Here is a 53,438-nt window from a genome sequence, read left to right as displayed (position 1 = left end):
ATGTCCCAAAACCTGGCAAACGTTTACCCTCCATCTCAAGCTTAACTAAAATACCTTGGGGATGCACACACAAAAAAAAAAAAAAAAAGCAGAGATGATGAGAAGGGCTATGGAAGCCCAAAAATGTCAAAATTCAATAACTGCACATGTCATTTTGAAATAACTATCCTGTCGATAAATAACAGACAATTATGTAATATGGCTATTAAATATTTAAATGAGGTGTTAGTATTATTATGAAAAGTGTTATACTATTCTTTAATATGTAACAAATATTTAATTTTTTATTAAATACTTCATAATGATTATTTTAACAAAGTCATACTTCTTAAAAATAATACTTAATTTATTTTCAAGGTTTTATAAGATAAGAAAACTTTTTTTTCTTTTTTAAAAAGTCAGTTTTTATTTCATAATGTCCTTTTTAAAAAAAAAAAAAAAAGGTATCACGTTGTTAAAATAATCGTTATGAAATATTTATCAAAATAAAATATTTTTTAAAATATTAATGAACAGTATGAACACTTTTCATAATAACACTAACGCCTCATTTTACAATTTAATGGCCATATTGTATAATTGTCTGTTATTTATCAAAAGGATAGTTACTTCAAAAAGGCCTTTTTATTCATTGAATATTGACACTTTTGGGATTCCATACTTTTGCGGGCGTCAGCCTTGTTTGGCCACCCAAACGGTTCCGAGCGTTTATTTTGAAAATCCTCCTGACTGCCGATGCGGTCACCGATGACGTCGTGATTTGTAAACTCGCTTTGTCATAGTTAACCTACTCTATACACATCATTCATGCCATAATATAATAGAACGTAATATATACTGAAAAAAAACTAGCACTGAATTGATTCAATGTAGGCTAATCTTCTATTTTGGGTACATATTTTTACATCTGACATCTTTTTACATTTTACATCTGACCTCAGAGGAGTAGAGCCTCGGATTAAATAAAATAGAATTCCGTTTTTCATTTATTCAGCTCATTACATTAATTTATTGTAAATAATAAAATTAGGAAACATGAATTGCTCGTTTGTAATTAAACAATTTGTCCATTAAAAATTGCATCTACTGTTATTAATAAAATAATCAGCATACCTGCAGTGACAACGTGCAGTTCTCTCGCAGAAACTGGAGAAAAGTACAGGACGTCGCTATTTGTGCATTAATTGTCTTAAAACATATTTGAAGACAGCACGAGCAAATGCATATGTGGCCCTCGCCGCCTGCAATAAATGAAACATCTCATTCGACTACGCTCACTCAAACTTCACAAATCTCAGTTTGCGTGCCTGCCTGCCAGGTAAACTTGCACGCGACAACGGTTGTCGTGGAGATGGAGTCACGTGACGCCCTTGCAGGCTGTTGCGCGGAAGCGCTCCATACCAGCAGCATATACAAAACACCACACTTCCTTTTCGCTACACACTTGATGAAAAGTAATATAGCTAATCTTGGCTTTTGAATAGAATGTCAGATGTGCCTATAGGCTAATAAAAATAAATGTTCTTTACTAGCTACCCATTGTAAACAAACCATTTTGTTTTTGAAAAGAGGAAGAGCAACTCTATTGCTGGAGTTTGAATGTGTCCAGTTTCAATTCAAGAGGTAAATTACTTCCAAAGGAGACCGAACACTGGCCACAATAGTGTATCATTTGAACAGGTAAATTAATTGTCTTCTGTCACTCGGATTAATGACACAGATATGCTCTTTTGATGGTGAAATGCATAATGTGCTGTTAAGCTAACATTAGCATGCAGGTGACCCATTATGTTTGATTAAAGTATTCAAAGACACCCAAACCAAACATTTGCAGGCATCTATTTTTTTCCCTCTGGTTGCGACATACAGAAAAATATAATGATGAAAGGGCCTCTTTTTGTTGTACCTGGCCATTTTTAAAGCACTTGGGAATCATTCATTTGATATGTTCAAAATTTGGAACTTGACAAAGAGCAGTGTTATGGAGAGAAATGTTACTTGTTTAGCTGCAAATGGTTCTTAGTAGGGGTGTGAATTGCCTCGTACCTGACGATTCGATCCGTATCACAATTCATAGGTCACGATTCGATTCGATACCGATTAATCCCGATATGAATTTACAGGTCGATTGTTGCGATTTTTTTACTCAAATTTAGAAAATGCCATTCAGTAAACCTATACATGTACACTGTAAGATTTGTATGGAAATGTATTATTTATTGATCTTAAACTTGAGTTTTATAACTGTGAGACACTGTATTTAACAAATAGGTTGTACTTTTTTTCATGTTAGAACAGCATTGAAATAAAATATTAAGGTTTAATGTTCCATTAATATAACATTTTTCCGTGCTTAAGGTGTGAAAGTTAGATGTTTTTTTAAAAAATATTTTTCCATCCAAAATGGATGTTAAAAAATCGATTCGGCTGCCTATTGAATCGATTCGAGAATTGCATGCTGTAGTATCGCGATATATTGCCGAATCGATTTTTTTTTAACACCCCTAGTTCTTAGCATATTTCAAAAGCCACTCCCCCACTCATGCCCCAATACGATGACGTATAAACTTTCATGATAGCGTTGCACACACAAGTGCCTGATTTCATTTGTGTTGTGTTTCTTTCACACCCTGGTCCGTTTCCCATGGCAGATCACAGACATCATGCACTGCAGCCCCAGCTCCCGTCCCTGGCCTCTTCAGTTGAAAGGCATCGGAGCAGCCTGAGATTGGGTAGCCAAGCACAAGTGAACAATCTCATGTGTTTGAAGCCTCACGTGTCTCAAGTGGAACGACATGCTGCTAGGCATATCGGCAAAAGCCTTGTTGGGTGGAGACCATCTAAAGAGAAGATGCGTGGAAATGTTAGTGGTTACGTTTCTCTTTACTTTGATGTTGATCCAAATGACAAAAGGCCTGATGTGACCTTGTTCTCTATGAGAAGGTCTCGGGCAAAATGAGGAGGTCTTTAGAGAGGCGCCAAAGAGCAATGCCCAAATACAAAGAAATATCATGGATAGTGAAATTTTGTTTCGAGGCTGATTCTCAAAATAATGATCTCATCTAACGATGAAGCCCAAACCAGCAGGAATCCTTCTGAAGGATCCAAATAAGCCACATCTTATAAATATATGATCGCAACACAAAGTGGCAACAGTCCTGAAAGCGTTCTGATTATTAATGAATAACACATGACTAATGGCATTGACGCCGAAAAGTCAACAACAGATGTGCCAGAGAAAACCCACACAAGAACCGCACGTGTTTGATGAGGTGGTGGCTTTCAAACGTTCACTTGGCAGTGCTGCAGCTATTTTTGGAATGAGCACGATGGTACCTGATTATACAAATGTGGCTTGCAGACCTTTGGAAGTGGAACCGAATACAAACCAAACGATTTTATTCGAGCTTTGATCAGCCCAGTAGTCGTTTTAACAAGAGAAGAAAGGAACTGCAGAACTGCATATGCGTCAACTCTTTTATCCAAATGTCGTATTTTTTCCAAATGTAAAATATACACAGACCTCAGCCCGAATCAATCTGACAGCCATCTCCTGATGTTGTGAAGGTGATTCATTGACAATCCGAACACTGTTTTCCATTGTTGACATAAGACTGTGTTGCCAAGTTGAGGTCCTTACAAGGACCAGATGTTGGAAAACGGGATAGAAAAAAAACATACCACTGAAGCCTCGTAAACCTCTTTGCAATAATAATTTAAACGCACTAAGAGCATATGCAAGTATGTTGACTGCCACTAATATACAGGAATCTGGTCATAGTTTGAGATATTTTGTATTTAAATGAAGTAAACGTTATAGCTACACAGCGACTGTACACTTCCCATTGTGCCTTCAATCAGACTGTAGTTTAAAGGGGTGCCTGTTCAGAGCATGGGCAGCATCAATGTTGTCACTTTAATGATCAAAGGGCCAGAAACACATTCTGCTGCCTCTGTGCAATGAATATTTTTGATGGTTTTAGCAGTAACACTGTTCTTTGACTCGACATTGAAGGCGCCGTCACGGGTTGACTGGATCACAGATGGACCCTGTGCAAGTCCATTAAAGACACCGCTAATGAGTTCAGAAGGATCATGTCCAGATGAGGGCCACGCTTAAACCCCAATGAGTGGTCAAGGACTTCAAACGACTGCTTTAGATTTTTTTTGCTTATTAGCTCAATTTCTATGGGGAACATTTACGGAAGAACCAAAATCGTACACGAAGAGTTTTTGTAACCTAGCTAACATTATTAAGGCAACATCGCATGTCATGTTAGTTAGGTTTGTTGAAATGTGCTTGTTTTCTTTTACTGAGCTCTGTATTAAGTGAAATCCTTCAAGTTTCTTGGCTGACAATTGGAAACTCAAAGCTTCAGCCTGCTCCACTGGTTTCCTATTGAGTTGGGGTCTGAAATTAGGCCAGTCTGTGACATTGTTATTCTTCTTGAGCCATTTGTTGCAGTGTATGTTTTGGGTCATTGTCATGATGAAGGACCAAACCACAACAATCTTCAACGTTCTTGGTTTGGCCCCTAAATGTGGTGACGTCTCCCTGTACCATTTGCAGAAAAACATCCCTGAAAGAATGTTCTTTCCTATAAAATAAAAATAATAAAATATATTAAAAAAAAAAAAAAAAAAAAAAAAGGAATGTTCTTTCCTTGACTGTGGGCATGGTGCTCTTTGTGGCATACTCAAATATTTTCGTCTTCCAAACAGAATGAATTGAAATACTGTCATGCTTGAGACTTGCTCAGTGACTCAGCTTGTGAACATCTCATGACCAACCCCAGAAACCAGGTGAGCCGTGATTGTTATCCTTAGGCACTGTGATGTCATTTTCAGTTGACAGCAAGTGGCAAAATGGCCGCCCCCTGAGATGGATTAAAAACAGCTTGATTTGATTTCATTGATTCCACAAATGCAATAATTAATCAGAATGTCCTGTTTATTCTATATAGTGGAAATGAAAATGTTTAACTTGACTTTCCCTTTAAGACCATGGAGGAAAAGGTTTGCTGTGTTATGAATGCAAAGCTGAGAGAAGGGCAAGCTGGATTCCGATCAGGAAGATCATGGTACAGATCAAATATTTACTCTTTGAAATGTTGTGGAACAGAGTCTGGAGTTCAATGGGCTGCTCAAAATAAACTTCACTGACTTCAAAAGGATTTTGTCAGCCTTCGGGTTTTTTTTTTTTTTTTTTGCAGTTCTGATGAGCGAATTAACATGCACGGTGACACAAGCTGTTGTGTGATGCTTTCTCTGGAATGTATTTTGTCCTCTATGCTTTTCTCAATAGCCATTGACTTTGTCACGGAGAAAGGACTTTCCAATGTGCTCATGAGAAGATGTTGACAGTTCTGTATCATGCTGATGATGTGCCATTTTCAAGGAACAGGATCACAGAAACACAATGACAACCAAATAGCAAGACTGTAACATGATGTGGTGGCTGCGGGATGGATCTCAATACATTCTGGTTGCTAAGCACTCATAACAAATACGTTCCTTTTCATGCAGATGATGTTTTAAAGATAATTAAAATAAACTGCTGTGTAAGCCATGTTAGTATGATTTATCTTGGTGGGTGAGCAATTGCACATGGGAGAACGTCTCAGCCATTTGATGTGGCCAATGAAAAGAAACTGCCAGAGTGCGTTGATTGTGTGACAATGTGAGCTTGTAAATTATTACATTTCTTAAGGGAGTCAGACATGGACATATTCAGAATTCTACTACAGTAGTGATTTTTTTTTTTTTATGTTTTTTGTGGAGTATTTATTTACAGTCTATTATTATTACATTGGTTACAAATGAAGCCTCATCAAGTGAGTAACTCGCTCACATTCCCGCCATCTCTCCTCACTGAGACAAATCACAATGATGTTTGCATAGTATATTACACATATGTAAATGTTTATGACGAAAAAGGAACCCACACATTCATGCATAAAGGTTCAGATGTGCGCATTATTGGTTTGGCAGTATGCCTCTGCACGTCATCGAGGCATTCATTTGTCATCTGGCTTCGATCAGTTGCTGGCCTTTATTTAAGCACACGCATGCACACTAACACACATAAATACAACTTAATGATCACAAAAGAGCTGGTTCGCCCTGTTAAATTGGCGTTGCTTCACTTCAATTTAGCCCTTCACCAATGTTGCTGGGGGGGGAAAAAAACTATTTTAAAAGTGGTGTTTAAAGTCTAGAGAATGTAGAGCAATATAAACTCTGAAAACGTGTTAATACTGTACGCTTTGCTGTGCCCCAGGGTTATTATAGTTTTGAAATTTTTGATTTTAGTTAGTTTTGATTTTTTGTTTTTTTTTTGTTTTTAAATTTAGTTATCAGGGTGGTTCTGTTAGCTTTTATTAGTTTTAGTTATTTAATAAATGCTTCGTTTTAGTTTAGATTTAGTTTCAGTATTAGTTTTAGTTTTAGTTTTTAATGCGTATTATTTGTGAGCAATATTTAAAAACAGCATGGGAGCGACGTCATCTGAAGGTGTTTTTCTATTGGCTGCTGCTAGATGACATCACTTCTGTGTACTTTCAAACGTCCTTTTTCCGACTAATGTCAAAATAAATCTACTTAAAATCACTTTTAAAATCATCCCCAAAGGTTCATGCATTAAATGAATTACCAATGACTAAAACAAAGGACATTTTTGCTATAATTATGGTTAGTTTTAGTTAGTTTTCATTTTTTTAAAAACATTTTCATTTTTATATTATTTCGTTAATGAAACTGTTTTTTGAATCTTAGTTATAGTTTTTTTGTTAGTATTAATTAACTAAAATAACCTTGCTGTGCGCAAGATAACCCAGCAAAGTCCCTTTAAGTCTTTATTTTTACTTATTTATTTATTTATTTATTTTTAAGATTGATTGATTTTTATGGATCTGGTGCCCTGTGAAGCAACATCCAGGCAAATAATCCTCTTTTTATCCACAGGAGAAAACATGAGCTGACATGTGGGATGCAAGCATCAGGAGAAGAAATGGATTGAAATGTGTGGAGTGATGAGTGACATTGTGTTCTTCATACATGATCACTCAGAACAAACACTGACGATTATACTCACAGACCGCTGGCAGCTATTAGGCCCTGCGAATGAGAAGAAGTGGCGCGATTAGAGAAGCAGTCATGATGCAGGTAGAAGATCCCCCCTGACCTCCCCTGCATGGTATTTGACCCCTCATAGCTGGGAGTTGTGATGTAGATACGTCTTCAACATTGAAAGTAAAAGAATGTAACGTGTTCACAGAGTCCCTCTTTTAGTTGTTTGTGGACAAGGCTGGCATTATGACGTCATACAAAATTACACTTAATGAACCAATTAAGATGTGTGTGTTTTGTGCTTTTTTGTTGCTAAAAAGAGCAACTTATATGTGAATGGTATGCACGTACACATGTGATTGCTGCTTTTTAGAGTATCTTATGGGCTATATTTTTCCACCCTTCTGCTAACCTTAACCTCAAACCTCAGCCACTAAATACCCTGAATGCATTTGTGGACAAAAGGAGATCTTTATCTAAATAAATGATAGCAAATCAATGCGGGAGATCAAATCTCAGCTCTGGCCTTCCCGTGTGGCATTTGCATGTTCTGCCCATCTATGCTAAATGGAAAATATTGCTATTACTGTGCATATTTTCTGCCAAAATGAAAGGAACACATCTATTTAAAAATATAAATGAAGTTAAAACACTTTTTTTTTTTACTGTAGCCATAAAACTGAAGAGATGTTTTTTTTTTTTTAGGTTATGGTGCAATATGCCTGCCTGAGAGACCATCAGTTTTCGTGCATGACAGGATGATTTTATATGTCAAACAAAGACAATTTAATTTGTCAGATAATTGTGGTTTCTCAATGCTAAGTTAAACTGCACTATTTTTATCCTCGTCTCGGGTTTCCTCCTGTCAGGCTGCTTCAAAGAGGCGCGTAATTTTGAGCTAGTGCAGATCGGGAAAATAGTGGCAGGTAGATGTAATGCAGAGCAGAATAGAAACACGTCGACGTTTTTTTTTTTTCTTCCTACGGTGCGCGCATGTGTGGCGAGATTTTCTCGTGGGTGGGTTGTGTGGATAAATAGAGCGCGCACGCCACTCCACTACTGCAGCAATGAAAATGAACAGAGATAGGAAACATTTGTTCCCTCCCCATGGAAAGCCTCATGACTTCATCTAGACAAAATGGAACAATTTTTGCTCTTAATGGTCACGTGGACCCACAGGATTATTATTGCATTTGCAATCCATAATTCGTATTGATGTCTCAGGATTTTCTCCCAATCCAAGTTACTATTGATTACAAACAGACGTTGGACTACTTCCACTTTAAGATGCTCCTGTGCGTTTGTCGTGATATTGGTCCCTTCTCCTCCAGAAGCTTCTTTGTCGCAGTATGAAGCTTGTAAACGTGAAAAGGCGCACGAGAACGTTTAGAATGTTTGGGAAAGATGAACATCGGCTCATGCTGCAACTGTTGGCGCTCATTTGGATGTTTGCGGTCTTGGCTCGGAGTGGAGCAGGTGAGCGGATTCGTTTTATTTACATGTGGCACCGTTTAGCGTAAAGTGTTGGTTGTGGTGAGTCATCGGGTTAACAAGGCTTTCCCTGCCAGCCTGAACATTATCAGAAACACTAATAACCCATATTTAAAGCCTACATTTCTAATGCCGTTCCTTTATTAATTGCCATGCCTATTCCCTTCATTTCATAGTATTTCTTTTGTTGTACTGCTTGTGGATGTTAGACTTTTGGTCCAGACTTCAGCCACTGTTCTTATCATGTCAATCTACTTTGCCCATGTTCTTATTAAGAATAAGTATTGCTGGCATGCTGTCAAGCAATACTTATAACTGTACTGGCAATGGGACTGTTACTTACAAACAGAAATTCGTCCTAACAAGGCCAGCTATCCGGCCCACAATGACATCAGCATTTATTCCCTCCTTTGATTGGCTGAGAAAGTTCAACACTCCGTACTGTGATGATCTGTACAAATTAATACATTCAATCAGAGCATCTCGTGAATATGATGCATTTTATTTTATTTTATTTATGTTTTCACATAAATATTAATTCTGGACCGCTCAAGATGATGTACATGGCACAGGTGGTTAATTTCTAATTGCATTTTGTATAGTACTAAAGGTCTAGTCAAGTCACCTTTATTTAAATAGCTATATTGTGTCGTTGGTCTAAAGCAGAGGTGTCCAAACTACGGCCCGGGGGCCGTTTGCGGCCCGCCATTCATTTTTCAGTGGCCAGCAACATATGCTAAAAATGGCATTTGACTCAATTCAAATAAAAGACAAAACAAAAATGTTTGGAGATGGTCAACGTAAGAAGGGAGGGTCTCGAAAAACAGGTGCCATTAAAGGTTATTTTAGTTAATTAATGAAAAAACTAAATTAAAAAAATATTTTTACTGAAATAAAATAAAAACAAAAATGCTTTTTAAAGGCACGGTCTTCCGTTTTCACTCAGGAAAAAGCACTATATAAATACAGGATGTATACCTATGATCTCCTTCTTAATCTACACCTCTGGGCTTCTGTTAATGTGTGGTGGTGATTTTTTCCTAAATCCCCACCCCCAGCCTGTATTTTGCCATTTTGTGTTTGTTTTGTAAACAGCGGGACGTTTCTGTGGAAAGAAAGTGTTTACAACCCTCCAGCCAATTGCGGGGCGGGGATCGTGTCGCAGACGGGGCCGGGTGAATTTGTCGACTGCATGACGTCACAAAAAACTAATACTAATACTGAAACTAACAAACTAAACTAAAATTAAGCATTTTTTTAAAGAACTAAACTAATAAAAACTAACAGAACCACACTGAAAACTAATAAAAACTAACTAAAATGAAAAATTTCAAAACTATAATAACCCTACTGCCATATTACTAATAAATTGGTTTATATACAGTAGCATTTTTCTAAATATGCAAAAGCACAAATAAATTATTTGTACAATTTTTAGGACTAAATGCAATTTCTCTTCATAACATTATGTGGCCCTTGCGTCCGTCTGATTTTCTGTATGTGGCCCTCAAATGAAAAAGTTTGGACACCCCGGGTCTAAAGGTTAATCATAATGCATGATAAAACCACACTGACTGTACTTGTGCTTCAGTCTCCAGATGTGCAGAGCATGCCTGCAGTCCGCCCTTCAGGAACCTGGCGACAGGCAGAGCCCTCATCACCCTCTCAGGCAGCTGTGGGAACACCTCCCATAACCAAAGCTCATGTCCTCACCCACCTAGTCATATGAGCGATGATCCTTTCTTGCATCCAAACACCTGGTGGGAATCAAGCGCGGAGGGGATGCGTGACGAGATCCGTCTGGACCTGGAAACACAGTTCTGTCTGTCCCATGTGGTTTTGTTGTTCCGGTCGCCGCGGCCCGCCGCCATGGCCGTTGAGCGATCGACAGACTTTGGCAAGTCCTGGGATGTCCTTAAGGTCTTTGCACACAACTGTAGCATGGAGTTTGGTTTGCCCGATGATTTTAATGAGCCTGGCTCTTTGTGTACATCCCGTTACAGCAGCGCAGCACCCTGCAGTGGCGGCGAGGTAAGAGATGTTGTGATTGTCTTTCGTTGGCAGTCAGATTCCGGCTCATGCGCTGTCTCTTCCAAGGTGATATTACGGATCCTCGACCCCAGCAATCCAAACGAACTGGATCCATACAGTCCAGAGGCGCTTGTGCGCCTGACACTCACCAATCTGCGCATAAAACTGCTGAAAGCTCAGATTTGTCCTCCCTCAAAGGAACAAACAAAGCCTACAGTCGCTTCAACGACAGGACCTTATGCTGTTTATAATTTACTCGCACAAGGGACGTGCTTATGCCATGGACATGCGGAGCTTTGTGTGGCACGTCACAGTAGTCAAGACACACAAACGCATGGTAACATGGTGAGTGTTTTTTTATTTTTATTTTTTAAATCACCTTAAAGACAGAATGCATTGTTGAATAAATATGCCATCAAACGTGAAGCTATCTAAAAATTTCTTGACAATAGGCGCCAGAAATCTAAACACAGTATTGTGATCAATATTGCACTTGTGAAATGTGAATTAAACTACAAAATCCAGCCATTTTTCATCCATCTCAGGGGGCGGACATTTTGCCAATTGCTGTCACCAGAAAATGACATCACAGTGTCCAATGCTGCATTTTATAAAGGTGGGAATTCGGACATATCCCACTTTAAAGCAATATTTGACTTATTGAGCCATTTTCAACAGTAAAAAGTTAACATTTTGTCCCGAATGAATTTGACAACTTCATTTCAGTTTGCTGACCAAACCCAGAAAACAGGTGAGCCATGACTGGTCGTTACATAATTCCTCAGCACAAGTGATGTCATCTCCAGTCAACAGCATGTGGAAGAATGAGTTTTTAACGGTATTAATTGTATACAAAAAAATTATGTATACATGTCAAATTCATTCTGGACAAAATATTAATTTTTTTTAGTACTGAAAATGGCTCAGTGAGTCAAGTATCCCTTTAAATGTGCCAGTTCCGACCTCAAAGGGAGGTGAATGTAAACAACAAAGATGGCTGATTCAAATAAATTGTTTGTGGTTCTGCAGTCACTACAAATCGCTTTAGGTAAAATTACTTACCTCAAATAATATCCATCCATCCATTTTCTGAACCGCTTATTCCTCACAAGGGTCGCGGGCGGTGCTGGCGCCTATCTCAGCTGGCTCTGGGCAGTAGGCGGGGGACACCCTGGACTGGTTGCCAGCCAATCGCAGGGCACACAGAGACGAACAACCATCCACCCTCACAAGCACACTTGGGGACAATTCGGAGCGCCCAATTAACCTGCCGTGCATGTCTTTGGAATGTGGGAGGAGACCGGAGTACCCGGAGAAGACCCACGCGGGCATGGGGAGAACATGTAAACAAACAACCCCCCCCCCAATTGCTCCTGATGCTGCGTCGTCAGTAGGTGAATGAGTAGTCAAAACGTAAAGCGCTTTGAGGGCCTTATAAGGTGTAAAAGCGCTATATAAATGAAGTGCCAAGCGCCATTAGCATTGAAAAATTGTGCCCATCTCCATCATTTAAATTGCCCATTCCTGTTGAAGACAGGAGATATTTGAAAAGCTCCAGATGTGCCTTGCAGGTGTCTGGTGGGTGCGTGTGCACTCATCATACAGCAGGCTCCCACTGTGAGGAGTGTGCACCGCTCTACAATGACCGTCCCTGGAGGCCTGCCAACGGAAGCAGTGGTGATGCAAATCAATGCCAGAGTAAGTAACCACTAACAGGAAGGTGACTTGAAAGTGGGCTGGACGATTAACCAAGATGTTATAGTGATTTTGACATGGCTTCTCCCGATCATTAAAACGTATTGATGGAAGAAAAATTATTAATGTGCAACGCTGCGGCACTTGTACAAGTTCCCTACGTTGTGAAAGAACCCTGAATGCACCGGCATGTAGCTTGTAGCAAGCCCGAAGCGAATCAATGTGATACTTTTTCTGCCGTCCCTAAGCATACTTTAAGATATTTAATGACACTCCATTTGGAGTAAATTGTAAAAGTAAACACACAATAGGAGAATTAGATACAGTGTGTATTTTAAATAAACAAAACGCTTCATTTTTAAAACATCGCTAGCTAATGCTAAAGATCATGGAGGGTCCCATTCAAATGCTAACTGGAAGTTGGCATCAACTTTGGGAGTAATAGTCCTTCAAATAATGAATATTACTCACACATAACCCCTCCGTGAGCCGGCACCTTAACGTGGTGGAGGGGTTTGCGTGTCGCAATGATCCTAGGAGCTATGTTGTCTGGGGCTTTATGCCCCTGGCAGGGTCACCCATGGCAAACAGGTCCTAGGTGAGGGGCCAGACTAAGAACGGCTCAGAAGACCCCTATGATGATAAAAAATTTTGGAGACGCGTTTCCCTCGCCCGGACGCGGGTCACCGGGGCCCCCCTCTGGAGCCAGGCCTGGAGGCGGGGCTCGCTGGCGAGCGCCTGGTGGCCGGGCCTGCACCCATGGGGCCCGGCCGGGCACAGCCCGAAGGGGCAACGTGGGTCCCTCTTCCCACGGGCTCACCACCGGTGGGAGGGGCCAAAGGGGTCGGGTGCAGTGTGGGCTAGGTGGCGGCCAAGGGAGGAGACCTTGGCGGACCGACCCCCGGCTACAGAAGCTGGCTCTTGGGACATGGAATGTCACCTCTCTGGCAGGGAAGGAGCCCGAGCTGGTGTGCGAGGCCGAGAAGTTCCGACTAGACATAGTCGGACTCGCCTCCACACACGGCTTGGGCTCTGGTACCAGTCCTCTTGAGAGGGGTTGGACTCTCTTCCACTCTGGAGTTGCCCACGGTGTGAGGCGCAGAGCAGGTGTGGGCATACTTATTGCCCCCCGGCTCGGCGCCTGTACGTTGGGGTTTACCCCGGTGGACGAGAGGGTAGCCTGGTTGTCTGCTCGGTGGCGGTTGCGTCTTGGCCGCTCCCTGGGCCCCCTGTGGGGTGCGGTGTTGGGGTGCTTCCCCTGGTGCCCGGGGCGGTGCCGTCCCGGCGCGGTCCGCTGCTCCGTGCCCGGCGGCGCGGTGCTCGCTTTGCTGGACCGCGGTTGACGGCTTCTTTCTTTGGTGGTGGTCCTTATGCATGCCAGATCCGTCGCACCAGCATCTACTGAAACTCAACAGAAGTACCCTCTCCCTCCCACAGCCCCTTGAATCAGTTGGTGCTTTATCTATCCTTCCCTCCTTCCTCTCTTTAGTTTTTCCTCTGGTCACTTGAGATCTTAATTTATTAGAAGTATGAGGTTTCTGGGGTTGGCATAAGACTCCGGTTTTGTAACCACGCAGGAGGGGTCTTGTTGGTGCTGGACTTCACTTTGATGGATTGGATGTACTGGCTTCTATTGATCTCACTCTGCCTTATCGATCCTTCCCTCCTTCCTCTCTTTAGTTTTTCCTCTGGGCTCTTGAGATCTCGCTAAATTTGCTGGAATTTAGAGGCTTCCGGGGTTGGCGTAAGACTTTGATTTTGTAATCATGGGGAAGGCAGGAAGTGTTTGGTCGGTGCTGGATGTCACTTTGATTTACCTTTCTTTCCTCTTTATTTCTTTTTTTTTTCTGACCTTTTCTCTGGTCTCCTGACCATTTAAATCTCACGACTCTGGCAAGATTCTGAAGTACCTGGTTAAGGCGAAGGGTAATGGGATATTTATAAGGTTTTAGGTGAATGAATGAGTATAAATTTATACGTATTTGCACGCACGCACACGCACGCACGCAAACGCACGCAAACGCACACACGCAAACGCACGCACGCACGCAAACGCACGCACGCAAACGCACGCAAACGCACGCACACATACACACAAAAAAAAAAAAAAAAAAGAGCAATGATGACAAGACGTTGAATCGGTAAGACTACCGAATGAACAATTCTGAGCTCTTCAAAAAAAAAATAAAAATAAATAAAAAATAAAAATAGAGGGTAGCCTCCCTCCGCCTTCGGGTGGGGGGACGGGTCCTGACTGTTGTTTGTGCATATGCACCAAACAGCAGCTCAGAGTACCCACCCTTCTTGGAGTCCGTGGAGGGTGTGCTGGAGAGCGCTCCCTCTGGGGACTCCCTCGTCCTGCTGGGGGACTTCAACGCTCACGTGGGGAATGACAGTGAGACCTGGAGGGGCGTGATTGGGAGGAACGGCCCCCCTGATCGGAACCCGAGCGGTGTTCTGTTATTGGACTTCTGTGCTCGTCACGGTTTGTCCATAACGAACACCATGTTCAAGCATAAGGGTGTCCATATGTGCACTTGGCACCAGGACACCCTAGGCCGCAGTTCGATGATCGACTTTGTAGTCGTGTCATCGGATTTGCGGCCGCATGTTTTGGACACTCGGGTGAAGAGAGGGGCGGAGCTGTCAACTGATCACCACCTGGTGGTGTGTTGGCTCCGATGGTGGGGGAAGATGCCGGTCCGACCTGGCAGACCCAAACGTATTGTGAGGGTTTGCTGGGAACGTCTGGCGGAATCCCCTGTCAGAAAGAGTTTCAATGCCCACCTCCGGCAGAGCTTCTCCCTTGTCTCGGGGGAGGTGGGGGACATTGAGTCCGAATGGACCATGTTCCGCGCCTCCATTGTTGAGGCGGCCGATCGGAGCTGTGGCCGTAAGGTGGTCGGTGCCTGTCGCGGCGGCAATCTTCGAACCCGCTGGTGGACACCAGCGGTAAGGGATGCCGTCAAGCTGAAGAAGGAGTCCTATCGGGCCTTTTTGGCCTGTCGGACTCCGGAGGCAGCTGACAGGTACCGGATGGCCAAGCGGAACGCGGCTTCGGCGGTTGCTGAGGCAAAAACTCGGACATGGGAGGAGTTCGGTGAGGCCATGGAAAACGACTTCCGGACGGCTTCGAGGAAATTCTGGTCCACCATCCGGCGTCTCAGGAGAGGAAAGCAGTGCACCATTAACACTGTGTATAGTGGTGATGGGGTGCTGCTGACCTCGACTCGGGACGTCGTGAAGCGGTGGGGGGAATACTTCGAAGACCTCCTCAATTCCACCAACACGTCTCCTTTTGAGGAAGCAGAGTCTGGGGACTCTGGGGTGGGCTCTCCTATCTCTGGGGTCGAAGTCACTGAGGTGGTTGGAAAGCTCCTCGGTGGCAGGGCCCCGGGGGTGGATGAGATCCGCCCGGAGTTCCTAAAGACTCTGGATGTTGTGGGGCTGTCGTGGTTGACACGCCTCTACAACATCGCGTGGACATCGGGGACAGTGCCTCTGGATTGGCAGACCGGGGTGGTGGTCCCCCTTTTTAAGAAGGGGGACCGGAGGGTGTGTTCCAACTACAGAGGGATCACACTCCTCAGCCTCCCTGGTAAGGTCTATTCAGGGGTGCTGGAGAGGAGGGTCCGTCGGGAGGTCGAATCTCGGATCCAGGAGGAGCAGTGTGGTTTTCGTCCTGGCCGTGGAACAGTGGACCAGCTCTACACCCTCCGCAGGATCCTCGAGGGTGCGTGGGAGTTCGCTCAACCAGTCCACATGTGTTTTGTGGATCTGGAGAAGGCGTTCGACCGTGTCCCTCGGGGAGTTCTGTGGGGGGTGCTTCGGGAGTACGGGGTGCCGGGCCCCTTGTTACGGGCTGTTCGGTCCCTGTACGACCGTTGCCAGAGTTTGGTCCGCATTGCCGGCAGTAAGTCGGATTCGTTTCCGGTGAGGGTTGGACTCCGCCAAGGTTGCACTTTGTCACCGATTCTGTTCATAACTTTTATGGACAGAATTTCTAGGCGCAGCGGAGGAGTGGAGGGGTTCCGGTTTGGTGGCCTCAGCATTGCATCTCTGCTCTTTGCAGATGATGTGGTGCTGTTGGCTTCATCAGGCCGGGACCTTCAGCTCTCACTGGAGCGGTTCGCAGCCGAGTGTGAAGCGGCTGGGATGAGGATCAGCACCTCCAAATCCGAGACCATGGTCCTCAGTCGGAAAAGGGTGGAGTGTCGTCTTCAGGTCGGGGATGAGATCCTGCCCCAAGTGGAGGAGTTCAAGTATCTTGGGGTCTTGTTCACGAGTGAGGGTAGGATGGAGCGGGAGATCGACAGGCGGATCGGTGCAGCGTCTGCAGTGATGCGGACTCTGTATCGGTCCGTCGTGGTGAAGAAAGAGCTGAGCCAAAAGGCAAAGCTCTCGATTTACCGGTCGATCTACGTTCCAACCCTCACCTATGGTCACGAGCTGTGGGTCGTGACCGAAAGAACGAGATCCCGGATACAAGCGGCCGAAATGAGTTTCCTCCGCAGGGTGTCCGGGCTCTCCCTTAGAGATAGGGTGAGAAGCTCGGCCATCCGGGAGGGACTCAGAGTCGAGCCGCTGCTCCTCTGCGTTGAGAGGAGCCAGCTGAGGTGGCTCGGGCATCTGGTTCGGATGCCTCCTGGACGCCTCCCTGGGGAGGTGTTCCAGGCATGTCCCACCGGTGGGAGGCCCCGGGGACGACCCAGGACACGCTGGAGAGACTATGTCTCTCGGCTGGCCTGGGAACGCCTTGGGATCCCACCGGAGGAGCTGGTTGAAGTGGCTGGGGAGAGGGAAGTCTGGGTTTCCCTCCTGAAGCTGCTGCCCCCGCGACCCGACCCCGGATAAGCGGAAGAAGATGGATGGATGGATGGACTCACACATAAATGCTGTGGAAACATATGCCCACGAGTATTATAACACTACTCAAAGGCACAAATTCTTCCCATTTTGTGAAAAATTAGTTATTTTAATAGAATTCAATCACAACTTTCTTCTGTTATCTTTGTTCACGTGTACACCATGGATGCATGGCACCACACTGCCCCTAAGAGGCTAAAACGTGCAAGAACACTTTGTTTTGGAATTACTGCTTTAGTATACATGATTTTTTATCTTACTTTTTTAAACTAAAATTTTAAAGGGATACTTCACTTATTTAGCCCATTATTTTTCACTTTCATTATTTTTCACGTTCAATTAGTACCTTTAAAAACACATTTTGCAACTTGCTGTTGACTGAAAATGACTTCACAAGGGCTCCGGTAACCAATCACAGCTCACCTGTTTTCTAGGTTTGGTCATGTGACATTCACAAACTGAGCTGTGATTGGTTATCTGAGCCCTTGTGATGTCATTTTCAGTCGACAGCAAGTTGCAAAATGTGTTTTTAAAGGTACTAATTGTACGTGGAAAAGTAATGAAAGTATCAAATTAATTATAGGCAAAATAATGTTTGGTTGCCAAAATTGGCTAAATAAGTAAAGTATCCCTTTAACTTTTTTGGGTTTAAGGATTCACAGAATTTTCTTTTCCTCAAAATTCAAGGATACAAATACATCCAAGGACTTTTTTTGGTCATACCAACACACATTTCCATATGACCTAGCACAAAATAAAATCCCTGAGGTCCAGGATTGCCCGCTAAGTCCCGATATTGTATTTGTAAGAATAACATAAGATAAAATAAATATGATAAAGGTGGTAACGTAAAAGAATAGTGTTCAAGAATAAAGTGTTCAACGTGAAGGGATGGATGGGTGTAAGGCTCTGATCATAGTTTTGAGTAGTTGAGTTTTAGTAGTTGAAAAAAATCTCAAGTTTTAAAATCTATATAATAATCGTCCCGCCCAACTTGAAAGTCATCCAGGATCTAGCAATTCCCTCATCCATTAAATGTGACTTTCACAACGTGTCTTTCCCTCATCTCTTAAATGAAACTGGCATCAGAGTGTGAGTGTCACCACCATGCGGACAGTTGCCACTTCTCCCAGCGAGCGTGGCTGTCAAGCGGCGGCCTGAGCGGCGGCGTCTGCGATAACTGCAGACACAACACATTTGGGCGCAGGTGTCAGCGTTGTCGTCGAGGATACCACCGTCACCCAAACCTGCCCATCAGCTCCCCCCACACTTGCCAGCGTAAGCGGGTCCAACCGAATCATTGCTGGGGATGGAAGCGGCAGAGCACAAGCGGAAATGCGTGTGTCTTTCAGGCTGCTGGTGTGACCCGCAAGGCTCCTTGTCTCCACATCCTGGAGACGAGGAAACCTGGTGCCATCCCCGGAGTGGCCAGTGCAAATGTAAGACTGGCATTGGGGGCACAAGCTGCACTCAATGTATGCTCGGATATTGGGGCTTCGGAGCTGAGGGGTGCAAACCTTGCGCCTGCCCCAACAGCTGTAATCCCACGACTGGCCAGTGTCTGGACAGGTGAGCCGCATACTTTGTTTACACAATCACCAAGAAGATGAAATTCAAATTGATAGTAACTCCTTGTTTGGCTCTTGCAGCCATTCAAATAATCAATTGTTCAACATACCCATCGGCGGAAAAATCCCTGCTTTGGGGTCTCAATTTGGGGATGAAGAGGCACAGTGGCCGAAAGAGCAGGCTGTCTCTATGCTGCACTCTTCAGGTGTGTTCAAATCTACACAAGAAAATGTTATTTTTGTGTGTCACACGCCAAAGTCATGCACAGCCATCATGAACCTGCAAAATGTCTACTTGTGACAATGCCAACAATTTCCAAATTCGCCATTTCCAGTAATAACAAGGTAATAGGTAATATCTAGAACAGTGCTTTTCAATTATTTTCTGCCATGCACCCCCTAGTAAGAAGAAAATATCTTGTACCCCCCCCCCCCCCCCCGCGACTATAAATAGTATCATTTGTCTATAAAATTGTTATAAGCACACCTCTGCATAACACTGGATCCGTATTAACGTATAAGAGAATAAAAAAAGAAAGAAATATGGACCAACTTACAACAAAGAATAGCTTCATTAACTGTAACAGAAAAGATTCAAAGTGCATCTGAAATTCAAAAATAAAATTAAATCCTTAATTAATCTCTAATCATTTTTTGACTGACCATGTCAAACCACATGACGTGGAAAAATAAAATTACATAAAATCAATAAATAATAATACATTCAAACTGATCACCAACATTAACTCAGGAGCACAATATATAAAAAAAAAAAAAAAACTTTAACCTGCAAAACAAAAATATAAAATAATTTGTGCTGATTTTTTATTTTTTTTGCTGTGTGCAAAGCGCGCATGCTCAGTGCAAACAAAACCCCTACACCACAGAGCGAATGCTCCCGGAGCACACTCTGCCAATAATGAGAGAGCCACTGCCCCCTAATGTAGTGGAGGTGCAATTGCACTTTATTCTAGGACAGTAAAAAAAAATAAAAAATAAAAAATAAATAAATAAATACATAAATAAAAAAGCATGTTCCCCGAGGTCAAACGCACCCCCCTTGATGGAGCCTCTCTGGGGGCCCGCCCCACTATTTGAGAAGCACTGGTCTAGAATAACTTCATTATTTTTCATGTACAATTAATAGCTTTAAAAACGCATTCTGACTGAAAATGACATCACAGATGCTCAGAGCTCAGGTAACGACCAATTACGGCTCACCTGGTTTGGTCATGTGACATTTGCAAACTGAGCCCTGAGCACAGGTGATGTCGTTTTCAGTTAATGCCAAGTGGCAAAATGTGATTTTAAAGGTATTAAATGAAGTTATCAAATTAATTATACACAAAATATTAACTTTGTATTGCTGAAAATGGCTAAATGAGTTAAGTATGCCTTTAACAAAAATAAAATAACTATAACTAAATTAGTTTTTTCTTTTTTTTATAACTAAATGAAACTACATTTTATATTTATAAATCAAACTAAATCTATAATTAGAGTGAACATGTCCTTCATTTTATGTCTGTCAGTTAATCACATACATGAGCTCGTGGGCTTGATTTTAAATGTATTTGTTTGGTATTAACAAATACCAATTATTTTGGAAGAAAAGTTGAACAGTCATTTGAGAATTGTAGTTTACACAATACTTAGTGACCTTTATTTTGCTCTAAAAACTAATTAAAATTAATTTTAATTAAAAAAAAATCTATCTACTATCTAGTTATCGATTTATATATTTGATGCTGACTTTTTGCGCAACACTTCCATTCCAAGTCTTGAATTTCAATTTGACCCTGAATGATTCTTTTCTTTTTACTCCATTTCTAAAGTAGCAATGTAACAAACACAAATAGTTGTAGTCATATTTGTTTTGATAGGATTTCTATCAAAAATGAAAATTTTAGTTTAGTTTAGTTTAGTTTATTCATTTTTTCCTTTCGGACACATTACAGCTTACATCAATCACATCACATCATTTGCAACATTGACATCCGAAAGAAGGGCTGACGGGTAGAAGCCGAAGCTCATTCGAGATCCGTCCCCAAAATGAGATCTTAGGACCAGTGATAATTCAATCCCAGAATTTTTTCTCAAATAAAGCCTGGTCAGGGTTTTCCATTCCCAAGTGTATCATTGTCAGCCAAGTGTTTTTGTGTTTACACACAGGAAAGTGCAGCTGTAAGGAGAAAAAGCTAAGAAGTGTGTCTGACTTCTGCAAAATCAAACACGATTATGGTAAGAAACTATTTGTATTGCGTACTGTAATGCAAGCCTCTAATGTAACTTGAGCACATCCCGTGGATCGGTGTAAACCCTGCCAGTGCTGAAGGCGAGTGTGGTGTCAGCTCACGACAAGGGCAGCCATGCAGAAGTGCAGGTCAAAGTGCGCAAGGTCCTACGATCAGGTCTGGTTGCACTCAGCTCGGGGACTACCAGCATCTTTCCTGTGTCCTGGACCAGCCGTGGATGCACCTGCCCTATTCTCAACCCAGGCAAGTATAATATATGCATTTATTGCACGTTGTCAGACACAAGTTAGAAGCAAATGTTTTGTCGGCAGGTATGGAGTACCTGCTGGCAGGCCCAGAAGACTCCACAACAGGCCGTTTGCTGGTCACAATGCAGAGTGCAGTGGTCCCCTGGACCCCCAGATTGGCTCTCCTCATTGCAGAGGGCCTACGATCTGGATGCCCATGATGGACAGTCTCCAAAAAAACTACATTCACAATCAGTCAAAAAGCTGAAAATGAACACAAATTTGGGCAAAAGGAGGACAAAATTGCCTTGAGAGATAAATACAGAATACAAGGCAGAATTGTTCCACTGCAATCATTTTATTCAGAACGATTGTCAATTTGAGATAATTGTTCAAGACACAGCAGATAAAGGCGACTGAATGTTTATCTGAATTTTAATAAAATCACCTGACAAAACCTTTTAAAGGAGAAAAGTCAGATTGCATGTCATGTCCTGGAGCCCGAATCACAGTAACACCAGATGTTTGTGTTTCAAGGGAGCTGGTACAGTTATTGCGCAACATTATTGGCATCCCTTGATCATTGCCAAAGAAAACCTGAGCATGATGTGTGGGCACTGGGCAGACAAAAAATTAAATGCCGTTTCGAAGGAGGTTGTATACATGGTGGATGTGAAATAACCGGCTTTATTTCAAGGTATTGGTAATTGGGACAGCAGACGGTGCCAGTATCGGCCGGCCTCTTGTGTCTATTTTATGATCAGGAACTAGAAATTAGAAGAAGAGAAAATTGCTACAAATTTAATGCAAATTAAAGGAAATAAAAGATATATTGTGATATAGACATAGGTGAGGGGGATGCGCGACGAGATATTAAATATGTTTTTTTTTTGTGGTTGTGGGGGAACTTTATGTCTCAAAAGTGCTAGTGGTGTCGGTGATGGTTCCAGATACCTGGCTGAAAAAATTTTTGGGATCGACCATAGCTAGTATACATTTACACACACACACACACACACACAACGCACTTAAGGATGGCATAATGGTAACCAGAATTACAGTTACCCTTAGCACTTGAATGCAAGTGTTTTTTTTTTGTTTTTTTTCCCCATTTTCAACAAATCTTTCAGCTGGTGACCTGGCAGGTGGAAAAAAACAAGGTAGATCAGACCCATCATTAACACACAAATCACAAAATTTCAATTTAAAACATTTAGATCCTTTAGATTTCTCTAAGAAGAACACACACGTACAATCATACAGAATTTGTCTTGTCTGTAAATAACACGTAAGGCGGTACAGTAGTTGTACAGTGGTGGTAGAATGGTTTGTGTTTTAATGCACAGGCAGGAATGGAGATGCTTATGACATTTTTTTTTTTTAATGAGTTTTTTGTTTTGTTTTGAGAACCACTGACCAGTGTCAACAGGACCTTCCAGGAATGGTTGTGCAGAATCACCACCACAATACCATACATATTTCAGCTTCAAGTCCTCTTCTGGTGCCGCCCACGACAGCCATCACAGAACAGGCCTTCGTTAGTGGATTTAATGACTAGAGGGCATCAATCTACAACAGTGCTTGCACACAGATTTAACAACCTGTGGATTGACAGTTGATCTTAGCTGGCAGTCTGGCTGTCTGTTGGTGAGCTTAATGGAACAGAGTCAGTTTGGGGCGATAAGGCAGGGCTCTCGGTTGAGTCAGATGCAGAGTTGTCCTCCGGCTGCTTGGGGATTTCATTGTCTTCCTCCTGAGGATAAAGCTCGGGGTACCTCTGCATACACTCCTGCATGTTACGGAAATGGTCGATACACTCGGAGCCCTTCACCTCCTCCTTACTGTAGTGGAAGCATGAGAACGCCTCCTTGAACTGAGTGCCACAAGGTCCACTGGCCATGCCACCGAGGCACGGGCAGTTCCAATTGATGTCGCCATTGGGCAGGATGAGGCCTACACACATAAAACCACACAGCAGCATCTTAGGTCAGGCACTTGGTCCTGCAGTGTGAATTTAACATTAACAAGAATTTTCCATTAACTCATTAAAACCCAAAAACGTGTAAATACGTTTTTTTAATACTTTGTCCTTCACTCCCAAAAACGCATTTTATTTTATTTTATTTATTTATTTATTTTTTATGCAAGAGCTACAGAAGGCTTTGATGCAGCTTCTGACATGAAGAGGTGGCTTAAAGCAATGGTTGTTATTACTGGTGGCAGCAGAGTATGAGATCAGCCGGGGCCATGTTGCAACAAGCTCTTTTTGACAGTGTTTTCACCAGGAAAGTGAATCATGATGAAACTTAGCTACATTCTAATGCTCATTGCTGCAAAACGTAAACAGATACAAATATACTTTTTTTTCCTAATGAAAGAAGAGACTCTCCACTTTCATTTGGTAGGATCCATGTTTATATCGCAACAGAACAGAATATTCTGTGGGCCTTGCAAAATCAGTCAAAATCCAGTAAAACAGCCAGGAGCGAAGAGGGTTGCTTCAGTGAAAATGGCTCGGAGGGAATGAGTTAATAGCTGCGTCCCATGTAACCACCAATAACCAACAACGTGTACACTATACAAATAAAGATATGTTTACCCACATAGGAAGTGACTCAGTGGTCTAACAGAAAACATATAAGCGGTCTGTGTATATTAAATGACGAACCATGCTCTTCATACGGATCATGCGGATCGTCTGCAATCAGCTCGGCATTGCTGGGGGCCTCATGGTCCTCCTTGGTCACAAAGATAATGCGATCTTTACCTGGAAACACAATACACACAATATTCAAGTTCAAATTACTAGTACTTCTGTCACCACTAAGGAATAGGATGCAGATCATTCATCATCATTGTCTTTAGAACTGGACATAACACGACCATACAGTTATCAAATGAGAGCAGGCACGTAAACAACAAACCGACACTATACTACAAATCCAGCCACGTACAAGTGAGAGGCTTAAAACCAGTCAATCGGTTGAGTCAGGTGGCAGTAAAAAGTTAGCTTAGCATAGTAGCAGCACGGTGACATTGCAGGCACGCGCTCAAATGAATGAACGGTCTAAGGTTTTACCTTCTTGCCTGCAGTAAGACATGTCGGCTCTTTGCGTCCGTCCAACCTCAGCCACCGAGGTGAAGGATAGTTAGCCCGAGAGAAAAGAATCAACAAAGAAGAGGATTTCATCTGACAACCGGGTCGGTCTGATAGTCTGCGCCGCTGCCACAGCGCTCAACTTCTTGACTTAACCTCCTCGTACGGCGGCGCAGATGGATGACGTCATCAGGGCTCACCGACATGACAGCTTCAATTTATTAATTCATTTGCTTGCTTGTTTGGCTGCCTGTGTACACATTATTCATGCTTTCACAAAATGAGTTACTTTGATTACGAGTTGGTTCATTTCTATTATCATTTACTATTATCATTTACTATTTTTTAATACAGCTAATGTATGACATTGTGGTTTGACATTTTGTGTCGTTCTAAATTGCGTTTAAATTAAGATTTTCGTTTTATAATGGGCTAAAAACCATTTGATTTGTGAAGCATAATAGCAAAATATTAAGACCATTATATGCGTGCCTTTATTTAAAGTGTTAATTTATCCTGTAGAAATCTGCTCACCAGACTTTGGGCATTTTTTTTTACTAAGCCTTTGATTGGTACTGTATAACCTTAAGTTTGATTATGGATCCGCTTCAAATGTTTTAACACCTGTACAATGTGTTCAAACTCCATACCCTCTTGTTTCTCGTGGGTTCTTTTAAATGGAGACCTGTAGCGAGTGACAATATTCAGAAGCATGCACAATCGATTTTCAAACGCAAGCATTTCGAAAAAGCAAGCTTTTTTGTGCTATGAGTCTGTAGGTCGTTAATATGTTGTTGCTAGGAATAGAGCTTCTACTTCCCTTTTATAGCTGGTAGAAAGTCAGACTGCCAAAAAACAAAACCTGACATTCTCTCAAAAAACTGTCAATGAAGGCAAAGAAGTTTCCATTTGTTGGAAAAAAACATTGTTTAATAACACAATTATGTCTGTTACATAAGAGTAAAAACCAAAATGAACCCCCCTTTGCGTCCATATCAAACCCCCCCTCTTACTGACCACCCGGGCAGTTTTGTGCAGCGATTCAGTCTGGGAATTAAACAGCAAGACAGCGCAGACTATCACTTAACTTTACCAGCCGGAGATATAGGACAAGCATACCGTGTCCTACATAAGGCCAGAGTTGAAAGGAACAGTCCATCATTGAGAATATAAACATAAAGGTAAATGTGGGCATCTCGCCCAGATAGCAGAAAGTACATTTTGTTCATACATCCCACTAACAAATCCCCATGAAAACTCTGGCATGGCTGCTGACATGGCTTTCCTTTACATGTCCTAAAGCTTGAAATTCGTGTTTTGCCAAAGTGTTTTTAGTGAAAAATGCCCATGGTGAGTCGATATCACCACACACTTGCATGTGTTAAGGGATTCTTCAGCTGATGAAACAGCGGGCTTGGTTAAGAGCGGAAGAAATGGCCGGAGACAATAAGCTCATAATAGGGAGGAAAAAAAATAGTTCTCTCTGACAATGCTAGAGAGGCAGAAGGTGTGCCAGATGCTAAATGAACTGATTGTGCAAATTGTCAAGAAAAATAAAGACGGAACGCAAAAGAGTGACACGGTATGGAGGTGCTGTAGACCGTTGACGTGGCATTTTCTAGAAGAGCAGCGCTCCCATGCTTCCCACTTCGCTTTGCTCTTTCACAAAGATTTCAAAGTACTGGTAGATGATGGTCACGGCCAACAGGATTCCTGTGCCAGAACCAATGGCTCCCAGGAAGTCAGCCATGACAGATAAGCCTCCTATACAAAGGCCACCAAAGGCAGCAGCAGTCGGGATGTACCTGCAAAAAGGAAACAATTCAAATATAACTGCCTCAATGACGTGCCTCAAACGTGGGAACAACATACAGTTTAACCCACGTTTATCACGGCGGATACCTTTCAGACCCACTGGCAAGCATAAATATATCGTACATATTTCAACACAAAAAAAAGGAACTGCATCCATGTGAAACATCTCAACTGAGAGAATTATAAACTCTTTTAAAGAGCCAATTTGTCATGTTTTGCCACCATTTGCAGGAGGGCTCAGCTCCTGCTCCCAAATAATGGAGTTAAAGTACAGTAAAAAACTATATCATAAAAAATACGTTACTTAAAAATCAGTGCAAGCACGGCGATGCAAATGTCAAACCGCAATATAATTGGGAGAACATTGTAACACCATTCCCAGTCTCATCTGTACCTGTTCAGCTCATGCACCATGGAAGTCTCTCTGTGTCCCCTCATCACCATCTGTTGCTCTTTCAGCTGCTTAGCCACCTGACATACACCGAAAAACAAAACAAAATGAAGACAAGTCCTCCATAAAAAGTCCAACAGCACACAGTACATACATCTTTGGCAGAGGACCCCGAGACTTCAATCCAGGTCTTTGAGAAGAAGGCACAAGAGCCAAGCATGAAGACAATGTAGATGACAGCGTGGACCGGGTCATCCAGAACAGAACCAAACGACTCCGGCGGAGACAGGTAGTAGCAGAGGCCACCTACTGGGTAGGCTCGAGCTGGTCCGCCCGTCGATGTGTCCTACATGAATGAGAAAAAAAAATCACATTTGACGTGGAATCGGACCGCATACCTTCAAGGATATTGAAAGACATTTTCCCCCACTTACAGACCACGTCCCCAGGAGGTTAACCAAGAAGTTTCCACTGAAGCGTGTTGACAACATTTGGGAGATGACGTAGAGATTGGAGACCAAGGCCGACTGCAGGATGATGGGGATGTTGGAGGTGTAGAACAGTTTGATGGGGTAGGTGTTGTATTGCCCGCGATAGCGTGCTGACTTGATGGGGAGGTCCACTCTGAAGCCCTGATGATAACATTAAACATACAAAACACTTCACTAGGTTTTTTTGTTCTTTTTTAAACAAGGTAAATTGTTCTTGTATAGAAATACAAATCTTTCCAATTCTTGCCTTACTGTCAGGGAAGCAAACTTGCTACTAGACTAATGTACTTTAAATTAACACTATTAAAAAGAACAACAACAAAAAAAAAGTTCATTGTGTCAGCGCATTAAATTTGATTGGTATGTTCTTGTCTATATCAATTCCTTCTATGTTCTATAATGCATTAAAAAAAAAATCATATTTCTTATACAATATTCTAATTACGTGAAAAGGTGAATTTGGGATGGCTGCAAGCTATAATCATCAAAATGATAAAAAAAAAAAAAAAGTGAAATATTTCACTCTTCTGGTCTACTTAATGTGTTTTTCTTTTTGAATAGAATGTTTTTTTTTGTTTTTGTTTTTTTCATTTATGGATGTGCACCTGAACATAATATCGTACATCATGAGAGGCACATGTGCAATTCAAGATACAAGAGTTTTATTGTTGTTGTTGTACTACATGCTATATATTATAATATTACTTGTAACATTTTTTTTTTACTTTCATGACAAACATGTTACAATTTTACTTGAAAAATACCTGGACGGTTTATGATGGAAACAGCTGGACCTTGAAACAGATCTTTCCTGTTTTTATTTATCCTATCCTGGATATTAGGGGTGCACTGATCGATCAGTTTTCTTAATTTTGAGGTATCGGCCGATTCCTTAAAAACAAACCGATATTTTCCGCCGATCTCATCTCCCTCCTCAGATAAAGTCAGCCACTGTCCTCTTCTGCTGAGATGACTAATAGACTGTTCATTTTTATTTGCAAGAACTATACTTCATATGCAGTTAAAACAAACCGTTTGTATTGTTTAACAGATATTATTCAATGTTTTACAATAAAACAAGATTGGAACACTGAAGGTTTAAAATCTTAATAAAAATAATAATTGTATTTAAAAAAAAATAAAAAATAAATCAGAATTCAGGTGTTTTTTTTTTTTTTTAAAGCTCGGGAATCAGTGATCGACCAGAAATACTACTGAAATATTTTTCTCTAAATCGAGCCAATCAGCACCCACTGGGATACTGTCATCAGACACATGCATGAACCATTAATGTTAATGCTGCACTCTAATATTAAACATGATTTAAAAATATAATTGTTCCAATAAGTTGAAGATGGTCAATATTACTCCACAAAAGAAACAACACAACATGTTGTGTTTTATGCTGTGTAGTAAATACTAATCAAGATTCCGACCAACCAAGAGAAACTTTCAAATAACCCCACTATCCGTTCTTACCTGGAAGTATATGACCACTGCAAACACAAAGACTGTGGCAATGAGGTTCATGAGGTTGGGCAGGTTTTGCCTGTAGAAGGCTTCTCGCAGGGCGCGCACCTTGTCCGTGCGAGTGGCCAACAGATGGAAGAGAGCGATAATGGCACCCTCAAACTCGGTACCTGATGAAGGAGATGATGAATTGAGCTCCAATGCAAGCAAGCATTTGACATCTGATCAGGGTGCGCGGTAACAGCTGCCAAACCTCTTCCAGTGTTGACGGTGGTGGGGCTGAAGGCCTTCCAGACGATGGTCTCACAAATGTTGGTGGCAATGAAAAGGGAGATACCGGAGCCCAGACCGTAGCCTTTCTGGAGCAGCTCATCGAGTAGCAGAACGATCAGACCTGCAACAAAGAGCTGAACAAACAAAGAACGAATGTTTCAGCAAACACGAACTAGTCCGTAGCCAAGTCAATACGGTGAGAACGTTTGAAGGGGATTTTTTTTGTAACATTTATTCCAAGTAGCAGCCTCAACAAGGGAGTAAAGAGAAAATAACAAGATACACATTCCAAGTATTAAGAATTCAGTGTAGATAGAAGCATTGTTACTTGTTGTCAAACTTGTACAGTTGTACTCTTTTACAAATGTTAACTTTTTGTGTCTCACAGTTAAGAATGCATCTGCGTATGTTAAGGCCATGGTTATTATAGTTTTGGAACTTTCATTTTAGTTGGTTTTTATTTCATTTTAACTTTTTTTTTTTAATTTAGTTAGTTTTAATTAGTTTTCAGGGCAGTTTTGTTAGTTTTAGTTATTTCAAAAATGCTAAATTTTATTTTAGCTTCAGTTAGTTTTTGTTTAAAAAAAAAAAAATTGTGTGAAATATTTAATAAAACCCGTGGTAAAATGAAGGGAAAAAAGCAACACATTTCTTACCTAGCCTTGCATTTCGGCTAAATTTAATGAAAAAGCAGGTGAGCAGAGCCATTGAAGCCAAAAGTCAAGCACAAAAAACTGTCGCCTTTGGAGTGACGTCATCTAAAGGTGCTTCTCTATTGGCTGCTGCGAAATGACACTTTCAACCATCCTTATTCCGGTTAATATTAAAATAAATATACTTAAAATCACATTGAAAATCAACCCCAAAGTCTCATGTATTAAATTAATGACTAAAAGAAAGGCCATTTTTGCTAATTGTTAGTTTTCTAAACATAAAATTTGGTTTCAGTTTGCTTAAAAAAAAAACAAAAAAAAACTAATGATGTTTTTTGAATTTTAGTTTTAGTTATTTTGTTAGTTTTCATTCTAAAATAACGGCATATGAAGTAGTTCTCTCAAAAATGAGACTGAAATTTGTTTATTAGTTTACCTTTAACTAGGAGTTGTAGTATTTTTTTTCCCCACAATAAAGTGAGAATACTACAGCATTTAAAAATTGCAAATACATTTGCTGAAAGTTTTATGATGGTGATAGTTTGATTCCCTGACATCTAGAGATTGGTAGAGATAAAATGTTGCATATATTAATATTTTATATTATGTTCCCTATTATTATTATTTTTGTTGTTGTTGTTATTACTCATTTTCACCTGGATGATGATGAGTAAGCATATTCCAGCACCCATCTCTGATGGGTCTCCATACATGCCAGTCATGACATAAACGATCGCCTGCCCGATGGTGATGATCATTCCAAACACTGCAACAACAAAGACGATTATTTATAACTGTATAGTACAAATGAAGCTGCATCAAAGCTTTAGTGATAAAAATAGTTTGTGAAAAAGACGTACATTTTTGGGCGCCGTTGAAGAGAGCGCGGTCCTTGGGAGTGTCTCCCACCTCAATGATCTTGGCACCGGCAAGCAGCTGCATGATGAGGCCTGACGTAACGATGGGCGAGATACCCAGCTCCATCAGAGTACCTGAAGGTACAAAAACAGTCAGCAGAAGGACCGTGGGATACACATTCAGCCCTAACGCTGACAAGCCTTTGACCCACCACACGTGATAGTGAGACTGTGTCACAACTGATAACAAGCAAAAAAAGTTGTTTTTCTTGAATGGATTTCAAGAGTCGTGGTGAATCTATTCTCGCTGACAATGGGTGGGAGACAGGTGTCGACTGGTTTCCAGGCAATCACAGGGACCATATTGACAAACAAATATGTAAAACCCATACAAGAGCTGGGAAAACACAAAGTCTGGAGGTGAAAATCAAACCCCAGAATTCTGAGCCAGGTGGCCATAACCATTAAAGTCAAATCACATATTTGGAGCAAGCACCTCTGTTGGAAGCCAGAATGACTCTCATCCAGTAGAAGGGATCTGCAGAATCTGATGACATTATGCCAAAGAGAGGAATCTAATTTTAAGGGAGAAAAACGTTTGGGTCACAAACAACATAAATACAATAAAAATACCCCAATTTAAAGATTACGGAAACCAAAAGAAACACACCTGGCAGCACACCAGGAAGATGAAGAGTGTGATGGCTGTCCATAGTACTTTTTCTCTAAACTGAATCTGTGTGGTAAAAATAAATAAATAAATAAAAAAGTGATAGTCATACATATGCACGAAACAATACATATCTACGACTGTCTTACCTTTCTTTCTGGTTTTTGAATTTCTGGTAAGACCGCACAGAACGGCTTGATGACCTCCAAAAATTTAACTGCAAAATAATATTAATAAAGTAAGTTCAAATCAACCACAGTGAAGTCTATGTTCAATATATTTACAGTCAGTAAGACCTTCCTTGCACGCTACGTCATCACTAAGCCAGCGACTGCCACACAAACCAAATGTGACAGTCTGGTCAGATAGATGATGCGAATTTTATTTAGAATTTTTCCTATCAGATTTATTTTTAATACTATTGTTGTCAAAATAAATGGTGATTTAAAAAAATATATATAAATGAAAACAGAACAACACCTCGACGTTTGCTGGTCCTGAACAGCTTACGTGGTAATGTCCAACCAACACACACCAAAATACACTTTGACAGCAATTAAAATTTCACATGATATTCCTTTCAGGTTCCCCATACACAAATTAGCTTTTAAATAAATGGTGAAGAAAAACACATCTGATATTGAATACAATTTAAACGTTGCAAGAAATTAGCGTATGGCTAACTAGCGTTCAATCACAAACATGAGGCGCAAATGACTAAAAAGCAACAAATCCTGACGTCGGATAAAACCGGGAATAATTGGGATTGCTCCGGATCGAGGCGCAGTGTTTTATTTATTAAACACCTTACTGTACATTTGATTAAAAACTAAGCTAGCTCAACTTGCCACCTACAGAACCAAGGTTAGCCAATTAGCATGCCGACGATCCTCTACATTTTAGCACTGCTGAATAGAACAACAATTGAATCGCACACACCGAACGACCATCGACATTTAGAAAAAATTGCAAGAATCCACACGTACTTCCCATCGTATCCTTGGGCCGACTCCCGCTGTGTTAGTGCTACCAGTTGTCGTGTTCCTTTGAGTCAGTGTGGCTCCATCCAGCAGCTCGTTGAGAAAAGAGCGAGCACTAGAGACACGTCACCACACCAGCCGCTAAACACACGTCACTTCTCCGGCCGGTATACGCACTACTCCGTAAAAAAACAAAAACAAAACAAAACTACACACCACGAAAAAGGCAGACATATTCAACTAAAGGTTGTAATATACAAGAACACTATTTGTTACATTTTTGGGATTTGAAATTGTGTTTGTGACTTGGATCCCGCCACGTCGCTAAGGGGCGCTACAGGGACTGTAAACACTTCCTCAATTTTTGACCCCTGAATGACATGCGAAGAAGACTCCTGTCGAGTCGCCGACTGGTTACGAGAAGTGTCGAAGATAAATGCTGCGTTGGTAATGAAATCGAAATATGTATACTGTATGCGCAAACAACTTTTCCAGTCGGCAAAACGTGCAAAAGCATCCGTTGGAACTTTTCCATTTTTTTTCATCACAAATGCCACCAGAGGTTAAGTTGCCGTGTACTATCATTTTATCTTTGTGAAATAGATCAGTTGAGAGCGTTATATGATTAAAGGTCACTGATTCGATTCCGGGTTTCGGAATGGGGTTGGTTTGCCTAATCTGTAGGGATCACCAGGTACCAGGGAGCCCCCATGGACCAAGTAGTGTAGTCCACTGACTTTAAAAATAAAATAAAATAAAATAAAATACAGCGATGGGACGCTTCCCACTTCCGGTTGAGCTTTTTGGAGACAAATGATTTTCTTTTCCAGCAGGATTAAGCACCTGCCCACAAAGCCAAAATTATACCTGTTTTAACAGCCATGGAAAAACAGCACTTGATTGGCCAGAAAACTTGCCTGACTTGAACTCCATTGGAAATTGATATTTATTGTCAAGAGGAAGCCGAGGGAACAGAAACCTTTATTGCAGATAATCTAAAGGCCGATGTCTAAGCATCTTGGTTTACATTTACAATAACATCCGAACTGTGCCAAAAGCTGAGGGTCTCCATGCCACCTTGATGCTGTAATTAATGTAATAGGAGGCCCACCTGAGGGCGTTTGATTTGGAATACATTTCTGAAGGCCAACATTTTTGTGTTTGAGCCGATAGATCCTTTTTTGTTGGTCACATGAAATATTTTAACTTGTGAAACGATTATTATTATTATTTTTTGCGTGGAAAAAAATCAAAATCAAAAGTGAAACAAATAAGGCTTGAATTCCTTTGTGTGTGGTTAACGAATATTGTAACATGCAAGATGCTTCCGTTTTTGAAACTAATTATTGAAATACATGTTGAGCCAGACATGTCGAAGTTATTTTACAGTAAATTTAATTAACATCTTGTGTTTTGTATATAATTTTCTGCTACGTACAGTTACAATTGAAAAATTAGAGGATGGTGAATGGTGGTAATATGGCCGATGCTTGTTTTTTGTCTTTTATTTTTTTATTTTTTTTTATTTCCTCATGCTAGCAATCTCTGGAATTTATGCATTGAGAAAATGTTCTTACAAGTGGCTCATTAATTACCTCTGCGTATGCCGAAATAGCTCAGTTGGGAGAGCGTTAGACTGAAGATCTAAAGGTCCCTGGTTCGATCCCGGGTTTCGGCATTTTACAATAGGCTTTTACTTGTATACTGTCATGAAGAGAAACAATTTCGCAGACGCAACTCACTCATTACTCAGGTCACCATGAAGCCATTCTATCAACACTACCGTAACCTTTCAATTAGTTCTATTTTCATAATAAATATTTTTTCCTGAAATACAAGGGAACATTTTCCTGATACTTGACAGTACAAAATGTCCATCAAATAGCTTATTGCTTTTATGCAATCACCCTTCTGCTTGCCCCTCACCCCGGGTTCAATCTTTTCTGAATCTTGAAAACCAAGTAGACGGCTAACTTTTTTTTTATATACTTGATCTTTACTTCACCTATGTACTTTCCACTCGGTCCATCGTCAAGCCACGCGCCCAAAACCAGCATAAATAACTTTTCCATGCTTTCACCCAACAGACGAGGGACAATTACGTCACCAGTCCACTAGATGGCGGCATGTCCCCGGTCTTCATTAACTGCCCTGTAACGTTTGTTTCTTTGCTTTAATAAAATGTCAAAGGTCATTGAGACTCCCTCACTGCAATAATATGTTTTTAAAAATGACCCCCATTATTTTTAAACGCAATATGGGTCAGTTTGGCTCAAAAGACAGTTAAATAACTGCCGAAATATTACGTGGCACCGGTGTTAGTCTGATCGTTTGAATGCCTCCTGTGAGTGTGACATATGTCCGTCCACAAGAAGCAAAACTATCTTTCACTTTTCGTGGTAACAGATTCAAGCTGGCAATGTACTTCCTCTGTTGTCTATTTGGATGATGCATTAAATCTATGTGTACTAAAATGCAGTCCATTTTTTTTTACCTGTGTGTTAAAGACACGTGAAGTATGCTGAATTCATGTTGAGTCAAAAACAATCCTCCCTCAAGATAAGTGTTGCCATAGCAACCACACACGTGGTTATGTGTCCTTGAGGTTCCTGACATGGGAACAATATTTATATTAAAACACCATGTGAGGAAATTCAATGCAATTTTCTGACTAATGAATAAATTATGTGCTGCGATTAACCAGGTTAACAGTCCAGGGTGTCCCAAAGTCAGCTGGGATAGGCACCAGCTCAAATGTGACCCTAATGAGGACAAGCCGCATAGAAAGTGGACATGAGGGTGCATGCAGAAAAGAGATGTTAGTGAAGTTATACTTGGGCTACCTCCTTGCATTTTGCAGCCACTCTACGTCTGTCAGCAAAAAGTATTTTCAACCAAAACAATAATGCAGACAGAGCCAGAGAAGGGATGGTCCAGAGTGTGCTTGTGTGGCTTCAGATAAAGAGACATTTGTTCAGGTTGTTGCGTAATGACCACAGGCCAGGGCTGTATGCTGACTGACACCAAGGTGAGGACATCACTGCTTTTTCATTTATTCATTAATTGGCAATACTTTTTTTTTTAAATCTCACTCAACAGAGCCTCTTTTATTGTCAGTCTTAAGGCTTTGATTGACCAAAATAATTATAATCACAAATATATTAATAATTCAACAACTCAATTTGTTCCCCTACATTTAAAAAAGGCTACAATGCTAGGCAGTCTCGCAATTTTCTCTGTTCAACTATTTATGACAGCCATTCAAGGTGTCCACGTCAACCATATCCCACTGGATTGAGATTTTTTTTTTTTTTTTTTTTTTGTATGTTAGAATACAGCTAGCAATGTGGTGTTCCCTGATTTGAACAATAGGTGGCAGTGTTACTCTGCACATTACATTGAAATAGGCGAGAAGGAGAGTGCTAAGATGGCGACTACTGAAGCCACAAGCCAGCGTAGTTCATGACACGTTCTGCTGAAGAACAACGGTTGCTGAACTCCTGATGTAGCGTGTTAAGTAAATTGCATATTTTGGTCTTCACTCTGGCCTTGTTATTTGTGTCCCAACACCACAATGTATATAAATCATATAATAACTCACTAAATGATATTGACCACACTTTGGAAAGCACACACCCTGATCGCTGATCTTAAACATAGGCTACGTACCATATGTGAAACTCAACACGTGCCGCCTGCGGAGTGACGCATATCTGACCCGAGGAGAGCCATCGTAATATGCAGCGACTCGGCTAATTGGTGTTTACTTTCCCTCCCCTTCACTTATTTTTAAAGGTGACTCAATGCAAAATGTGCATGTGGTAGAGTGGGAGCATGTGGGTTCAAAAGTCGTCAGATGACGGTCATAACAAATGTAGTAAAGGGAATCCATCTGCATATGGTATGTTTAATTAAACTAGTGGACATGATTATTGACACGGAGCGAGGAGGTAGGACTCAGACGCAGAGTGTAAGTTGGCCAACAAGGCTGCAGCTTTAATCCAATGAACCAAAAAACACCTCTCAAGGAGGGAAAAAAGGCAGAACAAAAAGAGCTCCAAACTGGAGAATAAACAAGGGCACTCAAAAACAGGGACAACTAAAGGCGCTCCGCTAGGGAGGAAAACAAGGGGCAAACTAAGGGCGCAAGACAAAGCAAGGCAAGACATCGAACAAGGACTGTGGAACAAGGACTGTGGAACAAGGACTGTGGAACAAGGACTGTGGAACAAGGACTGTGGAACAAGGACTGTGGAACAAGGACTGTGGAACAAGGACTGTGGAACAAGGACTGTGGAACAAGGACTGTGGAACAAGGACTGTGGAACAAGGACTGTGAGGACGCTTCCATGCACTGAGATGTGACACTTCGGCAACGGAGGGGAGAATGCAGGTGGCTTTTATGTCCGGGTTGATTGGGAACAGGTGGTGGTGATCATGGGCGTGGACCGGTAATCAGTGAGCTGCAGGAAGGGTAAGTGACCTGGGATGAGATGAGAGTTAGTAATTTCAAAATAAAACAGGAACCTGACTGTGACAAATAAAAGCTTGACCCGCCACTCTGGTGGCGGCGTGACAATTATGTCACATTCCCGATTTACCATCTATCTAGGGCCTAGATAGATGGTAAATCTCAGGATTAAATTGCAGAGCATCTTTGGTGCACTGACAACAAGTCAAACGCAGTGAAAATCTCATCTTGGTACTTGTCTTGTAACCTGCCAGACAACCTCTTCAAAATGATCGCCTGTGTTCAAAGTATTTCTCTATTTTCCAGCCAGACCACTGGCCACCATATTAATCCCCAACTAATCCAATTGAAGCCCGGCAGTGGAACAAGAGCAAGTGTAGCACCCAGCGACCGATTTTACATGCCAGAGTCTTTCGTCATTTGACCTTCAGGCTAAGCTGGAGCAGAGAGGGCACTCCGGGGCTAATCTGTGCCTCAGATCGTTCATTAGAGTAATTAGGAGGTCAGTGTAAATGAGCTGGGCGGGGGCGAGCGTGTGCATGGGTACCTACAACAGGAGCCCGAGGCCGTGCATTCAGACGCCTGGCCCATAGCGTCACTGACACCATCTTATATAACGCTCTAATTATGACCCGACTCCTTCGCTCTCTATCTGTGCAAGGTGTGAGCTTTCGCGTAAAACAGGATATGGCTCGTTCAGAGACGCGGTTTCAAGAATCGAATGATAACAAGACAAACAAGATGGCGTCTACAAATGAACTTGACAGACAAGCTACTGCTATCTCAAAAGCAAGCAGACTCTCAGTTGTCCATTGGTTTTGCCAAGCAACCCTTGACTAATAGGCTACCGAGAAGTAAATTAATCAGTTTGTGTTTTGACTTGGGAGGTTCAACTGCAAGCATATTTGTAAGAAAAAGAACATGATGTCTTTTCTCATGTTTGTGTACTATTCCTCAAAATGTGATTTCAATCAATGTGTTACACTGAAGCGTCGCTGGCTGATCAAATTGAATTTATGTCAATGTGTTTTGATCGCTACTGAAGTAAACAAACCAAGCTCAAGCCTTTGACTAAACGAAGATTAAAATGTCTTCATGAACTGAATTATCTCAGTTACACATCACAGGATGTTAAGCCTTATTTATTTCTTGTGTTCAACTTTGTTAAGTTGCGTTGGTCAAAACAAAAAGCGTCACTAAAGATCATTACATTGGGATCTGTTCTTGCTCGACAACATAACAATCTTGGGCCACCAAGCATGTACACAAAAACATACTAATGTTTAGCATTTGTGGTAGGATGGCATCAACAGAACTAGTCCACCCACCTTCCGTCGCGAACCATAATGGCAAAATCTGTGCATCTGTGCACACCAGAGCCAAGATTCAAACCCAGAACCAGTCCTGGAACAGTTTCCCTTATATCGAAGGTGTCCAAACTTTTCTTCCAAGGAAAAACCCAATACAGAAACATTGAATTGATTTTCCTGTTTCTGTCATTTTCGTTAAACACCGCGTTAAAAAGATTTACCATAGGCCTACTGCCAATTTGTGCAGCTCTTTCTTTTTGTCTCAGGGCAGCTTTTTAGTCACAGCATGCTGTCTGATTTCACCCCCCCTACACACACTCTTGTTTTCATAGCCAGGGGCAGCAACATCCACTGCATGCTTGCACACTAAACAGTGTGCCAGACAATGGAACAATTCTCCGTTGGCCACGGAAGGACGATCACATGTCGGACCACGCTGGCCGAGGCGGGATGCTCGTGACCTTGCGTTCTCTGCGTTTGTTTGCTTATGAAAGAGAGATGATGTGGGCGAGTTTATGCAAGTGGCATTAAATCTTAAATTACATAGCATGTGATGGGATTAGAAAGAAACATTTATGAAGTGGGGGGGGGAATGAAATGGGATTCACCCAAAAAACAAAACAAAACAAAAAACAAAAAACACCAATGCGTCTTCATAAGCAAACAGGAATGGAAAGCAGCATTTGCCACCAGTCACATCAATTTTCGAGGTTTAATATTCCTTTTGCTGAAAGGTGAATATGTCCATCAAAAGGCCCACAGAGCAAAGAATCACAAACGTTTTCAGTGAGAACTTTTCTGTCACTATATGAAATGACATGTTTCAAGTGTCACATGCAGGGTGCAACCAACATGCCCAAGCAGTGCTGGAGCACACTTGAAGGAAAGCAATTTGTGCATTTTTTCAACATCCAGTTTTAGGTGTCTATACGCAACTCTTTGACATCACTAGTAAGACTTTTCAGCATACTAGCAGAACAACTTTGTCTTACCAGCGGAGGTGTCAAAATGAATCCATTCAATCAAAACAAATATGGTGAAGTGGCATTTAGCTGTTATGCTGCACGGCACGCAAAAAGTTGCCAAACGCAAGTGAAGCCATACTCGTTTAAGATCTTTTAAGCATTAATAAAATCAATTTCAATTTAATAGATGCAATACGTATTCTAGAAATATTCGATAACAAGCTCAGTAACATTTTTTTTCCACTCCTGCTTTCCACTAGTGTATGACAATTTGAGCACAGGAGTAGCAAAACTTGGCATACTTGTGTACAACTCGTCACTTGTGAGACAAAACTGTGGATTGAACTTGGCCACCCCTGTTTTATATAATCTGGCCTACCAAGGATTTACAGAGTCCTGTAATTTTTGTGTCAGTAATGTCTTTTATTACGGAAGCGTATTATTTTATAAAAACAGAGGCATATTGCATTCACTTGGAAAAAAAAAAATCCTGTTTTTCTGACTATTTTTTGGGGGGAACTTTGTTTTTTGAGTATTTTTTTTTCTGTTTTTCTGAATATTTTTTTTCTTTTACTGAATATTTTTTTCTGTCATAAAAAAAATATTCAGAAAAACAGGGAAAAAAATATTCAGAAAAATAGAAAGAAAATTACTCAAAAAAACAGGGGGGGGAAATATTATTCCAAAAAACAACAACAACAAAAATATTCCAAAAAACAAACACCATCTTTTGCTTTTCAGAGTAATTTTTTTTTTTTTTTTTGGACTTCTGAACTCCAAGTGACTTGTTGCAGTCCACTGACCTGTATATATGACTGGATAGTGATAGCCCATACATACCAGTGCAAGCCATTGAAGTCACGGGGCGGCCATCTTGTTACTCCCACGTTGCGAGAAAAAAAATACTCAAAAAAACAAGGCTCCCCCCCAAAAAATAGTTTTTGTTTTTTTTTCAAGTGAATGCAATACGCTTCCGTATTTCAAATACTCATGACATTTTCTTAACCTTATATATATGAATGACCTGGACTTTCTGTCCATTTCAAAAAGCAATACCATCACCTGTCATTCGACTAGTTTGTTGAGCTCTCTTACTAGTGAGGCCAAAGAGCACACTATAGTACATGGACCTATAACCTGGATATGACAGATATAGAATATGCATGGTGGAAGTGAAAGGAAGATGCCGTGTCCCCAAATTATTTTACACATTATTGCCTTGCCGCCTGTCGCCATGGTGATATTTTTTACCCGCTGTTACGCAACTGCTCCACTTGCACCAGAGGTAACCCTTACAAAGCAATGGGCCACGAGATGGCACACACACACGCACACACGCACACACAGAGGTGTGTGATGGCACCACAGAGGTTTTCGGTGTGTGGCGTAACATACATTTGCATGCCCACTGACCCTGACACACGGAGCATATGATGACAAAATGGGGTCATTTTGATGGGTGAAAACAGCCCAGTGACCCTGCTGAGGCTGTTACATAACGTGTGCAGTCCCCACCACCCCCACACCTCCCAGTTTTTCAGCCGGAAGTCGAGTGGAGCTTATCTCCTGCATCTCGCATCCTCTCGTCTGACATTCTCACTATTCCACTTGCACAAAAAAACGTCCTATGCTTGCCCCGCAATTGGGACTTGCAGCTCTCAATGTCGTGGTCACGGTGACATTGTGCTTCTGAAAGAAGGATTTGAAAGTACCCGTAAAAGCTGACAATCCACTGTCCTGACCGACTTGAGGAGCTTAAAGTGTATGTCATCTCGGTTAAGACTTCTGATGGGATACAGTGATTTTTTTTTTTTTTTTTTTTTTTTTACCTCTATTGTCAGGTCCTATGAGAATAAACGCCGTCCACACACAAACATCATCACCGCAATTTTGACTAAATTCATTTGTTTGTTCTAAAGGGCAGCACGGTGACCTAGCGTGCATCTGTCTCTGAATTGTAAAGTTCAGAGTTCCATTTCCGGCTCTCTTGCATGGATGTTTGGTAACGGTACATATATTAATTCGTATTTGTTTTACCTTCATACAAAATTGAATGAATGGAATGGAAGTTTTAAAAAAAAAACATTTTTTTAGCACAATACTGTAATTCTGACTGTTCAAATTTTACAGTAGCCCAGCATTTGCTAGCATCCCTCATTTGCACTTCTTAAGACATGATCCTCCTCAGTCTTAAAAAGGCAATTTGAATGTGTGTGATTATGTTTAAAACTCTTTCACTCCCAGCCATTTTCACAGGAACAATCCCGTTCGCTCCTGGCTGTTTTACTGGATTTTGACTGATTTCGCAAGGCCCACAGAATATTGTGTTCTATTGCTATAAAAGCATGGAAGCTATCAAAAGAAAGATTAAAGTTTCTTTTTTCATCAGGAAAAAAGGTACGTCTCTATCTGTTACCGTTTTGCAGCAGTTAGCATTAGAAGAGAGCTAAGTTTCATCAGTTTTCACAAATCTATTCAAAATTTTGAGTAATTTAGCTTTTTTTCTACATGGCTCTGGTTGATCTCCTTTGCTCTCCTGCCACCTGCTGGCCGTTTGTGTAATAACTACCATTTCTGCAACCGTTCTTTGCAGTTGACAGGCTGCATCAAAGCCTTCTGTATGCTCTAACATAAAAAAATAATAATAATAATAATAAAAAAAAAAAACAACCAAACAAACAAACAAAAAAACGTATAAATACGTCTTTGGGAGACTTAAAACATAAAAAAAACATATTTACACGTTATTGGGAGCAAATGAGTTTAAAAAAAAAAGATGAAAGTATGAGTTCAGAAGTTGATATTCATGGTAATGAGCATGCAGTTGTTGACAACTTGGGTTGACTTTGCAGAACAGAGGGTTGTTGTTGCTCCGTATACTCAGACTGGTTAGAGGCGACCAGAACTGGCTGGAAGATCCTCACGCTGTCGTCATCCTCTGTCTAGCAGAAGAAGCTTGTATCTCACATACTGTATGACATCATCGCTGATGCTCCAGACACTAATTTCTTGAGGGTGAAGGAGTAAAACAAATCTTTGGATATGTTGGAACTAGCGTTAATTCCGTCAACGAAAACTAAGCAAAAACAATTTTGTCATCACACATTTTTCACCGGACTAAAACTAGACTAGACTAGACTAAAACTCTCATTAATAGACAATAACTGGGACTAAATCAGTATGCATTTTCATCGACGAATTAAGACGAGACGAAAATGTACTTCACTTAATAAAAACTGGACTAAAATTTATGGACATTTTAGTTCATGAACGAAAACAAGACGAAAATTATGATTTTGTAAAATCTTGTCTCTGCTAATCTGTCACTTAGACATAGTGACACACCCCCTTTCAAATCTGCAGCTAGTGAACGCAACATGCACAGACACACAGGACAGACAGGACTGTCACGGTAAGTAGGAGATTGTGGACCCAAATTGAGGAGACGGATCAGATGACGGGAATGGGAAATTTAGGGTGATTTATTAACAACCAGGCAAGAAAAACAAAACGTGACGTGACGTGACGTGACGCGACGCGACGCGACGCGACGCGACGCGACGTGACGTGACGATTGGTCACACAGTGGGAAGGGAAGACACACTAAGGTGGCCATGGTTTGACATAATGAGACAAGGGAAGAAACGAGGAACACATGACAAAACACCAACCACAGACAAACGCACCCAAAAACACCAAAAGAAAACAAAATCCCAACCCCACAGAACCAAAACATGACAAGGACAGGAGGTGGATTCACAGGAAAAAGTTAAAAAAAAAAAAAGTAACATTAATCCAACTGCGATAAAGTTCCAACAATAATCCAACAATAATGTTAATCTGACTGCTAACTAATGCTGGCTAATTTACTAGTTCATAGCATGGAGCCATAGCCACTTGTTGATATACTGTCATTGTGTATCAAGTTGTTTTCATTAAAAAGATGAGAGAAAATTTTATGTGAAATAGCTTTAGTTCCAAAATGTTCAACATTATGTTCTGTCAAAAAAAAATAAAAAATTACAGGTCTTAAATGATTGTCCTGACTAAAACTAGACTAAAACATTGACGGTTTTTGTTGACTTAAACCAGACGAAAAAAATGATGTTTTCTTAGACTAAAATAAAGACTAAAAGGAAAAAAGAGATTAGGTTGACTAACTATGATAAAAACTAACAAGCATGATTGAGACTGGACTAAAACTGAGACTAAATTTAAAAATGGCGGATAAAATTAACACTAGTTGGAACATACAGTAGCTATGAAACATCTCATAGGCCAAATCATGATCTCAAATGTATAATACTATGTATTTATTTTAAATAAATAATTTAATATGTGTAATGAAAGTATTTTAGATAAAACCATCTGAATAACAGCTTTCAGGAAAATAATAAAAACATAATTTGATCCTTAAAAATCTTTTTGACATCTGAAGCAAACAGTGCTGCAGAGAAAACAACATTTTATTTCTGCACGCAACAAAAATATTTTTAACTCGGAAAAAAGACACATGGTTGAAAATATGTCTATAATCGCCGAGTATTTATTTTTTTTCAATCTGGTTAATGTGATAACTTCATCACCAGTGACAGACATGCCAACAGTAAAATGTCAATTTCATCTTCATACACGATTGTAAGATATTATCTGTGACACGTAAGGGGTTTGTTTTTAATGTAGTTCATGTAGCATGTACATTACTTTCTTCATGGGATTCTTCGTGGGTCGGAGTTGTCAATCTTGGCACCAGGGGTCGCACATCCTCAGCTGCGCCTTGTCTGTTTTGAGCGACAAGTTGGGTGCATGTTGATTTGTGCTGAAAAAAAATATGTTGCCAAGTTTGTATATCTTACAGCAAATAAACAGTGAAAAAATGTCACAAGATCTCTACGATCTTTAAATTTAGAATGACATTAAAAAAAAAAAAACGAACAAACTAAACTAAAAATGAATTGAAATTCAACACTCATTATTTTATTATTATTATTTTTGTTAGAAAGTTTTTACCAGCTAAAATGTTATTCAAAGAGGTTGGATGCAGCAGGAACCTGAAGTCGTCAACCATCGAGCTGGGGATGCCTACATGTTTTAAGTTGCAGTTTTGTCATATTTCCAATTTGTGGTGATATTAATGAATCTTCCCTCATGCGCTCACACTTCCTTACCTCATAAATACACGCAGCTATCAACGCTGCATTCTGGACCCAGAAATGAAATGTGATAGTAGCAAATTTAGATTTGAATATGAGCAGCAAACACACAACGTTAGCACATACCAAAGACTTTTAATTTTTCCCCATGGACAAAAAAACAAACAAACAAACAAACAAAAAAAAAACAGATATGGAACATTGAATTATCCAAACAGGTCATAACAATATTAATGAATATCATTATTTTAATAACATGGAATGTAGTAGTCTCCCTTTTTATATTTGGAGAATTTGTTTACTCAATTGGATTGGTCCAACAAATAAATATGTCTAACATTTATATGAATATAGTCACTGTAGACTTCTATTGACATACAAATGCAGTATAACTCAAATAAGCTTGTCCCAACACACGCTCGCCCCAGCTGAATGTGTTTAAGTGCATGTACAGTTTGTGTGTGCAAAGTCTTGATACGCTCTTTGGAAATGGAAACAATTATTCCACTTTCTTTTGCAAGTCACCCTTTTTTGAGTCTTGTTAATAAAGCACAATGACAAAAGCGACATCTGCTGTGTTACGCAAACCTGAAAACAGACAACAGGACAAAACATAGCCAAGCACCCAACAAACGGAAGTGGACTTGTAGCCCAGATGGCGTCACAAAAAGGGTGCGTTCAGAATCATTCATTCATTTCATTTGTGTTGTGATGTGGTGGTCTATTTATCCATCCATCCATTTTCTTAACCGCTTATTCCCCACAAGGGTTGCTGGAGCCCATCCCAGCTGGCTTCATGCAGTAGGCGGGGTACACCCTGAACTGGTTGCCAGCCAATCGCAGGGCACACAAACAACCATCCACATTCACAAGCACACCTAGGGACAATTCGGAGCGCCCAATTAACCTGCCATGCATGTCTTTGGAATGTGGGAGGAGACCGGAGTACCCGGAGAAGACCCACGCAGGCACAGGGAGAACATGCAAACTCCACCCAGGAAGGCCGGAACCTGGAGTCCACGTAAAATTATCCAATTTCACACAATTGTTGCAAAATTATTATTTCTTAACTACACATAATGTATCTTTGATTGTCTTACAGTACATGAAATTCCTCTAGATGGCAGGATTTTCATAATTCACCTGTGCAGATTTCTATGACATGGTAACGGATGCACCAGAACTCTTTTTGTTGGTAAAATTGCGTGTTTGTGTGAGTTGTCTTGTTTTCCAAAAACGTCTAAAAATAATTGGGCAATTATATTATTAGGCTAACATATATGCCTTGGCTCAATAAAAGTTGAAAAAAAAAAACTGATATAGAGGATAACTTATACTCACTACAATAGGGCTAAACTAAAAAAAAATGAATAATTGACATCAAATTGAATCATGAAACCACGAATCAATTATTTTAATATATCTCTTTTTGCCATAAATTTTTAAGAAAATGTAATTTTAAAGGCCATTTTTTGTATCTCTGTTTTCTTGAAATTTGCTGTTCAGATTAAAGTATTTTTCTTACATTTATGAAAAACATGACTCATTTCACAAAAAGCTTTTAATTTATATTTACAATTATTTAATTAGAATTATGAAATAGTTTTCATTTCATCCTTGCTGATGTCAATGTTTGTGTAACACGTAAGTGATTATATGTTATTTTCATTAAAATGACTCATTAAACAATTTTCAGCAGTGACAAGTTAATATTTTGTCCAGAATTAATTTGATAACTTCATTATTTTTCATGTACAATGAATACCTTTAAAAAGTAATTTTTCTACTTGCTGTCGACTGATGATGACATCACCCGTGCTGAGGAAGTTGGTAACGGCCAATCATGGCTCACCCGTTTTCTGGGTTTGGTCAGTAAACTGAGCTATGATTGGTCGTTACCTACTTCCTCAGCACGGGTGATGTCATCATCAGTCGACAGCAAGTAGAAAAAATAATTTTTAAAGGTATATTTAAAGGAAAAATAATGAAGTTACTGCATTAATTATAGACAAAATATTATCTTTTTACTGCTGAAAATGGCTCAGTGAGTCAAGTATCCCTTTAATAAAATAAATCATTTAAACAGTTAGTGCCTCCGCAAAACGTAATTTGGAATTTCATGTTTGTGGAGATTGATGAGAATCGATACCCAGCCCCACACTGCACTTTCGAACAGCACCACAAAATGGTGAACACACTATATAGGGCATGATATAGCAGATAGGGAGTGATTCTGAACACAGCCTTAATGTCTGATGATGATTGTCCCAAAAAGCGTTCAGCGTCTACCCCGAGCTGTGGTTGTACAGCTCGGAGATGATGGTGATCAGATTCTGCAGGCCGAAGATGTACCCGGTGTCCTGGCCTTCATGCACCACGCTGTCCTCGCGGTAATGTCTGCAGGTGGTGTGGGCAAAATCGATCATCCGCACGTCCACCACTGGGCTGCGTGTGCCTGAGTGCGACACACAGCTGCTGCTGTCATCACCAGAAATGCGGGGCAAATCAAGCGCACCCGCCACCCCCGCGTCTTCCTCCCCCTCCGTTTCCACTCGGGCTCCCGCCTGCTCCTCGTCTTCGTCCTCCTCCTCTTCATCCTCTTCCGAGAGGCCGCCCTCGGCGCGTCGGCGCGTGTGCTTGCGGTGCGGCGCCCCATCGTAGATGATGAGCAGCGAGCTGGAGTAGAAGCGGTAGGACTCGCAGGCTTCCAGGGCGGCCTGCATGTCCCGGAGCCTGCGCAGCACCGGCGACAGGAGTTCGTGACGCAGGCGGCGCCCGCTGTGAAAGAACTGGACCAGAGCCTCCTTGAAGTCCGAGCGGGTGAGCTTGCGGCCGTGGTATTTGTTCATGAACATCAGCTGGCCTGTGTCAGATTGATACACCTGGTGGAATGCACAAAATGGTCGAACTGTTAGTAAGTGCTATGCCATCCGAATCATCTTTTAAATACTGCACAAAAGTCAACCAGGAGTCTATTTACTTTTTTTATTTTTTATTTTTTTATTTCACTGACAGATGGTCCAAGCCATTTGAAGACGAGGTTGTTTGTTTCTTTGGTACAGCAAGAATGTTCATGGGTCAGCGTGGCCATGCCTTTTAAATAATTATTTCGGTGACTATTGGAAAGTCCCTAAAATGGAATAATTGGGTTGGATATAAATTGTGTAAAAATTAGACATTTACTCCCCACTTAGCCTCTTGTGTGACCCGCTGGATTACTATTTTTTTAGACCAGTCATCCATTTTCTAAACTGCTTATCCTGTTGAGGGTTGCGGCTAGCAGGAAAGCCTATACATAAGAAATAATAAGAAAAAGAAAGTTTCGAGCATCTTAAACCTTAACACGGGTCAATTTGACAACATCACAACGTAATGAGCCGATAGACATCATGTCGTCACATGACTTCCTCTAAACAGTGAAACATGCCGTATGAAAATTACTAAAAAACTAGCCACCAGAGGGTACTAGAACTGCACAAATGGAAATCAACTTGACTTTTTTTTTTTTTTCTTAAAGATGTGCTGCTTTTAATATCGTGACATGACGACGACGATATATTGTGGCAATTTTAATATCGCAATATCACGATATTGCTGTTATCGTTATATCCCTAATACATATATGCGTGTACAAGTCCATGCGTCTGGTTTGCAACCCACTGGAAATACACAATGCATTATGACGTTACTTGTGCAACACCATTTATTTTCATCTTTTAACACTTTTGGGTATTTGTAAAACTCTGAACAAATAAATAAATGAAGACAAATATGGAACAATTATAAACCTACTGAATGAATTTTGCAGCAGTATCCCAACTGAAAATAATTATTGATAGAACACATTATGTTACTGCTGGTGACTGGTGAGTGCATCTCCTTTATGAAGGTACCTGCATGCCACAGAGTCGAACTCCTATGGAGGCTGATGTGCTCTGCTGGCACTTGCGGATCTGCACGGCCTTCTTCTCCTCTGAGGCGTCATCGCCGTGCTGCCGCGTGCCCATCTTCAGGTCCAACACGCATGGCACTCTGTGCTGCCACGTAAGGTTCTCCAACAGGATGAATTCTGGCACAATAGAGTCAAGGGAGAGTGCATCCTCAAAGGGGGTTGACTAGTTTGTTGAGCGGAAATTTGCACTGTTTGCTTGTGTACCAAAAATAAATAAATAAATAAATCATCCTGATAAAGGCTTTTTGGGGCAAACGTGCCCAGCTGTGACTTTCCATTGTTGTGTCTTGTGTGAGTGACAAGGTCACACATATCAAGTGACAAACGGGTGCGCTTGCGTAAGGTGACACCAAAGGACAAAGACATTGATAGTCGAATATTGTGTTAGGCAGTCAGCCTTAAGCCTTTGCCAGGCCATTGTGTGTCTGCGTGTGCTATAAAAAGCGGGCTGTCACGAGTCATTTTCATTAACACATTTGTCATTTGTGACATATCAAAAGGATACTGTATTGATTGCGGTGTTTGGCGTTGTCCTTCATCCTCTGTAGGTGCTGCTGGTGACACTTGAGGCTCCAAGGGTTGTGTTGGAGCTGCGGGACAGCATTATTGTGGCTGCGTTCCAGGCGGTAGTACAGCACCTCGGCCTGCTGCACCCACTCCAGCTCCACATCCTCCTGCAGCTTGTGAGCACTAGATGGCGGAGGAGAAATTGAATACTCAGCATCCATTTCAAATACCCATTTACAGTGACTTCAACACTCATGAGATTCTTTCACATGCAGATCCTGTGAAATCGTTGCATCAGCGCTGTAAAAGGACACCTGCATTTATCCACATCGGGAAACTGTGCGCGCCTTCACAGCGACTTGATATCCCGCAATCAGATGAGATGAGTCATAAGTGACACCATCAGCAAGTGTAACAGAAGGTGTTAATTGCTTTTCAACACAACAAACCAGGAGAAACAAGTCACAGGTGTTCAACTTCGCACTACAGGCCCTGCATGGCAGAATCATCAGCATCCTGTTACCACTCTGAGACAGTGAACCCGAACATATTCACAGCTCAGCAATTACAAATTCACCTATCTGCAGATTTAAAAAAATATATGACTCTATACTTTGTAATTTGATGAAAATATCACCTATTCAATGTGAAAATCCATATTGAATGTTTACCGGTATTTTTTTAAGAATTTTAGAGTTTCAAATCCCTCCCCAATTGCATTTAAATGGGCATCAATTATGCGGATTTTTCGCTATCCATGGGCCAGCCTGGTTCACTCTACATGGAGAACTGTCAGATCAACTTTGTCCTCGGGTAGCGCATTAGCCTAGTGGTTAGCATGTCTTCTCACAGTTCTGTGGTTCATGGTTCAAATCTCACCCTTGGCACTCCTGTGTAACATTAGCAACTTCTCCATGTGCTTGTGGACTTTCTGCAAAAACTCAATCTGATTCCCAAAACATGTATGTTAGAATTTCCATATGTGTAAATGTGATTATGAATGATTTTTGTCCCATTATTGGCTGGCAACTAGTTAAGGGTGTACTAGGCCCAAAGTTAGCTAGTATAGACTCTAGCTCACCTAAAGAAAATTGACGGACTGACTTTGTCGTCCCATTCCATTCTTCAGAACAACAGGACAGCAAAAGACAAAAAAAAAACAGCATTTAGTGTAAAATGGCGATGAATTCATCCTTCAATTTAGCCTCAATGCTGTTTATGTAGCGTGACAACTAAATGATAAATGGACGGAACTAACATAGCACTTTCTACACCATATGGTGCTCAAAGCGGGCGCTGCCAGGACCCTCTGGCACAAGCTAGGCTTCAGCGTTTAATATAAAGTCAGCTGAGATTGAGATGATAATAGCTGTTGTTAGCTTGGTAGCCTGATAACAAAGAAAGACAGTGTAAGTTTAGCCCCTTTTAAACAGTCATTTACACTTTTAAAACATTTTACTTATAATTTCACACTAAAAGTGCTGTTAGTAATGTGTTGCTAGCATGTTAATGAACAATTTATAAATTTATAGTTTAAATTCACACCTGAAGACAATTTTCTGTTATACTGTATATTGTATGTTGTTAAACATTAACCAAAAAAAAAAACATTCAAGAGGTTTAAATGTCACATGATTTAGAAAACGAAAACAGGTGCTAACATGTTGCTGCTAGCCCGCTAACAAGCAAGTAATTTGTCAACTTTTCACATTTCTTCTTAAAGATTTTTCTAAAAAGTAATGAATATTTTGATGCTCTGCCACCCGTTCACATCTAAGGTTAAGAAAAACAAACAAACAAAACAAAAAAAACTTTTAGAGGCAGTATAAAAAAAACACAACCCTTCATTCACAACCCTCTGTACTTTTGATGTAAATGACATTCTTTAGGCAGCATGTCGAATAGGTGTATTTGCATTGACGAATACATAATCTGCCATTTGCCTATGACTACTTCAATCTGCTAAAAGCAGCTTCGCCTCTGCCGTGAAAATGTTTTTGCTTTTCACCTCTTATCTTTGCGTGAGTGGCGGCTTCGTCCCTCTTTACTCAGGTTTTCGCTCTCCACAAGCGGCGATGGCGCCGTCACGTTGCCCCACTTGACCATCTTGCTCTTGGGCTCGCTGTCGGCCGAGGGGTCCTTGTTCTCCAGGTCAGCCGCCGGGTCGCTGTGGAGGGGGTAGGCGATGAGGCAGAGGTTCCCTTCTTCATCCTCCTCAAAACTCACGGACACCACCCCTGATAAAAGATGGACATGATGTCATTCCAGGCAATGTTATGTGGAATACAAGTCGCAAAAATAAACCACATTGCAGTTATTTGTGTTTTATTTAGGGTAATATGCTCTAAAGCAAGAAAAGAGGAAGTATGAGATAATGTCAAATATTAATTCTGATACAAGCAGAGTCCAAACACATAAGACACAAAACTACAAAAGTGTTGTTTCAATAACATATATTACATAGCCCACAATGGCAGTCAATGTACAGTGTGTATACACAGAAAGTATTTTACTGCAAAACAGCAAAGGTCCTTCAGAGAAAATTAAGAATAAATAATAATAAAGCAATTCTAGACAGTCCCAACATTTACTCTTTGCAATGACAAAGTAGGCGAGTTGAAGGACAGGGGGAATGAGAAAGGGCGTGAGAATAAAGATAAGGTAGAAAAGATGCTGACAGAGAACCAACCAATGCTGGCAAAGCAACAAAACAGACGGCGAAGATGTTGCGAATTTTTTCCCACCCTTTTGTGGTCACGTAATTCCTTTGTTTCTGACTGTCAACACTTTTTGTTGGAAAAAGCAAGTGTGGTTTAGGAAGAAGAAAGTGGTCGTTTACATTGGGAACAATTTTTGTTGTGTTAGGTCTGACAGCTGTTTTTTAACTCATTGTTGGGTGCAGAAGCCAAAAAACAGATTTCAGTTTTTCTCTATCACGTTAAGTTTTTAAACATAGATCCCTTGTCTTAAAATGAAAATACTGTACTTGACATATATGTGCTTGTTTAAAAAATAAATAAATAAAAAAATCAAATATTGATATAAAATGGAATATAAAAGAAACAGGCATAGCTGAAACGTTTAACACTACTGTATTATGTTTATACTCTGCTAGTTTTCTGTTCCCAGATATTGACAGACTATTCGGAGTTGCACACACCTCTCACCACACCAGCTGTACAACCAAGTTGCCACGTCGCTTTAGGTAAGTCCAATTGTAATCATGACTCCTTACTACAGCCTTACTACTGCTAATCAGTGGAATTTTGCTTATCTGGAGGATAAGCTGTAGAGGAATAAAAACTGACTGCAAATTTGGAATCGGGAATGCCAATTTTAGTTTTAATCAGCATAAAAAAATCTAACTAAACATTTTTTTCCCCTTCCAAATTGTTTCCCAGTTATATTTTACTTCATAATGGGGACAAAGGTGTCAGCTGTAGTGGCCTGGAGGCATGGGAATGCTTATGAAAAGTAGCAAGTAGACTGCTTCTTAGAAGTGTGACGATTCGTACTTGCTGTCTGCCAGTTAATAAATAAATAAATAAATAAATAAATAAATAAATAAATAAAACTGGCAGAGCTTGCTTGCGGGACAAATGGCAGGTTCACGTAAGACTGATGTGTTAAACCAGTCCTACAGCACTGTTTACAAAAGTCGCTCATCAGAAGCTAAAGCAGCTGTGTCAGCCCAACTTTTGTGACGTTATACTCTCCAGATGACTTTATGACCCCAGTGTGTACTGGAACAAGGAGGCAGCTTATATCTATTTCATGTGCTGGCTGGCTGCTTGCCAGGAAACAACCAGACATCCCCTCCCCACCTCTTCTCACCTGACTTACCTGTGCAAATACAAGCAAACACAAACGCGACACCATGTACCTCCTGTTTGCTGTTGCTTGCATTTTTCTTCTGCTACTGCAGCGCCGCCCTGTGGCGCTATGTGTAAAAAAAAAATCCCTTTCATTTTGCAGCGGTAAACAAAACACAAGGGAAGAAGTGACAGTGATTACTTTACCTCTGTACTGGGGGGTGAACCTTCTCATCTCGGCGGGCAGGCTTTTGTAGAATTGATGCTCGCGGGGGATGAGGGGCTTGCAGATTGTTTGCTCTCCAAAGCGCAGGACGCAAGAATGCCCCCCCACCTGGTGGATGAAGGGCTCAAGTATGACCCCTTTGTCCATGTAGCACTGCGGGTGCTGCTGCTGTTGCTGCATTATCTTCTGCTTCTGGATCTCTGCATCCTTGGCTTCTTGGGCCTGAGCCTCGACAGCCGGACTCATCCTCCTCGGGCCCTGGCCACACTTCGGCGGGCATTAGCCTCCTCACGCACGCACGCACAATGCGACGCGCACGAAGATCACGCACTGCGGATGTGCACAGAAAAAGCGCAGTCTTTTGGTGGATTGTGCAAGCTAGCGATTGTTATTGTCTCCTTGAGGCCGTTGCTGTGCAGATGACCTGCTTCTCCTGAGCAGCCGAGGACGATGCTCATCAAAATAAAGTGAATGGGGTGGCACTAGAGGAGAAAGGGATGAAAATGCTCAGACTTCAATAGCTATAAATTCCCTTTTGCCTCCGTTTCCGGCAAAGCATGTAGCTAAACGAGCGATTATAGGCTGCCAACGCGGACAGATCCCGTTTGTGACTCCGAGGCAGACTCAAGGATTAGTGACAGCAGAGAGGCTGCGCTCGCCACTTGAAAAGCTCTCAACAGACTGACACAAGCCCCGCCCCTTCACGAGAAACCCACCAATCAAGACAGTCCAAAGCAAGAGGTTGGGTGGCAACCCCAGTGAGGAGAGGTAGCACAAGGAAAAAGGGAGGGGCTATTTAGGGAGCAAGAGGAAAAATAACAACAAGGGTGGGGGCGGGGCCAAACTCAGCTGCGTGACAGAGGGTTTGAACAGCCTGACAGATGACAGGCAACATTTTTGAAGTCAAGGCGAGGGGTGGAAGAGGTAAAAAACAATCTTAGTGTAGGCTGGTTTCCATGAAGTCAACAGCAGTACAGCCAATTCTAGGAACCAAACTTTTGAATGTTTTGAGTTGCTTGGTAAATTTCAGTTTCAAGCCATCAAAGGAACAATTATGCTACTAATGTGAAGTGGGCAAGCATGACCAAAGTCGTTTCACTATCAAGTATTAACTTTATTGAATAGAACAGTCAAACATACAAAT

The 53,438-nt window shown here is 41.1% G+C and overlaps 4 protein-coding genes and 1 non-coding gene across 5 annotated transcripts; 2 read left to right on the top strand and 3 right to left on the bottom strand.

Annotated features, from left to right (window-relative positions):
- The first annotated feature begins 8,121 nt into the window (after positions 1 to 8,121).
- Positions 8,122 to 21,679, top strand: LOC144024284 (netrin-4). The gene is made up of 10 exons (XM_077530466.1): positions 8,122 to 8,544; positions 10,151 to 10,590; positions 10,657 to 10,935; positions 12,162 to 12,288; positions 18,241 to 18,429; positions 18,504 to 18,720; positions 18,801 to 18,925; positions 20,892 to 20,960; positions 21,047 to 21,217; positions 21,286 to 21,679. The coding sequence occupies exons 1-10, from the start codon at positions 8,418 to 8,420 to the stop codon at positions 21,420 to 21,422; spliced, it is 1,881 nt and encodes a 626-aa protein (XP_077386592.1). The 5' UTR covers positions 8,122 to 8,417; the 3' UTR covers positions 21,423 to 21,679.
- Positions 21,541 to 24,477, bottom strand: chchd4a (coiled-coil-helix-coiled-coil-helix domain containing 4a). Its single transcript, XM_077530465.1, has 3 exons — positions 24,281 to 24,477; positions 23,870 to 23,968; positions 21,541 to 23,154 (listed from the first exon to the last, which is right to left on the bottom strand). The coding sequence occupies exons 1-3, from the start codon at positions 24,300 to 24,302 to the stop codon at positions 22,823 to 22,825; spliced, it is 453 nt and encodes a 150-aa protein (XP_077386591.1). The 5' UTR covers positions 24,303 to 24,477; the 3' UTR covers positions 21,541 to 22,822.
- A 729-nt stretch (positions 24,478 to 25,206) lies between these two features.
- Positions 25,207 to 32,071, bottom strand: LOC144024000 (protein transport protein Sec61 subunit alpha-like 1). Its single transcript, XM_077530012.1, has 12 exons — positions 31,905 to 32,071; positions 31,068 to 31,135; positions 30,919 to 30,984; positions 30,745 to 30,823; positions 30,252 to 30,383; positions 30,048 to 30,157; positions 28,719 to 28,872; positions 28,475 to 28,635; positions 26,939 to 27,136; positions 26,659 to 26,850; positions 26,508 to 26,584; positions 25,207 to 26,103 (listed from the first exon to the last, which is right to left on the bottom strand). Exons 1-12 carry the CDS (start codon positions 31,909 to 31,911, stop codon positions 25,917 to 25,919), a joined length of 1,431 nt encoding a protein of 476 aa, XP_077386138.1. The 5' UTR covers positions 31,912 to 32,071; the 3' UTR covers positions 25,207 to 25,916.
- A 1,432-nt stretch (positions 32,072 to 33,503) lies between these two features.
- Positions 33,504 to 33,576, top strand: trnaf-gaa (transfer RNA phenylalanine (anticodon GAA)). The gene has a single exon. It is a non-coding gene; the product is annotated as a tRNA-Phe (tRNA).
- Positions 33,577 to 43,912: 10,336 nt separating this feature from the next.
- On the bottom strand, positions 43,913 to 52,955 carry LOC144023793 (inositol hexakisphosphate kinase 2-like). Its single transcript, XM_077529658.1, has 5 exons — positions 52,276 to 52,955; positions 50,265 to 50,493; positions 48,255 to 48,439; positions 47,691 to 47,866; positions 43,913 to 46,679 (listed from the first exon to the last, which is right to left on the bottom strand). The coding sequence occupies exons 1-5, from the start codon at positions 52,538 to 52,540 to the stop codon at positions 46,083 to 46,085; spliced, it is 1,452 nt and encodes a 483-aa protein (XP_077385784.1). The 5' UTR covers positions 52,541 to 52,955; the 3' UTR covers positions 43,913 to 46,082.
- Positions 52,956 to 53,438: the final 483 nt, after the last annotated feature.

This window comes from Festucalex cinctus, chromosome 8 (genome assembly GCF_051991245.1).
Source record: "Festucalex cinctus isolate MCC-2025b chromosome 8, RoL_Fcin_1.0, whole genome shotgun sequence".
Classification (NCBI taxonomy): Eukaryota; Metazoa; Chordata; class Actinopteri; order Syngnathiformes; family Syngnathidae; genus Festucalex; species Festucalex cinctus.
The sequence above is the reverse complement of the archived record's forward strand: the minus strand, read 5'-3'. Positions and strand labels throughout refer to the sequence as shown.

Coding starts and splice junctions, on each gene's coding strand:
- LOC144024284 (XM_077530466.1), top strand. CDS start 8,418: ATGAAGCTTGTAAACGTGAAAAGGCGCACGAGAACGTTTAGAATGTTT. Junction 12,289..18,240: donor TGATGCAAATCAATGCCAGA/GTAAGTAACCAC, acceptor AACTGGCATCAG/AGTGTGAGTGTCACCACCAT. Junction 18,926..20,891: donor CTCTATGCTGCACTCTTCAG/GTGTGTTCAAAT, acceptor GTTTACACACAG/GAAAGTGCAGCTGTAAGGAG.
- LOC144024000 (XM_077530012.1), bottom strand. Junction 28,636..28,718: donor CACCGTCAACACTGGAAGAG/GTTTGGCAGCTG, acceptor CTCCTTCATCAG/GTACCGAGTTTGAGGGTGCC. Junction 27,137..28,474: donor CAGTGGTCATATACTTCCAG/GTAAGAACGGAT, acceptor TGTTATCATCAG/GGCTTCAGAGTGGACCTCCC.
- chchd4a (XM_077530465.1), bottom strand. CDS start 24,302: ATGTCTTACTGCAGGCAAGAAG. Junction 23,969..24,280: donor GTCTTACTGCAGGCAAGAAG/GTAAAACCTTAG, acceptor TTGTGTTTCCAG/GTAAAGATCGCATTATCTTT. Junction 23,155..23,869: donor TGATCCGTATGAAGAGCATG/GTTCGTCATTTA, acceptor TTATGTGTGTAG/GCCTCATCCTGCCCAATGGC.
- LOC144023793 (XM_077529658.1), bottom strand. CDS start 52,540: ATGAGTCCGGCTGTCGAGGCTCAGGCCCAAGAAGCCAAGGATGCAGAG. Junction 47,867..48,254: donor CAAACACCGCAATCAATACA/GTATCCTTTTGA, acceptor CTATTGTGCCAG/AATTCATCCTGTTGGAGAAC. Junction 46,680..47,690: donor TTCGACTCTGTGGCATGCAG/GTACCTTCATAA, acceptor GCATTCCACCAG/GTGTATCAATCTGACACAGG.